At 34.3% G+C, this 54,421-nt stretch overlaps 1 protein-coding gene, 1 long non-coding RNA gene and 1 other non-coding gene across 3 annotated transcripts; all 3 read right to left on the reverse strand.

Moving 5' to 3' along the window:
* Positions 1 to 17,839: 17,839 nt before the first annotated feature.
* LOC145007783 (small nucleolar RNA R71) lies at positions 17,840 to 17,946 on the reverse strand. Its single transcript, XR_013663149.1, has one exon. It is a non-coding gene; the product is annotated as a small nucleolar RNA R71 (small nucleolar RNA).
* A 10,980-nt stretch (positions 17,947 to 28,926) lies between these two features.
* Positions 28,927 to 35,502, reverse strand: LOC145004260 (histone-lysine N-methyltransferase ATX3-like). The gene is made up of 23 exons (XM_078963150.1): positions 34,185 to 35,502; positions 33,825 to 33,880; positions 33,557 to 33,731; positions 33,333 to 33,458; positions 33,195 to 33,263; positions 33,022 to 33,090; positions 32,873 to 32,952; positions 32,708 to 32,788; positions 32,477 to 32,612; positions 32,290 to 32,377; positions 31,888 to 32,112; positions 31,667 to 31,812; positions 31,474 to 31,578; positions 31,337 to 31,401; positions 31,012 to 31,261; positions 30,854 to 30,940; positions 30,719 to 30,775; positions 30,538 to 30,627; positions 30,362 to 30,448; positions 30,188 to 30,262; positions 29,977 to 30,077; positions 29,845 to 29,900; positions 28,927 to 29,354 (listed from the first exon to the last, which is right to left on the reverse strand). The coding sequence occupies exons 1-23, from the start codon at positions 34,890 to 34,892 to the stop codon at positions 29,287 to 29,289; spliced, it is 3,000 nt and encodes a 999-aa protein (XP_078819276.1). The 5' UTR covers positions 34,893 to 35,502; the 3' UTR covers positions 28,927 to 29,286.
* Positions 35,503 to 47,949: 12,447 nt separating this feature from the next.
* On the reverse strand, positions 47,950 to 48,935 carry LOC145006326 (uncharacterized). Its single transcript, XR_013662863.1, has 3 exons — positions 48,609 to 48,935; positions 48,355 to 48,421; positions 47,950 to 48,166 (listed from the first exon to the last, which is right to left on the reverse strand). It is a non-coding gene; the product is annotated as an uncharacterized LOC145006326 (long non-coding RNA).
* Between the last annotated feature and the right edge of the window lie 5,486 nt (positions 48,936 to 54,421).

The following is a 54,421-nucleotide window of genomic DNA, read 5'->3' on the forward strand; positions in this document are numbered from 1 at the left end:
ATCCGATATTTTCTGAAAATAGTATGGTAAAAAAATGTGTGGATCCGTAAGTATGCTTGTTTGTTTTCTATAGATGTAAGCGTACGAGTTGTAAAATTCGGCATAAATGTATTAGTTGAAAACCCTAGGAAAACCCGATGTTTTCCTATCACAAACTAAGTAAAGCAAAGTGATAGGAAAACGTCGGGTTTTCAACTAATACATTTACGAATTTCATGCCGAATTTTACAACTCGTACGCTTACATCTATAGAAAACAAACAAGCATACTTACGGATCCACACATTTTTTTACCATACTATTTTCAGAAAATATCGGATTTTCTGGTGGTTTTTGAAACGATACAAACATTTGATTTCAAACATTACTTATGAACTCACCAACATTTCATATGTTGACGTTTTTCAAAATACTTGTATTCTCAGGTAACAGATAAGTCGAAGGGATAAGTGTACTCAGTGACGTTTTGCTGCTTGTTAAATTAGTACCGAACAATCTACTTTTTGGGCATGTAATGTTAGGGAACAATGTACTAAATGTAAACGCTACCAGTTGTATTATTCCAATGCTTGGTGATGTATGATGTTATGTTTCATGTATATTCATTCTGATGGTATTCAATTGAGTCACAACAGCCCCCGGACGTTTCCGCCGTCTGGTTCAGGGGTGTGACAGTCACTTCATGCGTCATCCGAAGTGTCAAAACTCTCGGCGTACGCGGGGCGTACTCGCTTACGCGGCGCGTAAGTCGGATCGGATTTGTGACTCGTCTTCGGATAATGCTTCCGAATTTTGATTTAAAAATAAATACAAATTAATTAATAAACTTCGGAAATTCGTATCTTCTTCATACGAACTCCATTTTCGACGTTCTTTATATCCACGCGAAGGTGAGACTACGCTCTACAACTTTCGTTTAGACTTCGTCGGCTAATTTTGACTTTATTTTTATTATTTATTTTTTAATAGGCCGGGACAGAAAATTTCGTTATAAATTCATAACTTCTTCGTTTGACGTCCGTTCTCGCCTAACTTTTTATCGCTTTGATACTAACAACGATATCTTCGATTCTCGTTTAGATCACTAAGGCTAAATATCGCTCTAACGTAAATTTCACTTTTTACGTCATTCAACGTTGTCGGTTCTGTCGCGAAACTTCGACAAGTCATAACTTCCTCGTTATAACTCGGATTTCGGCATTCTTTATATCTTCGTAAACCTTGTTTCAACTACTACAACGTTATCTAAAGATATCAAGTTTATTTTACACTTAAATTTTGACGCTTATTTTTATTCTTAATTAATCAAACCACATAATTAAGCAATTAAGCACAAAACACATAATACTCAAATAATACACTTCTATTATTTCAAAACGGGTTACAAAGTTTAACCTAGACTATCACATTGCTAAAAATGGCAAGCCTGGAAACACAGGCGTTACAACATACCATGCATAACATACGAGTCATACATATCAAACATGTAATAGGAGGTGCTATGTGCCAACCATAGTCTTGCCATTATTACATGAGCCGTATCATGGTCTTTTATTGCTAAGTCGGGCACCAAAACTGTGGGTCTTACAGACAAGTGCCAGGAGCCACCACTTGGTCTCCCATGAAAGCATCACAAAGACAACTAGCATATAATCTATAACTAGCGGGATGGCAATCCGTTTTTTATGTTGTGGGCTTGGGAGCAAGTCAATCATGAGTTGTGAGCTAGGAGGGAGCAATCTAGTCTCATGTTGTGGGCTTAGGGGTAATTCAGTCTTATGTTGTAGGCCTAGGGGTAATTCAGTCTTATGTTGTGGGCCTAGTGTTCATGCAGTATATATGTATTGTTGTGTGGGGTATTTTAGGGAACTCATTAAGCTTTGGCTTACAGTTGTTGGTTTCATGATTTCAAGTACATTAGATGAGCGGGACAAGGCGAATGCATGATTGTATACAATACATCCTCATGCTGGTTTATGTTTTGAGAGATTTTTTATACTCTTACTTTATGGATTTGTTTTGAAAACAATGGTTTACTTTCTCATGGTTTGTGGAAATAGTTTACAAATACAAAAATATATATATATATTATCATGATTTTTGGGATGTTACACATCATGTCCATAAGATCTAATGGAATCGCTCGACAATAGGATTATAATATAAGAAATCACACCACTCCTCATCTAATGATCTATTATTTGGATCCATAATTAAGGATTTAATCTCATATACAAGTTTCCACAGTTGTTGTTTACGTTCTCACTAATTAGGTATTAAATTCCCCAATTACATCCCTAGAGATGGAATCAACCATTCCATTGGTGTTTGTTTATGATTTTTTTGTGATTACTTACAAACAACTAGGATAAAAATATTCACAAGGCTAATAATCAATGATGAAATTTGAATTCTCTTCCATAGCCAGGTTTATGGATTCAAACAAGTTCATCAAATAAGTGGATATTAGAGTTTAGATTAATAAACTAATGCTTAGATTGAGTTAGGAATTCGATTTTAACGACTAATTTTATACAAATTAATTTCGGATTGGGATAGAGCACCAAACCCTGACGAAGAAGTTTTATACCTTTAGATGTTATAGTGATGAAAACCGTGTTTGGTTAATTTTTATAACCAAAACATAAAACGTGGAAGCATAACTATAGATCTTTAATCTCGAATCTATCAAAAGAAAACTTTAAACGTGAAAGAATGATTACATACCTGATTTCATTATGATATTCGGATTTGAAGAACTAGGGTTTGGTTTTCCAGTTGATCTCAAGAACCCTCTCTAAATCCCACAGCAAACCCTAAAACAATTTCTTGTATGTATTTTCGTATATCATAAATCTGCTTCTCATCACGTATTTATATAGATGGAGATATAACCGAATGTGAGAGATATTAGGGATTCAGGAGATCTTGAGTCAAACCGGGAACTCAACCCACAAGATAAACATGGTAAGTGTATATCTTTATTTATTAATAAAATCGGTCCATCAACAATTTTATATAATTTCCATAATAATATAAAATTAATGATAACATTATTTATATACATTTATTAGTGGTCCCAAAATATCCAACAATCTCCCACTGGACCACGAATGCATAAATGTATATATAACTGTATAAGCGCTTTAATGAATGTTATCATAGTATTGGTACCCTTAACCAATCTCGTCCACTAATCATACATGTATAGGATCAAAGCGGTCTTCGTTACAATTTACGTAACTAAATCTATCAATGGTCACATATACATATATAACTAACGACATGGATAAACACATGTTTGATATTAAATATGTGACAATTTTTAGGTTACATGTCATTAACAAGTCAATCCAAAGAGGGGCTTATTAATTGACATGATATATTGTTAATTCTTATTATCAAGATTTTATAGTTAATGTGTTTATTAATGCGGGTATTAGTCGACCCAAAGGTAGACTAATATTTGGTCGAATAAACGGTTGAATAAACACATATGTGGTGATAAATATGTGATGATTCTTTGGTTTCATGTGATTAATAAGTCAATCCAAAGAGGGGCTTGTTAATTTACATGATTTATTATCAATGTTTATCTCTAAAATAAGGATGTCTCTTGCAAGTTAGTATTACTGTCCAAAGACTTGATATTAATGTTGTGTTGATACCTTGTAAAGATGTCATAAATTGAAATTATTGATTACGGTTTATGGATTAATGAGCATAAAAGTAGATTTGCCTATATTCTCAAAACAAAATTTTGAATTATGGTATTATACCTGTTAACATTAATCACATTTATGATTGTTACTCAATGAGATTAAATCTAAGGAATGCAATGAGGACATTATGTTAGTTCTCAATTGCATGGATATTGACCATTCATTTTGGATAGAGCAACATTCTTTGAGGATGTTGAGTTTGGGGGAGAAACAAGGTTAAAACATTAGCCTTAAGGATGAATCAATCTTGAATCCTATTAATGCTTTCGGTAGTATGCATATTATGAATCAGTGATCAACAATGTTATTCAATCTCCTATTCGTAATATACAAACTCAACAACCTCAACTTTGGATATCCTATACGTGGTACCACATTTTTCATCAATTATCTCTTTTGGTTTTGAGGTAAATACAATAGATGATTTTGTGTATCACAAATTAAGTGGGAGTAAATTTATCTTTCTGGTCTTAGGCAGATATCTACGCAACTTAAGTTTGGATCACAAAAAAGCAACCAAATGGATTTTGATATATCTATATATAACAAAAGGCCATGTGCTCAACTATAGGAAATTCAGATGTTTTGGAGATCATTTTTATTAAGACTATGATTTATTAGATGCCAAAATGGTTACTGATCCATATCATGATACTTTTACATTTTAGCATGATGAGCAATTTCATGGAATAGACTTAGGTAGCTTCTTCCATAATGGCAGCATAATTTGTAGCATGGAATATGGTTGCGGAAATTTATCATGAGGCTACACATTATTGGTATTGAAAGACCACTAAAGTTGTGATAATAAGTCAGCCATGTTATATTCCAATAACAGAAGTTCTATTAAGTCAAAGCATATTGACATCAAGTTTTCTTCTATTAATACAATAGTGCAAAATGGAAATATATATAGCACATATGAACAAACTCCATAAAAGCGGATCTGCTCATAAAGGGATTACCTCCCTAGGTCTTTCATGAGCATACTACACACATTGGTGTGATATTTGGTTTTAGTGGGAGTTTTATGGTGCTTTATGTTTTGTTTAACAACAGTTATGTTTTTCTGTACAGAATTAAGAATTCAGTTAACTCCATTATTAGTTGCACTTATTTGAAGTTTGATCTCACTTCAATCTAAAGAGGAACTCGTTGGAAATCTATTAAGATTTTAAAACCACACATCATGTTTAATCTATGTCGTTAGTTATATATGTATATGTGACCATTGATAGATTTAGTTACGTAAATTGTAACGAAGACCGCTTTGATCCTATACATGTATGATTAGTGGACGGGATTGGTTAAGGGTACCAATCCTATACATGAGAATATAGGCAAATCTACTTTTATGCTCATTAATCCATAAACCGTAATCAATAATTTCAATTTATGACATCTTTACAAGGTATCAACACAACATTAATATCAAGTCTTTGGACAGTAATACTAACGTGCAAGAGACATCCTTATTTTAGAGATAAACATTGATAATAAATCATGTAAATTAACAAGCCCCTCTTTGGATTGACTTATTAATCACATGAAACCAAAAAATCATCACATATTTATCACCACATATGTGTTTATTCAACCGTTTATTCGACCAAATATTAGTCTACCTTTGGGTCGACTAATACCCACATTAATAAACACATTAACTATAAAATCTTGATAATAAGAATTGACAATATATCATGTCAATTAATAAGCCCCTCTTTGGATTGACTTGTTAATGACATGTAACCTAAAAATTGTCACATATTTAATATCAAACATGTGTTTATCCGACCAAATATTAACCTACCTTTGGGTCGATTAATATCCGCATTAATAAACACAAACCATAAGATTTAAGTTCTCTGTAATTAATTTTCACAAAAGAGACCACTTTGGTGATATATTGTGTAAATTAATTTACTTTGAAAATAAATAAACATGTCATAATTGTAGTTTATTGACAATTAACCTGAAATATATTGAATGTGTTTACCTTTAGGTCGAACACAGTTCAGATAAACAATATCATAAAATCTTTAATGTAATTACAACCAAATTGATTAAAATAATAGAGATTATTTTGGTAAAATTATCATGATTGTTAATATATTAGGTAGCCCAAAACCAAAGCATATAATGCATAAAGATAATTCTACTCCAAAAATACTTTACTATAATAAAGTCTAAAAGCTTAATTTGTAACCATAATTACGCTATTAATGAAACGGCAAAGCAATAACATATTGCTTGAAACATGGAGCAGAAACGTTAGCATTACTTAATCACGTACAAAATCTCAAAAGCATTGTAAAATGCACAAACTTATAAGAAAATTAATCTAATCCAGAATATGAAGCATGTGTGATACTAAAACACCCATTATGTTATTTGATTAGTTTTCTAGAACCCAAAATTTGATATAATCTCTTGTTTTAAATTGAAGTCATATGTGATATAACATATTCACGTGAGTGGTTGTATGAGTTGTGTCATCTTTCACCCAAATTATACATAACACATGTAAAACTTAAACTTATAATAATGCAATACAATAATAATACATGCATATCCATAGGTCCCCAAAATAAAATAGCCTGGTCGAAAAGCACAAGCACAAATACATGTACCAAAATTTCAAAATCAAAGCACATACATTCTTTATCAAATTGGATCGAACAAATAAAATGTAAATAACCAATATGGTAAATTTATAGTATGATTTGTGAATCAAATCCTAGAATTAGTTAACATAAGCAGGTAAATATATTTTAAATATAAATGTAATTTAAACATATATTTAACCAAAGTTGCCATAGTCTAAAGAAAAGACATAATTTCATGAAACCATTAAAATAAAACTTCCATTAAACTCTTTCTCCAAATCCGAATTAATTAGAATGGATCTTAGAGATATAAAATAAAAGTTGTACCGTTTTATGAGTTTAAACCAAATCAAAAGCTAATGAACATTCGGTCATTAAATTAAAGCACAATGAAATTATGAAAGTCCCAATTTACAATGTTATGCAAACATATATTTTGATTAAATCACATATTGCAATCGTCGGGTTAAAGAAGAAAACGCCGGCAAGATCACGATGATTAAACTAGCATATATCATACATGTATATTTTAGTTTGAAGATTAAAAGAACTAAAACCAATCCAAGTTTCTCATAATAGATTCGAATCAGGCTCTGATACCAATTGTTTGGTTAATTTTTATAACCAAAACATAAAACGTGGAAGCATAACTATAGATCTTTAATCTCGAATCTATCAAAAGAAAACTTTAAACATGAAAGAATGATTACATACCTGATTTCATTATGATATTCGGATTTGAAGAACTAGGGTTTGATTTTCCAGTTGATCTCAAGAACCCTCTCTAAATCCCACAGCAAACCCTAAAACAATTTCTTGTATGTATTTTCGTATATCGTAAATCTGCTTCTCATCACGTATTTATATAGATGGAGATATAACCGAATGTGAGAGATATTAGGGATTCAGGAGATCTTGAGTCAAACCGGGAACTCAATCCACAAGATAAACATGGTAAGTGTATATCTTTATTTATTAATAAAATCGGTCCATCAACAATTTTATATAATTTCCATAATAATATAAAATTAATGATAACATTATTTATATACATTTATTAGTGGTCCCAAAATATCCAACAAACCTTACTTCGATTCCTCCAAAAAAAAGCTTTGATTCCACTTCAATCTCCCAAACTCTTAAGATATATCGCCATTTTTCTCTCTTTCCTCTCTTCTCTGGATCGATCTAAGCAATGAGGGAGAGTAAGAGGCTAGTCATTCTAATTACAAAACGGTTAATCAATCAGTTAAAAAGACTAATAACTAATTTATGGCTTAACCTCTACGTTGTTTCCGTTTATCATGCATGCACATATATATGGAAAATTTAGCAATGGACCATTGACTGCATTGTGATTTGTGCTTGATATGAAAACGGATGAAACCTTAAACTTAACGGTTATAATTTTTAATCAAATAGTAGCTAAATTTGAAGTGTGAGCAGATAAATTAGTTAAGGTGTTTTGATGGAACGGATATTATGACAAACAGATAGTCCATAAACCCAAACTCATTCTTTAGGGCTGTGAATCCAATATCTTTTCATGCATATTTACTTTGTTTTTTAATACAAATAGTCATGTAAAATCAACAATGCGACAAGTTGTAGCTAAGTATCCAAGTCTTTCTAAAAGTGCAACTGTAAATAAAAGAAATATTTTAAAATTCTTTTAATCGTGAAGAAAGACAAGCGACTGAGCGTTTTGCAGCTAAGGTTAACACAGGACCACTTGGCGTCGGGGAATGGGATCCACCGCCGATTTGGGAAACTCATCTATCACAAACCATTAGCCATCGGATCTTCACAGCCCTAAAATTACCAACGATTCTTCAAATAAAACAAAAGGATATGTAATAGCAAAAAAGAAAAGTTTGATGTTATGATTAGAAAAACTTTTTTTTCCTTATTATGGGTAAAAAAAGGTAAGAGTACTATTGTTTAATCCAATATCTCAATCTTAAAATATAATGTTCTATATGTTTGAATTTTATTTCATTTTGTAATGCCATTTTTTGCTCATACATGTAAAGTTTAGTTTTAATTTGTAAATTTCGTATTATGTTCTTTTGATAAATATTAAAAAAACCATAACGTCTTATAGATCAACTATCGAAAAGGCCACTATATTGATTGTATGCCTATAAGAACCTCGATTTTCTAAAAACGTATGATTGTATATTAAAGGTTTTTTTATTAAGATGTTCATAAAATATATGTAACGATAAAAGCTTTAAAAAACTACTTAAATTAGTTTTTGGATTAATATTTTTTTGTTTAAAATAGAGGTGTTATGCTCATACTCTTGAAAATGTTTTTATTTACTTATTTATTTATTTTATTTTTATTTTATTATTATTTTAATTTCAGATCAAACATCTTAGATCTATTGATGTTCATGTGTGTTACTGGTAATTACATAAATGATTTACCCAAATCTATAAACTGTGTGTTCATGGTATTTACAAAAACGAGTTTGTGGGGTCTAGAAAGTAAACACAATGAAGATCTGATCTAAGGTGAACATCCAAAAAAAAAAAATCATTACTTTTCTGCAGGTTTTAGTCTTTATTAGATTTGAGGTGAATACGATGAAGATCTGGGATCCAGAAACAAGTATTTGGTTTGTGTTTCTGATTTTTGTTCTTGAGTTCTCAAGCTTCAAAAAACGATTTATGATATGCGTTTCGAAACATTCTTGATTTCTAGAGATGTCATCGGAAATTTAATGTTGGCTTAAGAAGATTATTGGAGTCGTCTGAGGTGCAACTCAAACCCAAAGACCGGTTTGACCTACAATAGTTTGTGGCTTGAAAGAAATTCTTGGATCAACATGAGGAAGTTCTGACCAAAGGGCTTGTAGCCCAGCGGTATCCGGTGTTGCCCTCCCTACTTGAGGTTGAGGGTTCAAGTCCCGTCGTGGACATAGATGGATTTAAGGTGTAGTTTAGGAGTAGGTTAGATTTTCTGTTTCAAAAAAAACATGAGGAAGTTCTGAAAAACCATGTATGGTTGTTTTTAAAAAGAGGCTCCAAAATATTAAAATTAATATGTTGAGGTGAAAATCTTTAAAACGAAATCTATTTCCATCTTAGAAATAAAAAAAAATATATTCTAAGACATTGACAAGCAAAAAAAACTGTGTAAAAGATGGATTTGGATGTTCAAAGTAGAGGTGTACAAGGTGAAGTGGTTTTTTTGAAAACCACACCAATTTTTAAGAACCAGTATGGTTAAAACCGAACCGTCGTTTTAGAATAAGTTTTTCTTAATAACATAAATAATTTACTATTTTTTAACTGAATCAAACTGGTTTTTAACCTGAGAAACCGATTTTATAATGCAATTTCATTTCTCCCACCAAAAAAAACGAATTGATTATAACCGACATCGGTTCAGAAAAAGTTAATTCTTAGAAAAACCTAACCGGTTTAAAACCGATAGACGTGCAACTCTAGTTGGAAGTAATGCCTAGGAGATATTGATCGTCAGTACGGATAATTCAATTTTATAGTTGTTTTACTTGGTCTACCTACATGAGATGATACAACATAAAATCAACTCATTTTTCATAAAAGGATTATAACCGTCACATAGAGTCATCACTCATTACCTATTTCTCCATTCAAAATTATCCCACACTTTTAACTTTCAGGTATCTGAGTGGGCCTCATAAAATTATTATTTTTTTGTTATTTGCAGACACTTTCTAGTTTCTTTGGTTGGCAAAGATAAAACATGCAACAAATATAATTGGGTATATTAAAATGCACTTTATATATTTTTAATGGATCATGAATGGGAGAAGTCAACTAATAAATATAACATGGAGTGGGGCGGTATCCTATTATAGTTCCTGATGCAGTTTTAATGAATTAAAATTCATCAACGCATTTCGTCTAATTACAAGCTTGGACGCGTCAACCGTCATGGCAATTGCATTGTTAGTGTGTCCACTAAGAGACAATGCTTTTTCGCGTTTCTTTTTTACATAGCCAAAATTTTACGCGTCAACCCAAATTTTTCACATTTAATACATTAAAACCATTGATGTATTTTAATTTTCACAAAACAAAACAAATATACACCAAGTATCAAGTACAAAATACGTCCAAGATCCCAAATGGGTATTACAAAGTATTATACAAAACGAATGATAGCTCCCATTAAACCGACCCTTATTTCTCCATGGCATTCTTTCCTTTACTTGGATGATTGCTTTCTGCTTTTCATATATACAATCATAACATAAGCATAAGCTTAACTATAACAATAATATGCCACAAAATAATTTGAACCAAACTCAATAACATATAATATTAACAAACAAAAAATCACTGCAAACTCAAAATACCACGATATAACGGTTCTTATTTAAGAACCAACTGTAACATTCCGATAATGAGGTATTTTCAATTTTAATCCTAGGGTTATTGACATAAAAACCTCTAATTTTACACAATATGTTTGGTTTTGTCCCATGTCCATTTTTGGTGGATTAATACCCTAACAAACCAGAAAATTGGTTCACTTTTACTCTTTAACTAGTTTTTACCTCTTACAGTCGGTTACATTCCCCACCCACCGTTTCATCCGAAGGGATAGTGGTGAAGGCAGAAAGGGTGTTGAAGATGGTGTTGGAGATGATGACCATCAGAGACCGTGAAGGCAGGCAACTAGGGCTACACAAGAAAATAAAGTTGTAATTTGTGGGTGACTGTAATGGTGAAGTCGTAGAGGGTATTGAAGACGCCGTCGGAGATGGGAGGGGATGTTGTCGGAGCCAAGCCCGAAGGTGGTGGTGGTGATGACACCGTCATCAACCACCAAGTTTTTGTTAAGAAGGTGACCAAGTGAGGAGGAGACCGACTACCTGGTCTTAACATGATAAAAAGCCCTAAGTGGCAAAATTTACCTAAATGTTAGGCATTAATGAACATAAATTTGGACTTAAGACAAAACCAACTATTTTTTGTAAAATTAAGGGCTTGTACAGCAATAACCCTTAATCCTAAGTACGAAGAATTATTGTATTTTGGCCTTTGTGCATGAGAAAGCTTGAAAAATGGCCCATAGTGATATTTTTGTAATTTTGGGGCGAGCTCACGTATGCAGGGCGTATGCGTCTGATCCACAAACCCTAATTTTTAGGGTTTGGACCCTATTTACCTTCTTTCATCGCTTCCAAATTGCCTTCGTCCCCAAACAAACCCTAATCCACTTTTGAGCACTCTTGAGCTTTGTGTGTATGTTCTGGTTACCTTGAAGGAGAGAGGAAGAAGAGAAGATCATCTTGAAGGAGTAGAACTCTTTGGATCCAAAATCATCACCGTTTGTCATCACTTAGAGGTAAAACTCTTTGAAATTGATGAAACAATGCATATATCTAAGTTAGCCATGAATTTTGTGTCCTTTTGGTCCCATTGGTTAGATATTTTAAGTATGAGCTACTCCAATCCATTTAAGTTGTCCTTTCAGATATCTTGAGGTGTTTAGAAGTATAAAAATATGGTCTTGATCATTTCTTCCCTTCCATGCATGTGCTACAAGGTCTTAATGGGTTAATAAATTAAGGTTTTAGTGTTAAGAACTTATTGGCCATACAACACCATAAATTTGGAAACGTATGGTCAAAGACGACTTTTGGGGCTTGATCTGACTTTAGACGTATGGACTTGATGTTTTAAGCTCTTAATAAGAAAAGGAGCTGACTAAGTGCGTATGTTGGGCGTCCTAAGCGATACGTTGTGCGTATGCGGTCAAACCCCCGACTTTTGGGTCAAACGGAGTATGCCCTGCATACAGATGAGTACGCCCAACATACTCAGGTGGGTTGACTCAGCTGGTTTGTTGACTTTGACCTTTGACCAAGTAGACCTAAGGGTATTTTAGGTAACTTGAGTGGTATTTGAGATTGGTCATTATTTGTTGTTTAGGTGATCAATTGAGTTTGATGGGTTTTGAGCATAACAAACAACCTCTATGTGTGCATGTAACCCTAAATTATAAGATCTATGTTTTCACTATTGGACATGCAAGTATTGAACAAAAAAACCCTAGGATACATCAATGACTTTCGAAATTAACAAAACTAGGGTTAGAATACATACCTTGATTGTTATGATTTAATAACAATAAAATCCTTGAAGATCTTGGACTTGAGAGCAAGTGTTACAAGTGTAACACCTCTAATGGCTCATAAACACACCAAGTAATAATTAATTCTTTTAATCCCAAAATTAATTCCAAATTAATTTCTGATTAAATATTAATTAAATAATATGATTTCTAATTAATATATTACATTAATAAATCATTTATATTAATTTATCATTCCAAATAATAAATTCTTTCTCTTTCTCAATAGGTCATCCTGTCTAGTTGCCAGTATGAAGGCAACCCAAAAGAACTGTGCTACTATCAATTCAAGTACATATCAATTATAGTTATGGGATTAGACACCTAATCCAACATATTTTTCATTCAGGTTTGTGTTCTGTCATATACATTTTCAGACTGAAAGGTGAGTTTTTCTTACTGTACTCGTAGGTCGAAGGCACCAATGTCGTCCCACTAGATTATTTATCCCGGTTATAGGATAGTGTTATGCTAGCATGTAGTCGAGTAGTAGATCTACACGGTTATCTATATTTGTTGGTTCTGTATTTATGTGTGTTTGTTATATATGTTGACATATTATGGTTGGGTTGAGGTGGGCCAAAACCCTATAATACCTTCTAGAATTCGTCCCCCACCTAGGCAGGTTATAGAATTGCTCAATGTGCAAGGCACACTTAATACCAAAGGAAACCCTAGAATACATTTCCAATTAATATATTTTTCTCATAATATATGAAAAAATTATTTATTTTGATTTCTAATTAATTTATTAACCATATAATAAATTAATAAATTAGTCTCTCTCTCTCTATCTCTCTCTCTCTCTCTCTCTCTCTAAAGGTCATCCTATTCAATTGTTAGGTTTGAGGGAAACCCAAGAGGATTGTGATACCATCAATTCATGTTTATACCAATTATAGTTAATGATTTAGACACCTAATCCAATAGTCTTCTACCCTAATAAGTCTGTAGCTATAATTGCCAGTATAACTACCAAATTGATCAACAAATTGTAGCTACCAAAAGTTATTGTTGAACTCTGATCCAGTCAATTACGTGTCCTAAGATAACTGATCAAATATTTCTTCGTTGTTTCCTGATTTATGATGACTAAATTCAGACTGTAATTAAATACATCAATTTAGTATGGGCTAGGCCAAGCACTTCAGATGTCAACATCAAATCATTAAGGGGCCCAAAGATATCGCCCATTAGGGTAAAAGGAACGAATAAACTTTGACTTATATGTTTGTACTATTTACTCATCAAATCATGCACAACAATACATTTTATAACATCAAGTTACTGATGCATTTAGATATTATCAATGCACAACTGACTTGTAAACAACAACTCATATATATATATATATATATATATATATATATATATATATATATATATATATATATATAGGTTTCAAGTATATAAGATATTATCATCTTAGAATTACTTGTGATAAAATTCATTAAGTAATTCTTTGAGTGTGGGTTTATCCAATACTTAAAATCCCCATTACTAAGTACTCATGAACATTGCAGCAAAATTATTGTTATGTCTAATCTCCATAGACAATCTACCATTCAATTCATGACAGTCTTAATTCGTTATTTACTTACAAAAGCACGAGCGACTGTGGAATTTTGAATAATCAAACTATTCATGAAGTAAAGCATGCAAAGTTAAACACAACAATAACCTAATTAACTATGGTCTCAAAACTATTGAATATAAATAAAACTCTTATGATTTAATCACCATATTAATTAAGACTTTATTCATTATTAAGACTTTATTCATTGCATAATGTTTCGAGTAATCAACTAACCACTTGAATTAAACATCAGTCATGGCATGTTATAAACATGCATGTTATGTCTCTCTATGGTCCTTCATTTGTGAGCATATTGACTGGATACTATTCCAATGATGATCATTTCAAATTCTAAATTCTTATCACTACTAAAAGTGCTAGAATTCCAACCTTACATGCATTGTGCTTTTGTGATGTCGAGACTTCAAAGTCACAGAAACTTTTCCAATGATTTTACATTTTAGGAGTGTACCTTGAATTTGAGATTTCATTACCATGGAATTGTTTTTAGTAGCAAAGTTCTATATGACCATGAATTGTAATCAAGAATCATCTCAATCCAGAATCATGTCAATATGGTCCTTCCAAACAATACAATACTTCCAATCGTCCACAATCAATCAATCTTTTGGTATATGTAACATTCGGACTCCCAGGTATCTTATTTTAATTATTTATTTTGATTTTTGTGGAGGGACTCGGCGAGTTGACGCTCAGACTTGCCGAGTAGGATAGCGAATTTTTAATTAAATTAATGATTAGACTCAACGAGTCGATGCGTGGACTCGGCGAGTTCGTGCTGTAAAGTGAAACCCTAAATCCCAGGGCCCGAGACCTATTTAAAGGCCCTTATGGCCTTCATTAGTGGCCACTACTCCCCTGTGAAAACACTAGAGAGCAAAGAGAGCTTAGAGAGAAATTTGGAGGCTAATTCTTCATCCTTTGGTGTGATCTTGCAAGAAGGAGTGGGAAAATCCAAGCTAGACCGCTTGTGGAGCTTAGATCTATGTTGTTCAAACTAAGATTCACGTTTTGAGGTACAAGTTCCTTACCATTTCATGTATTTGATAGATTCCTTGAATCTATGGTTTCCTTTTCACCATTTTGAGTTAGATCTTGAAGCATATGATGTCCCAATGGGTGTAGATGATAGATTTGGACCTTAAGAAGTCCAAAAGGTCCCAAACTTCTAGCTTTATGTTGTTTCATGTGAGTCTTGAGAGTAGATCCCCATTTTAAAGGTTATTTCTCCATTTTTGGTCTTATATGTGTTGCATGAACGTAAAGTTTGAACATTTACGTGACTTTTGAGTGCTAGAAGGTTAGATCTTCTAGTTGGAGAAGCAGATTTGACCTCAGAAGTTCGTTTGAGTGTTATCATGGGAGGAACTCGCTGAGTCCATAAGGGGACTCGACAGGTCGAGTCGGGTTGCCCTGCAATTCGCGGCCTGTGATAACCCATTAAGTGAAGGGTTGACTCAGCGAGTCGAGTAAGGATTAGGATGAAGAAGACATGCTTGGACTCACCGAGTCACACGAGTGCACTCGATGATATTGCCATATTTATATATATTTTTAGGCAATATTTAAGTACATTTTTATATATATTTTGGTCATTTGCATAAAATAATGGTACTTATAAGGGTAAATTATATTTTGCAGCCAAAAAGAAGACATTTTGAAGAAAATGGACTAAAAGTGATAAAGAATAGAACTTTGGAGGTTGAAGGCTTGAAAGACAAGAAAAACACTCAAAAAAGGTGTACTCACGAGGTGAACAGGTGATGGTTCACGCCGTGAGTAGAAAGAGTTAGAAGATAAGAAACTGGGTGAAGAAATCCTTGCCGATTACGATTACTTCGATTTCACGACGTGAGTTTTGAATTCTCACAATGTGAACGGTAAATTTGAAGAGTATATAAATATTTTTATCCATTACGATTGGGAGACTTTCAGGTTGAAGGAAGAGGTTCCAGGAGGCGATTTACAACATAAGAAATGTCTTGGAAAAGGGTTTTCAACACCAAAAGAGTAAAAGTTCATAATTTGTTTACTTGTTTAATACTTATGAACATGTTTTCTTATTTAAATTATGTTTATGTGTTAGTTCCTACTATGAGCAGCTGAATCTAGCTACTTTTATCTAGCTAGATGAAGCTTCTAACTTATGAATAGCATAATTTTATATGGATTTATTTAGTTGGTGAATTTCTTGTGTTTGATTTATTGTTAGCTAGCATGCTCATGTTATTGCTTTAAGTTGCCTTAATTCATGTTATGTGTAGCATAGTGACCATTAACTGCATGAACTTGATAACTTAGTAATTTAGTGAACATTGAATTGCTAGAGCTAGGATCAACCAAAATCTTAGTTAGTAATTGAAGTAATTAACTTTGTTGTGCTAGAGAACATAGATGATGACCATAATTGTGTTCGCATGATAAATCTTACATAGCATATTCATAAACATAATTGGTTCTGTGTTTAACTGTGTGTGACCATACATAGTTATACATGAATTAATTAACTATTGGTAAATTTAGACCTAAATTACTAATATAATAACATCCAACTTAATAATCCATAATTATTAGCTAGCCATAAGGACGAAGTGGATTCAAACTAGATAAGAGTGTTTTTAATTATTGATTGAATTTGAGTTAAGTTAGTCTAATCTTGCAGAATCAGATAAAAACCCCTATCTAGCTGGTTAATAATTAGATTAATTTAGTAGTAAATAGAATAAATAAACACCATTCCCTGTGATCGACACCCGAATTACCTAAGCTATATTGTAATCCAACTAGGTACACTGCCTACAAGTGCATAGTTAGTCTAAGTTTGTTAGGTTATAAATATTAAAATTATTGGGTACTTCCGTGCACATCAAGTTTTTGGTGCCGTTGTCGGGGAACGGCTTTGTTAAGTATTAGTTTGTTTGCCTTAAATTAATCGATCCTTTTTGTTGTGTAAAACCTGCAAGATGTTACTTTTCTGTTTTATTTTTTTATTCTCTGCATTACAGGATTCTTGACGTGAACCTTTTAGATTCACAACATGAATTCTGAAGTCCTTAGTTTTGCTTATTTCAGTTCGTTTTTCTTAGTTCAGTTTTACGTTTTATTTTTTTGTTTTTACAGGAGTTCATGACCAGAGGCTGTAACACCCCTTTGGTGATACCACTTGAAGAGCGTGAAAGAAGATCAAACACCAAAGAAGACACCTTTACAAGAATTTAAATCAGTGTTCTCAAAGAAATCAGGGAAGAAAACGGGGAATCAAGTTCATCTTTAAGGAACAAGAGCCAACTTGAACACTTGGATCAAATACCCGTCCAAACCGAATCCAAATACGATACCGAGCCTGAATTTGAAGAACATACAAGTGAACCCGAGAACGAGCCAATGAACGAGATGGAAAATATTAAAGAAATGTCCATGGGAACCTACAAAAAGAGAATTCGAGATGATGTTGTTCCAGGCTTAGTACAACCTGCAATCCCTGCCACTGCCACATTCAAGCAGAAGGGACATATCCTTTCCGCACTAAAGGATATCCCATTCTATGGAAACGGTCATGAGGATGCGTTCAAGCACTTAGATGAAGTGAACAACATTGTTGATTACTTCAATGTCCCAAATGTTAACAGAGACACTGTCTTGCTAAGGATGTTTCCCGTTACCTTTAAAGGAGTTGCAAAGGATTGGTTAAAAGCACTCCCACCCGGTACAATAACTGCTCGGGCTCAAATGCGTGAGCAGTTTCTAGACCAATTCTGTCCACCATCCAAGATTGCTAAAATCAAAAAGGCAATAGTCAATTTTGAGCAAAACCCGGGGGAGTCACTTTACGAAGCTTGGGAACGTTACAAAGGGTTGTTAAGGAATTATCCTCAGCTTGACCTTAACAGTCAACAAGAGGTGTCCATATTCTATGACGGGGTCAATGTGATGACAAGACAACTCTTTGATTCTCAAGGACCACTTACAAAGAAAAATTCGGGTGAAGTCAAGGAATTAGTTGAAGAATTCGCGAAACACTCTCGTGAATATCATAGTCCAAGGAAAGAAGGCATTAAAGGAGTTGGGGTGCACAAACTGAAGAGATGGTTGCAGTGATGGTGATGCTTAACACTATGGAGAGGAGATTGACACAAATGGACCAATCAATTCATGTAATTAGAGTTGGTTGCGAGAGATGTAGTGGCCCACATTTGACAAAAGATTGCAACTTGGATGAATAAGGAAACAAGAAACCTCAAGTTTGCTATTCGAGTGGGGACAAGTATGATGAAGACTGTAGGAAACCAAAGAAAGAGTGGCTGCCCTATGATGAATACAAGAAGCAAAAGGAAGAAAAATATAGACAAACTGGCAGAGGCTTCTACCAAAAAGAACAACCACCAACTGAGAAGAAATCAGAATTAGAGATCATGTTAATGAAATTTATTGAAGCTTCAGAAAAAAGACATGATGCTACTGACGCTGCAATGGAAGAACAAAGAATAATAATGAAGAATCATCAATCAATGATGATAGATCAGCAGGCATTAATGAAAAATCAGCAAGCCTCCATCAATAACCTTGAAGTACAACTTGGTCAACTTACCACTTTGGTTAATGAAAATATGTTCCCGAAAAATCCTGAAAAGAAGACACAAGCTCATGTAATGGTCATAGATACTAAAGAAGAGGCAATCTCTGAGTTCCTAGAAGCATTAGAAGAAGAGCCAAGGCAGCCCGAACTAGAGCCGTAGAAATTAAAGATCGACAGTCAAAATTATGCTACTTTACATAATTCACGTCGTGAACCGACTCTGTTCATGTCGTGGGACCAATCTGAATTGAATAATTTAGAAAATGTTCTGGTATATCGTCCGCCTCTACCGTTTCCTTCCTGAGCTAATCTTATTCTACAGGAAAGAGAGCATTTGGAGTTTATTAAGCACGTGAGGGGTATTCCAATTAATACTCCTTTTGTCGAGACATTATCCAAAAATCCCGAATATGAAATTTTTTTAAAAGACTTGTTAGACACTCGTCAGCAACTAAAAAAGAACTCTAAGGTGATTCTAAGTGAACAAAGCTCAAAATTTGTATTGGGAGAGATACCTAAGAAGTTGGGAGATCCTGGACAACTCACTCTTCCATGTGAGTTTGGGAATAACATGAAGGTTTATGCTTTAGCCAATTCTGGGGCTAGAATAAATTCGATGCCTTACTCGTTCTATGAAAAATTAAATATTCAGAAGTTGAAGGCTACAAACATGACTATTCACATGGCGAACCGTTCAGTGACACAGCCCTGGGGCATTGTGGAGGATATTCTAGTAAAAATTGGGAAATTTGTTTTTCCAATAGACTTTATGGTTTTGGACATGAAAGAGGATACCGATATACCAATTATTCTTGGTCGCCCGTTACTTAACACTGTTGGATCCCTTGTTGATATACATGAGTCTAATCTCACCTTAAGAGTTGGTAATGAAAAGGAAATTTTTGGGATAGAAAATGGCTTTCAAGGGAATCATGCTCAAGAAGAGGTTTTCAACATTGATGAAGAGAATGAACTTGAAGAATTAGAGAAGCTCATGGAAGAAGAAATCGAAACAATTCAACAAGTTAAAAGAACAAAACCAAGAGCATATGTTCCAATTTTAGTTGAAGTCATTGCCTACACGAATCCAACTTCTTGGGTGAGCAAGGATGACGATGAGATGGTGAGTGATGAAGAGGAGGTTACTTCAAAAGTAACAAATCCAGTAGTGAAAGAAGAGAAGGATGCTATGTAGTGTAAGGTAGACACTAAGGGGACCAAACGCAAGCTTGATGGAGACGAGGTAAAGGCTAAAAAGGAAAATTCGAAAAAGGCGTACAAAAGATGAGTTCAAGCTTACAAAAGGCGTTTCAAGGAACAAAAGATCCTAGTGGTGGACTCTTCAGATGATTCAACGTAGGAGGCACGGAGTCCAGCTCAAGACTCCTCAAAAAGAAGTGCTTCTCAGGAGGCAACCCGAGTTTGGTTTGCATTTTCTTTCTTTTTCTTTTTAGGTTGTAGCGTGTTTTAGTTCTTAGGAAATCGATCATGTCATCCGAATTATTATCTGCCTAGGGAGTCATTAAAGTAAAGTGTTAACACTTATTACATATCTTATGAAAATTAAAATTGGAGAAATTAATGAATTTCATGATTAGACAGAATTCACGTCTTGAATCATTTCGGATTCACGACGTGAATTTAGATAAAATACGGGGAGGGTTGTTTTATTTGATAACTATATTTTTGAAAGCATGCCCCAATTTCATTAATTACCCACTATATTCTTTAGCCCACTTCCTATTTAATTGGCCCAATTTTTTAGTCCATACAAAACTCACGACGTGAACCATTCTGGATTCACGACGTGAGTTGGGAATTATTCGGGACCACAGATTAAAAGATAAGGCATCAGTTTGACCAAACCACTCTCCCAACCTCACGAAGTGAAGGTCGTTTTCTGGTCCCCCACCCGATTTTGATATAACTTTACTTAACTTACTCATTTTACTTACGTAATCTTCATCACAAAGGTAATTGTCTCTTATTTCTTTTGGTTAATTGTCACTAAATTGTTGATTTAGGGGCTAGGGTTTTTCATATGTGTAAATGTCAAATTTTGGCCCAAATTGTGTTATTAATCCATCATATGTTACTTGCTTGTGCTTAAAAATGGTTTATGCGTAAACCCTAACAAAAAAAAAAATAGTCCCAGCCTGCGATTTTTTAGACCATTCGTTGTTGTGTATCGTGAACTCATGACGTGAGTTTCATGTGACTCACAACGTGAGTCCTGTGCAACAACAAAACTTTTCTGTGGCTATGTAAATTATTGGATATTTGGTTTTGTGTTTGTTTCTTGTTTGTTTTTGCAGATATAGGTTCTAGAAGGGATGCACCTCTTGGAGTTGCGAGTTTACACCCGTTTTACAATTTTCCCACAACAATGCCCCGCGACATCTTAACCCGATGGAACAACAAATTAGGGTGGCTCTACAACCGAGAGATTGAAGTTGCTCCAACAATTAATTGGATGCGGTTGAGGGAAGTCGGGCTCGTGGACAAGCTATCCTCGTTTTTGACAAAAATGTTTATTGGAAATGGGTATTCATTCACTTGTTCTGGATGGCGCAACCTGTTTCGGATCCAAGAGCGCGTGTATAAGGAATTTTGTGTTGAGTTTTTCTCAACAGTGACATTCCAGGAGACTGTCAAAGACCCGCATTGGCCAAAAGCTTTGGTATTCCGATTAGGGGGTGAGTATCAGGAGTGCAAACTTGTTGAATTCGCTTGGAGGGTTGGAATATTTGATCGACAAGAGGTAATGACTCCCGAATTTGGTATGTTCTTGAGCGAGGCATCTATAGGGTAGACGGAGGGTGTCACTGGATAAGCTTTCTGGCATGGTACTGCATCCAGGATTTTTAATTCCGGAGTGTCTCCCGAAAGTAGTATTCGGTCCCCTATCCACCGTTTAATCCACCGTTTCATCACATTCTCCATCAATCATAGGAGACATGGAGATAATTTAACCAAGAAAAATATATTCTTCATATGGTGTATCTTGCAGTCAGGACTGTGTTGCAACATTCCTTATTTTTTGGCACGTTTTCTGGGTGGGCCAGCAGCTAATTCTCGCCCGGGGAGCCCTATTTGTGGAGGGCAATTTATTATGCGTTTGGCCCACTCATATCATTTACTTGTCCCTGATATTACTCGTTCTATGACTTATGTAGATGAGCATGATTTTGGCATGGGGTATTTGGAGACTTTTAGGCTGAAGGAAGAGGTTCCATGAGGTGATTTACAGCATAAGAAAGGTCCTGGAAAAGGGTTTTCAACACCAAAAGAGTAAAAGTTCATAATTTGTTTACTTGTTTAATACTTATGAACATGTTTTCTTATTTAAATTGTGTTTATGTGTTAGTTGCTACTATGAGCAGTTGAATCTAGCTACTCTTATCTAGCTAGATGAAGCTTCTAACTTATGAATAGCATAATTTTATATGGATTTATTTAGTTGGTGAATTGCTTGTGTTTGATTTATTGTTACCTAGCATGCTCATGTTATTGCTTTAAGTTGCCTTAATTCATGTTATGTGTAGCATAGTGACCATTAACTGCATGAACTTGATAACCTAGTAATTTACTGAACATTGAATTGCTAGAGCTAGGATCAACCAAAATCTTAGTTAGTAATCGAAGTAATTAACTTTGTTGTGCTAGAGAACATAGATGATGACCATAATTGTGTTCGCATGATAAATCTTACATAGCATATTCATAAACATAATTGGTTTTGTGTTTAATTATGTGTGACCATACATAGTTATACATGGATTAATTAACTATTGGTAAATTCAGACCTAAATAACTAATATATTAACAACCAACTTAATAATCCATATTTATTAGCTAGCCATAAGGACAAAGTGGATTCGAACTAGATAAGAGTGTTTTTAATTATTGATTGAATTTGAGTTAAGTTAGCCTGATCTTGCAAAATCAGATAAAAAAAACCCCTATTTAGCTGGTTAATAATTAGATTAATTTAGTAATAAATAGATTAATTAATAACACCGTTCCCTGTGATCGACACCCGACTTACCTAAGCTATACTGTAATCTGACTAGGTACATTGCCTACAAGTGCATAGTTAATCTAAGTTTGTTAGGTTATAAATATTAAAATTAGTGGGTACTTCCGTGCACATTACTCGACGAGTCTGGTCAAAGTTTAATCATTGACTTTTGTTGACTTTTAGGGTTTGGTCAACAATTGGACTTGTGGACCATCTGAAGGGTAAAATGGTCTTTTAGCCTTCTTAGAGGACATCAAAGAGGCTAGTCTAGCCTGGAGAGCCGTTATTGATTTAAGATAATTGTTTATGTGTTTATGCAGAGGCTAGATCAGTGTATACGTCAATTTGGAACTCAAAATCGCGAAGTCCCAAGGAGAAAACTAAAACAAATTGGAATCAACTCCATACCATATATCAAGCGTTACAACCGAAATGCTCCAAAACACAAAATAAATACCCAAAATATTCAAATTACATTATCCAACTTCAATTGGGTCCAAACCTCAATTCCGCAAGGATCTGAATCCTACTAATACACAATCCCTGATCACTATCCCCAACATGGGAATAATTCGAAACAAGGCGTTACAGATGTCTTATTCAATAAAGACATCAATGTTAAGCCTTTGCATGGCTAGAAAAGTACCAATGCAACAAACTTAAACTTCCCAACACATTCTAAGCTACTTTGCTCATGCATGAGCCAAAGGAATTGATCAAGCAATCATTTTTATGATTCTACAAGTCCTATAATGCATGAAAGGATAGTTATAAGCCCATGGAGTGCTCCAAACTCATAAAGGTATAATCTTGGTGACAAAAGTTTATAAAACTTCAACCATATAGATCTAATGGAAAACTTATCCAGGTGTAACGCCCACGTTTCCAGGCTAGGCATTATTGTTGATGTAATAGTCTATGTTAACCTTTGTAACCCATTTTGAAATAATAATAATGTATTATTTTAGTATTATGTGTTTTATGCTTAATTGCTTAATTATGTGGCTTAAATTAATTAAGAATAAAAATAAGCGTAAAAATGAAATGTTAGATAATCCCGATATCGATACATGAAGACGTAGTGGTCACGACGAGGTTTCTGAAAATATAAAGAATGTTGAAATCCGAGTTATAACGAAGAAGTTATGACCTGTCAAAGTTTCGCGACAGAACGGGTACGACACAACGCGGCGTAAATAGCGAATTTACGATAGACGGATATTTAGCCTTAGTGATCTAAACGAAAGTCGTAGAATACGTTAAACCATGAGTGTGCATAAAAAGAACGCCCAAATCTGACTTCGTATGACGAAGTTATGATTTTTCGAAGTTTTGGCTTAGCAGTAGACAGCCCGAAGTTCGAATATGAGATCGAGCGATATTTCGCCAAAATTTTCTAAATGAGAATTGAAGGTCTCATCAATAGTAGTGCAACGACAAAAAGACAGACGAAAACGGACGTCAGACGAAGGAGTTATGATTTTCTAACGAAGTTTTCCTGTTCCAGCCTACTAAAAATAATATAATAAAAATAAAGTCAAAATTAGCCGAAGGAGTCTAAACGAAAGTTGTAGATCTTGTTTTTACCTATGCGTGGAAAAAAATGTCGAAAACGGAGCTCGTATACGAAAGTTATGAATTTCTGAAGTTCGGGGAGCGAACCCCAACACAGTATCAGAGTTCACGACGTGAAAACAGTGTTCACGACATGAACTCAGTACTGACGCCTTCTGGAGCCTTCCAGAGCAAGTGGACTGATGACGAATGCAATGACAACTGCCTGACTGAACATACGACGTGAATTTTGAGATTTCACGATGTGAATTCAGTATTTCATCCCTATAAATAGAAATCGAAGGGCAGCCGATTTTGGTTCCTATTCCCTTCACTCTCTCACTCTGTAAACCCTCTCTGGTCATCTTGAAGTACCCCCGAAGCCCCGGTATAATCCCGAGACCCGAATCAAGTCCCAAAGTCCGAAGATCCCGAGAAGAAAAGAGTTTCAGAGCCGAAGTTCTGCCTACGAGAAGCCCGGTGTGTGAAGATCTTTCAGATCTACCGAAGAAAACTACTTCTGCAAACCGTAGTGTTGTCTGATCATCTTCTAATCAAGTGAGTGTGTGGTTACTTCTTCTAACACATAAATATGAAGTATTTGCTTTGAAATACGTGTTATGTGTATATATATTGTTGTTATTTGAAGTGAGTGTATATTTCTTTTCTTCTAACACACTGATACAAAGTATTCTATATAAAATACGTGTTATGTGTTTATACATTATTTGTTTATATGAAATAAGTGTTGAATAAATGTTTTATACAAATTTTAAACTGTATATTTATTTTATCTACAAAAGTGTTAGGTAAAACATGGGTAGATAGTTGATGTGTGTTAAAATGAATAGAGGCCTCGATGTTATAGTTTTTTATTCAGTCATCTAGCGGAGTTTAGATGACGACCACGAACTTTTCTAGACAGTCCCGTGGAACGCTAGTAGGCTCGCCACCTGTAGGTGTTAATGAACTTGGGTGTTCATTCGATGTACTCCATCCCCCTCATGGTTGCCTTATTTGACATATATTGCTGGGAAACCCCCGAATGCATGTGTTGTTGCCCCAATGAAATATTCTTAAACTAGGTCCCTTAAGTTAGATGTTTTACGGACGTAAAGTGAGGATAACGGGAATGGGTAATTGGGTTTTTGTTGGTTTATGGAATTAAAAATAATTATTTATTGTGGGTTGAAGACCCTATATGCTCACCTGGCTCCCAAGCTTGACCCACTCAATATTCTTTGTATTACAGGTAGTGGCGCCAGAGCATAAGTTGGATGACTTGTCAAGTTATTTTTGGATTATGGACATGTTGTTTTATATAACTATTGTAAGGTCTGTAATGTAATGTTTATGCTTTTGGTCTGTTTATCGGAACATGACATCCCGAGTTTTGTTATATAATGAAAATACATTTCCTTAAGAAATGTTTTGGTAAATCTTATTTTATCATATTTCGTTTAAGGAACAAATTCCGCAAGTCTTTTAACAAAATGATTACTTTGAAATTATTTTAAAATCATAAATTAAACCGGTCTTTTCTGGCCGTGATTTTGGGGATGTTACACAAGGTATAAACTTTATACCTAAAAATGATACACAAAGATGAAAGGTTTCTGGATCTACAAGCTTGATAGCACCCACTCCTTTTCTAGTCTCCGTCTTCAACTAAATGCATTGAAAACACTCAATAAGCTTGAAAAACTCACACAAGCAACTCAAACTCGGAATTAGGGTTTAGAGAGGGTATGGTGGCTGATACGGGTGATCAAATTAGGACATAATATTGTTAAATAGGGAGTAACCCTTAATATTAGGGTTTTGAGTCTAGGCGAGTACGCGCGACGTACCACACGTACGCCCATCATACTAGTTGATCATCCGTGATTCCATGCCGCATGAGTACACTGCGCGTACTCTTAAGTACGCCCAGTGTACGACCACAATCACAAGCCATTTTACTCAAGGGACCAATTATGCAACTTTTGATGAAGATATAAGAAATAATAAAAAAAATTACATGATATTGGGATGTTACGGAATGAGAGAAAATAACAAGGTGAGTATAAAATTGATCTTTGATAATGAAAAATTACACACATCTTCAATATATACTTCAGGAAGAAAGATAGGTCAATTCTGGGTAACATCCACTTATATAACATATATAACAGGATGGGTAGGCTCCGCGTGTTTATCAACCACACCAACTTTGAGATTAGAAGTTGCAATCCAAATATTAATCTACCTTGACACTTCCAATCCTTCCTGTAAATTCTAACAAACAGGTTTCCAATTATATATACAATATACCTTAACTTAAATTATAAATATTAACAAAGGATATAAAAAAGGATATACAATTCAATGACAAGTTTGTGAAGGTTTGTAATTCTCAACACGTTCATTCTATTGAATACAAGTTTGTGAAGGTTTGTAATTCTCAACACGTTCATTCTATTGAATATTGCCCGCCTATAACTCACTAGGAGGCTCTTGATTTAATTAAGGATATCACAATACTTATATATGACCCTAATCATCTCATATCCTAAACTCCTTATATACTCTTAGTATAATGAACTTATACTCTTTTTAAGTTATACCAAGACATATTTCATTAAAGTACTCTTAAATTTTATCAAGACATATCTCATTAAAGTACTCTTAATGGCAATTCATAATATAGATACTATTAAAAAAATCTAGTTTGTATTCCACAATATATCACAAAAGTTAGAGTTAAATTACTCACCTTGAATTGTTTGAGAATAACTTGTTCTAACTTCTTAAGATCATGTCGTGATCCTAGTCCTTGCTTCAGCGAAACCTACGTAATAAGGGAAATCTACAAAAAAATCCAAAAATTTTGGGAAAATTTTCAATAAAGTCCTAAAATTTTTCTTTTTTACCAGAAAAGTCATATTATTTTGAGAAAATCATATAATATGTCATTTGCTAGTCAAATATAAAAATTGACTTTTTCGTTAATTTGGTCAAAATGTTAAATAATTAAAACTTTTCTGTTCAAAAAAATTTTTTAGGATTTTATTGAAACTTTTCCCAAAAGTATGGGACTTTTCTGTAGATTTCTCAAGTAATAACACACCTCTTAAGTGTCCTAACTTATTATGTAATTTCTCTTATATGTTCTATAACATCACTAACATTAAAATCATAACACTCAATTATATAATAACTTCATATTTGAACTCAATTTATCAAAACCCTAAATTTTAATTTCTAGGGTTCATAACAATTTCATCTCTGAATCAAGCAATTAGATTCAATTTACAACTCAATGGGTTTAAAATCATGTTATTATAGCCTTTATTTATTATTATACATCAAAATTTCAGCATAGGAATCGTTTACTATGATTAGGGTTATCACAACCCAAGCTCATATCAACCCTAAATCATGAGATTGTTTTTTTTTTAAATGGCAGGGTTAGTATATGCTTGGGATAGAACTCAATACCTCCTTGTTAGACACATCATTAACCAAGTGGTCTAGCCCCAACTTCAACAAGATTAACTAGTATATAGACTCTTGATTCTAGAAGTGATTAACACATTTTGGAAGCTTGCTCTTGATCTTCCCTTGTTTCTCCCTTGAAAATCCGATCAAACCCTCTTTTCTTTGTGTTTCTCTGCTGTGGAACGAGGAAGGTAAAATAATGGGATTGAAAACGACTCCTTTCTGTTTTATCTGATTTTTACCCCTTTAGCGACTTTACTTCGCGGCATATGTTTGTTTGCGTCGTGTCCTCTTTGTCACGTCACTACTTTTTCACTGTATACAACACTTTTGTTGTCTGTCATTCAAAACTTATCCTTAAAAATTATGGCATCCTGCTTCCATTGGGTCGTGTCTTACCTTGATTTTATGAAGGTACATTGCTGCCACTGTTCATTTTACATCAACCACTTTCTCGCTTTGAAATCGTGTCATGACACTCACTCGTCGCATCACTAAGGTGTTGTTTGATTTTCTGAAGCAAAAATTCATGAAGTCTGCGGACCACCTCTGCAACCCTCTGCAGTAGAAGAGGTGGACCAAACGGCTGCAGACTATAATAAAAAGCGTATTTGTTTTTTTAACATCTGCATACTGCTGCAGATATTAAAAAATTAAAATAAACTAATTTTATAAACCGAAAATAACTTTTTAATACGTAAAATTTAATAATGTATAACATTTCGGTAAAAATTAATGATATTTCAGTAAAAAAGAATGATATTTCAACAAAAAATAAAGATATTTTAGTAAAAAAAATAATGATATTTCATCAAGAAATTATCATTATTGAATATAAAAAAATGAAAAATAAATTCAATAAGAATAAACGAAAAAAAAAAAACGAAATAAAAAATATGAAATAAAATTTTAATAACATATAATCAAAATTTCAGCAATAAAAAAACAAGAAGAAAATGTTGGAAGAGGTTAGAAGATGCAGTACAAGTGCTGCGCTAAACAGAGCTTGCGCAGAGGTTTTTGACTTAGAAGACTTCTAAAAAACAAACAACTGCGATATGAAAAGTGCTACGCGTGTGCTGCGCCGCGCAGCAGTAAGAAGTTTGAAGAGGTTTTTTTTCAAAAAACAAACAGCACCTAATAATGATACCTAATAATGATGCATGATATAATTTTCCCAAATTTCCTACTTTACCCCAGCTTATAATTTCTACTTGTCAACACATTAAGCTCTTTACTCTGGAAAATGTTTCTTTAGCAATATATGTCGGAATCACACACTTCCAAAACATCATTTTAGTTTAAGCACACATTTTTACATTCCAAGTTTATGTTACACTATAACTTATATTTTATCCAAAAACGAGTGTCACATATACGTGGGTTTGAATTTGTCTTGGACATCTTCCTTCGATCCAAGGTGATCAAAAACGTTTTGTTGATTCCCATGCTTCCTTCGGTTCACTTGAGTCCACCCTTGACTTCATTCATCCATTGCAATTGACGCGCATGCAACCCTAACTATGTGTTTGAACTACATGCAATTGAACCCATGAAGCCCTAGTTGCACCCTCCTTCATCTCAGCTTGTCCATCATACCAAACCCTCCTCCATACTCCGGTGATGGAAGTCGGACCTAGTAACAATCATCCTCTTGCACCCTACTTGTAGTAAATGTCAAAGTTTATCACCAAGAGAGGCTCAACTCTTAAGCTAGAAATTTCACGAACAGTTAAACAGAACAGGGTAAATCCAACTTGAAAACAATATGTAAAAAAATCATCCTGGTAGTAAAACGTGAGTTAAAATTACATCATAGATCAATATAATAATAATACCCGTTGATAACAAACGCATTACTAAAATTCCTTTTTTCATACCAACAAGATTAATGGACTCACACCTAGACAAGTATACGTTGAAAATTCATCTGTGTTCATTTGCCTAGCAAACTAAAACAAGAAAGAGGGTTGTTAGATTTACACGGTTGTAGTAAATTCATCTCCGAGGGGATAATCAGGAAAAGTGTAAGGTGGTCTTGTAATAATATGCATATGCATGCCTGCCTCTCTCTTGTGTAGTTGTGTATAAAAAATGGTTAACAGTGTAAAAGAAACTAATTCATGAAATTTCTACAATTGGCAGCCCTACATAAACAAGGGACTTTAAGTTCATCCTGCTCATCTTGATCAAATTTGTAGTCATACCTGAAGCATTCAGAATTAAATATTTAAACTAATGAAGTAATGAAGCCTCCTTAAAAGCAAGATATGCAATACATACGTTAACTCATCGCCAGCAGATACATTGGTTTTGGCTATAAGAACTATTCGGCTCTCATCAGCACCCATACTCAATATCCTAGCATAGCAATTTGGCATGCACTGCAAGAAAAACAAATGTTATTGCTATTATTATTTATTTATTTATAATTACCACGGAACAAAAAGAAAAGAAAAGAAAAGAAAAGGGTGATGGTTTGGTTTTCAATTACCGAATGATTGATTAATCGTGCTATATTCCCTTTATTTGTGGCATCAATTACAATGTCATCACTGACCTTGAAGAGCTACAATGCAAAAACAACAAGAAATAGAATAGTTTATAGTTGTTTTACTGTATACTAATTATTAAACAAATAAACAACAAGATTGCAGAATCGACTCACATAGCAATCCTTGGCTTGAGAACGATACTGCACCTCCCTCAAATCTGCAACACTGCGCCTCACCTGCTCACCACGATATTCAAGCACCTGCATTCCCACAAACAAAAAAAATAAATAAATAAATAAATCAAACTTACCATTATTATTATTTAAAAAAAAAAAAAAAATACTGCTACCATTTCTCCTTCTTGAATCTTGCGCCTTGCAAAGAGGCCCCATCCATGTATGCCGGATTTACCAAAACAGACACGCTGGTTTTCTGTGCTCTGGATTAATAATTAAAAATAAGAAGAAAAGACATCACATGGATTGCAAGGGAAGGGTAGACGAAAGACAAGTAATATCGACTATACCTACCTGCAAACAGTCAAGTCTTTCCTTGAATGTAGAGAAGTTATTCAAATCTTCCGCTTCCTGCCAAGATAACAACAAAGCAAGCTTTGCTTAATCATTCCCTGTCCCACCCAATGCAGATAGAAATTAATTAATTACTGTGTGTGAGGTTAAGCCGTCTATTTCATCCACTGAATGCTGGATCGGCCTCATTAACCGATGGAATATTGCCTCCTTTACACCATTCTGAAACCAGACAGAGAATAATAAACAAGTGAATATAATAAGTCTTAATTAGTGGTGATTGGGGGGCCTACCTTGACCTTGGTGCTTGATCTTTTGTAAATGCGACACCTGGCAGCAGAGAGTGGTTCTGGTTCTGGTTCTGGTTCTGGTTCAGGTTCGTCATTATCATGCTGTGGTTGTGGGGTTGATGAATGGGAGACAGAAAGATCCCTCAACAGAAGCCTTGAACCCCTAAAACTCTCCTTCTCTTTCTGATGCAACCTCTTTGCACGAAAAACCTCAGAAGACGTCCTGATTACAATGCCAGTATCTGCTGGGGTTCTGCATAAACAACATCTCACTAAAATGCCAAAACGACAATAATAAAGGAAAGGAAACAAATAAACAGCATCTTACCTGTGGACAGCACAGTATGGAGTCCATCTGGTGTTATATATGCCGCCCTTCTCTGATGAGTGCAGCTGAACACAAACAAACAAAAAGATAAATGAGATACGTATTTTATACAAAAAGTAAGCAAGCAAATTTATTACCTCCACACAGTAGCCAGCCCTTGAAGCACACATTGCATGAAAATAAGTAGCACACTTGCAACATTGTATACAAGAACCATGAACCTGTTTGCAAACAACACATGCCTGCATAAATTTATTTCATTTTCAGCAAGACAAGAAAATGTCAGAATTAGATGATGATGATGATGAGTAACATTATTCCTAATCCTACCTTGACAAAAGATTCAGGTGGAATCCGGAGCAGACCAGTTGCAGGCTCCATTTTCTCATCACTTGCAAAAGCAACCTCCGGCCGGAACCATGCACAGATCACATGAACCCATAAACTCTCTATGTCAGTTGGCTTCAAAGCACCACCTGCATAACATAACATATATTTTATTATCATATGACATTTACAAACAACTCAGCTCAACAATTGTATGAGTGGACCTTTAATAGGGCAGAGACAACAGTCTCTTTCAACTTGAGGCGTTTCACATGCTCTACAAACCCAAGATGTGAAATCATGGATGTCTCTCACCCCATAGCATTCTTGATGCACAGCTATTTCACACCTGTTGCATATAATAATTTTGTTCACCTCATAGTCCTCATCCCATCTACAGATAGCACAGCGTTCACTCGTCCACTTTGCATTCACAGCCTCATACTTGTCTGTAATTTCATTTTTCCATATTATACTATCTATCTATCTATCTATATATATATATATATATATATATATATATATATAAAACATAACACAAACGCAAACAAGACAACCAAAAACATATATATATATATATATATATATATATATATATATATATATATATATGTACTGTACGCTACCTTGAAGAAATGAAAACAATTGTTTTTCATCTAAAGCTACTACTACAGCTGAAGCAGCCTTGACACTATTAACATTACACCCTGAAAGCTGCAATATTTAAAGTTACTAGTTTAGTAGTGTGAGTGATATAAATGACAACATTTGCTAATTAACACAATGCTTTCTTGAAGTTGAAGTTGTACAAACCATCTTCTCCAGTGGTAACATTGAACCCTTCACTTTAATGCTGACCTTCCACTTCTTTGCTCTAGAACCAGTATGGCGTTCCCATTCACCAAGGCTTTGCTTTCTTGTTCCACATGAACCACACTTACACTCAACTCTAAAACAAAATCAAATAAACATATATCTTACATTAGGTACCATACACCATCATTCAACTAAACTGACAAGTTGCTAAATTCACCACTCACTTACAGATGAAGTTTTGGATAGTAAATCCCTTCCATGCCACTACAGATGACACTTATTTTCTCAGCCAACACACTCTCTGAACATCTGTTCAATGACATCATCAGATAATATATATATATATATATATAAACCCAAAAAGAAAGAAAGAATAAAGAAACTGATACCTACCTGAGTTGTACTTCAGATTTATCTACAACAGTGGATTCCCCTTTGCATTCTGGACAGTAATAGTCAATCTCCTCCAGATCCTTCAGGTGATATAATCATGTAAGATGAAGATACCAAATAATAACATCATTAAGAAATCAGATAAACACCTTAAGGATTTTGCTGGAAACTTTGGCACATTCTGCATGGACCCAGACATTGCAACCATCGCAGCATATCTAGACAAAACAAGATATAATAAAGAAAAAGTTAGATGCTACTCGTTATTTGTAGACAAAAGCTGGCAATGGTTTTTTAATAATGCAATGAAAAATAATCTCACCCAATCTCCACCATCAGAATGATGCCAGATCTTCTTGCAAATGCCACAGTATTGTCTTGATTTCCGTAACTGCAGCAAGTTTGCAATTAGGTACAACAAGTAACAAAATAATGAGGTGAGGCATGTAAGTGTAGAAACCTTTGAACAGTGTTCGCACAAACCCAGCTGTTGAGAGGTTATTCCCTTAGCTTTCTTCATTGTTTTACAAGGAAAAAACAAACCACAGCTGCCACAAGCTTGTGTATCCTTCTTATTATAGGCATTCTACAAAAGGGTATATACCATATACCAATCAATTCATGCTACCTTTCAAAGACTCATATGAATGTCTAAAAGAATTACTGATGAAAGCAATAACTTGCCTGCTTATGACGCCAAGACTCTTGATTCGTTGCCATTGGGATCTTAATGCTACAACATTCCTCCTTGTCTGTATAGCCTGAATCCAAGTAGCCGTTTTCTGCTAAGAACGCTTCTTCTATTGCCATACGAAAATCACCTGGCTTGCAGCCATATAATTGAGTCTGTCCCCGATACCTGAACAAAAAATTTAACTTGATTAAAAGATCTTTATAACACACACCTAACAAACTAAGATATGGCTCATAGCCTCAATTGTATAACACACACCTTTCCATATAGTCTAAAAAGGGATAGATCATCCCATCCTTCACCCATGCATAATCCTAAACATCAAAACAACATAAGCTAGACCATAAATTGCAATACCAAAGTATACCATCTTTACATGAGTGTTTCCCGTGTACAAGAAAAGAAAAACCAATCTTTTATAAGCATCTTCACAGATATTTCAGTAAATAAGGCATCCCGAGTTAAAAAAAATAATAATAATAATAATAAAAAAAAAAAAAACAAACAAAAAAAACAAAATAGAGGGAAAGAGACTAGATTGCAAGTTTATTAAGTAAACTAACGAGAGAATTTAAGGAAAAAAAAACATGCAGGATGCAGCTAGCAAAGAAAGCTTACTCTTTGACCTCTCTTTGAATAACCATAAAACATGACGCAAAGAGTGCCGGGAACACAAGCCCTTAGTACAGATTTAGGAGCTTCATGTAGTGGGTCAATTACAATCGCCGGCCAAGCTGGGAACCGATTTGAGCATTTTGCCCAAACAATATCACCGGTAACAAAATCTTCAACTCCATAAAAACCCTTCTTTTTTTCATTCTTCAACGTCTCTATGGCTCTTTCGTGGCTTTTATCAACTGTATTACCAAATAAAGTTGCAGAGCCAGGTGAACTGGTATAAATTCGACTTGCAGCATTGTTAAAACCCCCCTGATACCCTGTTTCGAGACACTGTCTTTTAGATATTAATTCCCTGTCAGAAAACGGATTCCCACGCTTTTTCAAACTCTTGTTATCAGTAAACCTTAAAGGGCGAACAGCAACACGGCCTAGCGAAGATTTCAGTAACGAAACTGAACCCAAATTCGATTTCAATTCACCAGGGATATACGGAACTCCATCGCACCACGAATTAACAGCATTATCGTAGCCTAAAAAACCATCCTCGTTATAAGAACTTGCAGCAAACTCAATTTCTCCTCTCTGTTTCTTCGTAAAACTCTTAGCAAGATGATCATATTCATCTTCCGTTTCTTCGCTATCCATTTCCTCCAATTCGCAGCGTTTGACGTTAGGCATTTTGGATCTCACCGTCTGCTTTACCATTGTCGCACTTAGAAACAACTCATATTCATCGAAAACCGCTTTTTCATACCAAAAGAAAACCCTAACTTCGCACCAACCTCGAGACCAACGAATCAAAAACGTCTGGACTTAACAGATTCAAAAAACGAGTCGATAATTTTTCCGACCACCGGAAGATCAAAGGAACGAAAGAGTACTCCGACCAATCCGATGTACCCAGTCCATACAAATTCTATAATTTCCGAATCAACCGGTTGGAATTCGAGATTACTCAATTTAGCAACTCGGTTCACCAGAAGTTGCTATCCAAGAACAAGAGAAACCCTAATTAACTGTATCGGACACTGAAAACAACGAAAAGACAAGATTGTGAATCAACCGAATTCAATTTCTATTCTACAACAGACACTCGGAAAGAAACCTCCGACTATTTCCTGGAAAACATCAGCATTCCACTGAAAAAATTGTAAGATCAATAAATTGAAGCTGAAACAAACGAGAACAGAGATTCGTGTGTGATTTGCCAATGTATTCGTCTGCCTCTCGCGGGAGAGAGAGAGAGAGAGAGAGAGAGAGAATTGGAAGCAGCAGTTGGAGGAAAAATCAAACGATCTGCTTTTGTCAGCCGTGAATATGAAGACTAACATAATCTTTCTTCTTTTATATTTTTCTTCTTGTATATTTGAAACTTGACAAAACTTCAAAAATATGCATGTGGTTTTTAAAAATATCATGTTTAATCCTTAAGTTCAAAAAACCTTACAGATGGTCCCTGTGGTTTCAAAACTTTTAACAAATGGTCCTTCTGCCTAACTCCGTTAGCTTTCTACCGTTAAGTGAGGGTATTTTCGTCATTTCAATACACAGGGACCATTTATGAGGTTTTCTCTATTTAAAAAAAATAAAAGAAATATAATTATTTAATTAAAGGGCCCCACCTCTCTCTCTCTCTCTCTCTCTATCTATCTATCTCTCTCTCACCTCAAAAAACATTGAAACTCCACCTACAAATACATTTTCTCTACTTATTCTTAGAAAATTGAACTTTATGGTTTGTGAAATCGATGAAGAAATAAAAACTTCAAGAAATATCAATCAGAACTGTAAGAAATCGACAAATGTGGATGTCTTTCCCTCTTCCGATCTCGATCTTGATTTTTCACTTTATCTTTCCAATTACCAATCACCACCCACCTTCTTGTTGTCTTTACCGGTGAAACAAATCGACGAAGAGGTTGGGTCTTAGGGATGGTCTGGATCTACCTTCATAAACTCGGATTTTGAGTCTATTTCTACCTCTTGTTGTCCTTACGGTTTTTATTTCAGGTTCTGATTTATGGTTTCGAGTTCACGTGGAGGATGACAACGATGATTTAGCTTGGGTTTAGTTTTCCTAGGTTTTTCATTTCAAGTTACGTTGATGTTTCGTTTATGGCTTATAAAGGAAGAATACACATGCGAAGAGAAAGAGAAATCAGAGAAAAGAAAAGGAAGAAATAGAAAATGAAAGAAAGGAGAAAGAAGAAAAGGATCAATTCAATGTTTTGTTTATGGGTTACAGGGGAAAACATAGGTGAAGGGAAAGAGAAATCAAAGAAAGGAGATATTGGCGATCCGAATGTAGATGGAGCAAGTGATAACGGGCATGAGGTAAACGACGATAGTGATGATGAGGTTAAAGAACTAGTGGCGATGGAAAGCTCGCAATTGTTGATCCTTTTTCTTGGTAAAAGAAATTTTAATTTTGACAAGAGAAATCTAAGAAAAGCAAAATAAGAAACAGAAATGAAAGAAAGAAGAAAGAAAAAATGGATCAATTTCAATGGCAAGTACAAGCTTCAATTTCAGCTTGACTTGATATATATATATATATATATATATATATATATATATATATATATATATATATATAGAGAGAGAGAGAGAGAGGCCCTTTAATTAAATAATTATATTTTTTCTCTTTTTTAAAATAGAGAAAACCTCATAAATGGTCCCTGTGTATTGAAATGACGAAAATGCCCCTCACTTAACGGTAGAAAGCTGACGGAGTTAGGCAGAATGACCATTTGTTAAAAGTTTTGAAACCACGGGGACCATCTGTTAGGTTTTTTGAACTTAGGGACTAAACTTGATATTTTCGAAAACCACAAGGACCATTTTTGAAGTTTTGTCTTGAAACTTTTATAAACTATTAATTTTTAGAGTAAATTAAACAGACGACCTTGTGATATTGTGTTACTCTCACGTTTAGTCACTAAGCTGAATTTTTCATCTATAGAGTCCTTAAATGATAAATTTGTTACACGCTACCAGTTTTCTTTATTTATTTTTTAAGGGAAAGTATCAGAAAAGTCTTAATATTTTCGGAAAAGTTTCATTATACCCATTTTTAACAGAAAAATCCTAATTATTTGATTTTACACGATAATATGTCATTTCTTACTATTTTTTTTTTTATTTGTTAATTTGAGTCAAAATGAAATAATCGGAAGTTTTATGTTCAAATTTTTTTTGGGGCTAAAGTTAAACTTTTCTAGGACTTTTCTGATAGTTTCCTATTTTTTAATTGTTTATTATTTACAGTTTATTTTTAAAATTTGTATGTTAAATGAAATAACACCTACCCTTCCCCTTTTTACTAACCATTCCTTTTTAATCGGTTTTCTATATGATTTTTATGTATTTGTAGAATTTCACATAACAATAATGGGCACATGCAACCTATAAATTTATAGTTTTTTCATAATAGCAACATACTTTGAAAACCTAAATATATTGATGTAAAATTGAAAAACACAAAGTTTAGGCAACATACATTTCGCTATAATCAAATATAGCAACCAACTTTGAATATCCATTTTATGGAATGCAAACTCCAATAATGTGGAAGCCTTTAATGTGTCACACCAAACTCATAGGAAACCTTATGGTCGAAAATTATAAAGATAGGGGATAAGAGATTTTTTAAAATTCCTTATGAATTATGTAGGGTTTTCAAGCCTTCTAAAGCTCCATATTTATAGATTTAATAAACATTGGTTTTAATTTACAATATTTACCTATCAGCAAAAAAAAAAAAAAAAAAGGCTTCCAGAAACCCTAGAAATGACTCCCTAAAACTGTCCCCTATAGGGGGTTTCTAGAAAGTCTCTCTTGTTTAATTATTGAACAATTGCATTCTAACCCTAGTACCTTTAATTAATTCTAATTAATCTATAACCATTAACTTAGGTATTTATAATTAATTCTTAATTATTTATTTATTATTTCTAATGAATGTATTAATCATATAATATATTAGTAAGTCATTTATCTCTCTCTCTCTCTCTCTCTCTCTCTCTCTCTCTTAATATCAATCAAAATTATTTCCTAGTTAAGAGTGCAACCCAAGAAGGACTTTACTATTATTCACTCAGCTATACCAATTTAGTTAATACCTTAGACACCTTAATTCAATAGTTTCCCACTTGGATAAGTCGATAACTATAACTGCAAGTATAAATCTTGAAATAACTAGTAAAGAATGTTTTCCAAAGACACTGTCAAAATCTGATTAAATCAAACGTCGACCCTAAGATAAGTGATCAACTATCATTTCGTTCTTCATGATATCTTATGGACACGAGAGATGGATAAGAATCAATCTCATGATCCAAGATTATGTTTCTTGATTTCCCGATTTGTGATGACATCATCAGAGTGCTTTTGAGTAATGGATTTGAAGTTTAGGCTTAAAGACTTAATCCATTAAGCACATATGAGGATTTTAAGCTCTGTGAGGGTATGCCCCGCGTAAGGCGACGTACACCCCGCGTACTGAGTCAACCACCCCATAGGTGGTCAATGTGAGGCAAGGTACGCCCAGTGTACCGAAGGAGTACGCCCTGCATACGCCTTCTGTTTGGGTTTCGGACTTTAAGCTTCGAGTATTGGGCCACCTTTCAGGCTTGGATGATTGGACCCTCTTTGGACGTATGGATATGAGTGTTTTGGTCTGATTGGAGAGTTGGACATTAGGATAAGGCCCAATAAGGAGTTGGGCCCAATTTGGAAAATTAGGCCAATTATGGACCTTAAAGTAATTTGGACCTTTTGGATCAAAGATTTGGACTTGGGCATTGGCCCAACTAGGGGAAGGGTAAATGGACATTTACCATAAGTATGGATCCTTAGTCAAGTATGGTTTTCCAATTGTTAATTTGATGTTGTTTACTGTGATAGTTCGAGATTTTTCGTGGGTCAGCAGTCGGAGGTTTCAGTGTAGTTTGACATTACGAGGTGAGTTTTCCTCACTATACTTAGGGGTCAACAGCACCAAGTCCAACCCATTGGATTAATATCCTATTGTGCATGTTATGTTATTGTGATCTATTAGGTCAATATCCTGATAGATAGGATGATGTTATGATTAGTGATCAGTAAGATATGTTTATTTGTTGCTAGTTGGTTGCTTGTATGTTTATCTATATTATGTGCACATGTTTGGTTGGTGGCTGTGGCTTCACTTCTTTGTAGGTAAGCCAACATGTCGGGGCATTCCAACCCAATTGTTGAGGACCCAGAGTATTCCATCCCGAGGATAATTAGACTCATAGTATGTTGGTATTCCAACCCGATGGTTGAGGGGTGTGGGGTATTGCAACCCGTTGGTTGATTGGACCTATAGTATGTTGGCATTCCAACCCGACATTTGAGGGACGTGGGGTATACCAACCCGATGGTTGATTGGACCCATAGTATGTTGTTATTATGTTTGTGCTAGTAGTATTGTATCGGTAATTTGGGGGAACCCACTAAGCTTTGGGCTTATAGTTTTGGGTTATGTTTTAGGTACCTCAGAGGATCGCGGGAAGGCGAATGCATCATCGTGCACCTCCTTATGTTTTTGTTTTACGATTTTGGTATTTCTTTGATGTGAAACTTATTTTGAAAACAATTTGTAAACAATTATTGTTTTGGGTTTGTTTTAAAAAGTTTAAAATTTTCAATAATTTTATGAATGTTACAAATTTAGTCTCGGTTGGGCCCAACACTATACTGTCAACATCAAATCACCAAAGGGCCCAATGTAATGTCCCAAAACCTAAAACACAAAATTTTTTGTTTTTATATTAAATAAAAGATCAACCAAACATGTTTATCAAAACCATAAGAAAATAAAAGTATGTCAATATCCATTCAAAAGTATAACAGGGTCGATAAATTGGAAATCATGGTGTGTGCAATGTGATCATCCCGAGATCTTCCCCTTCGAACCACAAGTACCTAAAAGATAAACTTAAAACCATAAGAACAAAGCCTAGTGAGTTCCCTAAAATACCCCATACCATACATACAATGGGCCTTGCCCAACAACCATCGGGTCTCACCCGACATCAAGGCCCACCCGGAACAGATCTGTCAGTAGCATGTGATGGGCCCCGCCTAACACATTCATTATGACCCGCCCTGGTATCGGTACCTGCCCAACATGCATACAAACACATATAAAACATGAAAGAGTCACAAAGACAACTAGCATTCTATAACATAATCCAATGGGTCGGTATTGATGCCTTCGACCCGTAAGTATTGTGAGAAGACTCACCTCAATCTGTTGAAAAATCAGATAAATGCTCGGATTGCTGATCCAAAAATATCTACACTAAATATAATCAAATAATACTCTAATTAAAATTCAGTCATAAACCATAAGCGAGATCCCAAGTCCATAAACCCAACTCTTAGGGTAAATATCATTTTATCACTTAAAGCTAAACCCATTCAATCAAAGCCCAAATCCTTAAAATGGCCTAAAAAGAATCCTAGGCCCACAACAGGTAGTATGCCTTGCATACCTGACCTGTAGGCCCCGCGTACTCAAGTGACCTTCATCGGGCCTCATATCTAGTACGTGCAGTGCACTAAGAAGTACACCCGTGTACTGGCCAGGGTCTTATTCCTTAACCAAAAGTCTTAATCAATTAAGACCTTAACGTTTAAACCTCATATTTATGTCTAATTAAGGTCTTAATCAATAAAGTTGGCAACTTTACTCCTTTGCATGCTTTAATGGGACCCTGTAACATCCCAAAAATACAAACCAAAAATTTCATTTTTGATATAGCAATTCATAAAACAATTTATAAAAAACATCATCAAGTTAATTAATTTAATCATAATCCATAGACCATAAGTCTAAAAAATATGCCATAACATAGTATCAATGTGAGAGTACAATCCCAAGAATATCATATGCGGAAATCGTGTGTGTGATGCGTTGCTACCGTGTCGGCTTCTTTCCCTTTGCGGAAGAAGTAGCTAAAATCAAAACTGAAAACCGTAAGCACAAAGCTTAGTGAGTTCCCTCATCATACCACATACCATACAATAAACATACGGCCAGGAATATATGGGTGCCCAGCCTACCCTGCTGAGCATATCTGGGTGCTCAACCTACCCTTGTCAGGCATACCGAGGTGCCCGACCTACCCCCTGTCAAGCATATATGGGTGCTCGACCTACCTGTTAGGCATATCTAGGTGCCCAACCTACCCTCCGGTTTATTTCAATCGGTTACAGGGACTAGTTCACCCATACCACTACCACATAATAACATAGCATAATATATTGTCAGACATATATGGGTACCCGAACTACCCTGTCGGTCCTTACAACCGATATTGGAGTCTATCTTACCCTCCTACCACTATCACATAAAACATAGTATACTAGCACATAACACATAACAAATAATGCTATACCAAATAATTATCACAAATACAATCATCTCTGCTATAATCAACTACTAGTGGGTCAGCATTGGTGCCTTCGACTCACCTCTCCTAGAAGATAACTCACATCGACGTCGTGAGGTAGCTGAACTGTCCTCGGTGCTGGGATCAACTCCTCTCAAACTCCTACACATAACAATCTCCTTTAATTATCCTTTCATACTCATAACCCCTTTAGGGTCAATTATAGTCAAAGTCTAAGTCAAGGTCAACACCTTGGTCAAAGTCAACCTTTAGTCAAAGTCAACATCTGGTTGAATCAACTCGCTGAATTGGTCAACAACTCGTTGAGTTCCATAAATTAGAGAATCTCGAACTCGCGATCCAACTCGTCGAGTTATCCTCTAACTTGCCGAGTTCTCCCTTGTGACAGAATTGATACTTTTCGATTGAACTCGTCGAGTCCTTATTTGGACTCGTCGAGTTCTCCTTCATACAGAGTTGGGACATTTGGCCCCTAACTCGTCGAGTTCCTCCTTGAACTCTTCGATTTCTCCTTCAATCTTCAAGCCCAAGCATGTCCAACTCGCCGAGTCATCTCCCAGACTCAACGAGTTTACTCAGTAACAAAAAAGGTTAGGGACCACGACCCAAGTCACCGAGTCGTATGAACAACTCGTCGAGTCCCCCATAGTCTAATTCCATACAGTCAATTTTAGTAAGGCTTAATGCATCCAAAACACAGATCTAGTTCCCTAGGGTTGATATATCACATAAAGTTTCTAACTTTACGTGCATGCGTGGGTTATTTAGCTCAAAAAACCGTAAAAAGTGGGTTATATGATGCATGGGATTCCTATGGCCACAAAGTTGGCACCTTTATGCCATGGAGTCCCTAAAAGACTCTGGATCTGAAGTTATTATCCCGAAACATTCTTGCATCCATGAATGGTTCCATAATATGCTCCAAACAGCCCTAAATTACCCCATGAAGAGATCTAGTAAACAAATAAACAAGGTACAAAATTTATACCTCAAATGAGCTGGAAATGAAGCACAAACTCTGGATCTACTTGCTTCTTCTAGAAACCCCAAACTTCCTCTTCCTCCTCAAGCTTCAAAATCACCAAAAACACATAACAGTAGCTCAAGAACACTAAAAACAAGTTAGGGTTTCGTGACTACGGTTTGGAGGTGATGGATGCTTTAGTTGAGGCAAGATAAAGTGTTTAAATAGGGTGCAAACCCTGAAAATTAGGGTTTCACTATGGCAGCCCTACTCGACGAGTTGAGAGTTGAGGCTCTCAACTCGTCGAGTAGACTTCAAGTCCCGCGTCCAATAATTACATTCCTACTCGACGAGTTTGGGGCCTCCAACTCATTGAGTCCCTTCAAAAATGAGTAATTCATAATTAAAAATATATAAAAAGGGAATTTAATGTCAGACAAATCATATATCGAGAAACAAATTGTTGGACAATAAGTATGACTATGTTCCATGTATTTGTCCACAAGATATATTGAGAACGGATGACTATATGATTCCTTATCTAAAGGACGTGTCATTGACTAGGTCAGAGTTCGACAACAACTTTTGAGAGTTACAATTGCTAATTGGACCTTGAAGTTACATTGGCAGTTATAGTTATTAGACTTATCCAAGTGGGAGATTGTTTGATTAGGTGTCGTAGCCCATAACTATAAATGGTATGTACTTGACCCGATAGTAGCATGGTCCTTTTGTAATCATTTGATAGTTGAGGCTTTGGGCCATTGGATCACACTTATTAGGTCTAGGCCGAAAATCCTAGAAGGATCTAGGAGTTTTCGTCCAAGGCCTAAGGCAAGAGGTCCATGGACTTGCTTAGGCCCTAAGCTAAGGGATTAGGGTTTCCACCCTGAAACCCTAGCTGGCCTAAAGTATAAATAGGACCCCTAAACTTAATATTTCATCCCACCCCTTGAGAAACCCTAGAAGAGACGATTTCTAGAGCAAGTTACATTCTCTTTCCTCTCTCTCTCTCTCTCTCATATTCATCCTCTCACTCTTGTGTGTTTGTGAGCCATTAGAGGTACTACAATTTTGGTACTTGTTCTCAAGAGCAAAGGAACTTCAAGATTTAGTTGTTGTTACTACATAGCAACAAAAGTATGTATTCTAATCTCTTTTGTTTGTGAATTTCGAAATATTAGATGCATGTTAGGGTTTCCTTGTGTGTTAATTTGTTGTATGTTTAATAGTGAAAACATATATCCAAATTAGGGTTGAATGCACACATAGGATTGTTTGTATAAACCCCAACAGTAACCTCTTAGGTCTTAAAATCATTATAAGTGCTTAATGGATTAAGTACCTAAGCTCAAAATTCAAATCTAAGACTCAAAAGCACTCTAGGACCATAAAGTCTCAAACTTTAAGACTTTGGTCGTCCAAAAAGGGCTTAATACATGGTCTTAATCCATTAAGACCACCTACAAAGAACAAGGGACCAAACCAGCTCAAGGGACCTCATTTTTATTCCTTAGGACCCATCCTAGGGTCTGAAAGGGCAGCCCATCATGTATAAAACAAAGCATGCACAATATTGGGACTCTTGGGACAATAAGAATACCAAAAAGCAACCAAAACAAGATCTAAACAATCCAAGCATAAAGGTAGAAACTTTATTCCTTCTAGAGCTCCCTTAGAATATGATAATCTCATATTTGTAACACCGTAAAAATTTAAACAATTTTTCACTTTTGGAACCCATAAAATATCAATTGAAATCACAAATAAAAACATTGTATCAGTACAAAACCCAAGATCAAAATATATATAAACTCCGGTGTGCGTGTGTACGAATCATGTCGGTGCCTTCCCACAATCATCACTGGTACCTGAAACACATAACACTGTAAGCATAAATGCTTAGTGAGTTCCCCAAAATACCACTCTAACACATAATAGCCACTCGAGGTTGTAACTTTGTTGACCCTCAGGTCTAGGTGTCTCAGTGGGGCCCTCCAGCCCCAACTCTCTATGGGCCTTCTGGCCCTAACTCTGTGGACCCTAAAGTCCTAACTATGTGGACCCGAAGGTCCTAACCCTGTAACTATGAATCATGCATAACACATATCACAATAAATCATAACACATAAATAACATGCAATTACACTGGCATATAACTCTAAAATACTCTATCACATAACTCTGTTACCACACTAGGTAAAGTATAGTGAGAAGACTCACCTCGGGTATCTCGGTAATCTCTGACTCGGTTACGCTGGTCTAACCTCCGCCTAATCAAAATAAATACCCTAATTATTATAACTCTCAAAAGCTAGACTATGACCTCTTATGACACTCTCAGAAGGGTAAAACCATTTTACCCCTCCCACAACTCAAAATCCCCACGATAGACCATACCCAAAAAGTCAACTTTTCGGGTTACGCTGCGCGTACCAGATGTGTACGCTGGGCGTACCCAGCTGCCTCTCAGGATCGGGGAACACCACCCAGTACGCGGCGCGTACTGGGATTACGCCCGGCGTACTCCCAACTTCAGCACCGTAACTCTTTTTGGTCTTAAACGGTTAAGACCCACGTCCAAAATTTAGATCTGACCACATCTAAGCCTCTTAATCCATAGAGTTGATGACTTTATGCCTTTGCATGGCTAGATAAGTCACCAACTTTCACAATGTTCTATCCTTTAACTCTAGAAGGCTTATACTCAAGCATGACCTCAACTAATCACTAAAGATGGAAGCTTTATGGCTCTAAATCACTAATAGCACTGAATGGGGATAGATCTCGGACCATGGAGCACTTTACACTCATAAAGTCTCCACCTTTGGGGTTTTTATCCATAGCAAAAGCACATGCAACAACAATCAAAGTAAGAGGAAAGTTTTGAACTTTATACCTCTAAGAGTAGTCCCTTGCTCTGTAGATCTCAGATCCAAAATGGCACCTCAAGCTTTAGCTTCCAAGAACTCCTTTCCTTCTTCTTCACTAAGTCACCAAGGCACAAAAAGCTCAAATCAACACTCTCACACACTAAGGACGATGGGGGCTCTCTTTTAGGGTTTCACTCACTGATTTGGAGGTTGAGAAATGAGCCTTAGCACCCTTTAAATAGTGCATAACACATAATTAGGGTTTTGCACCTGGGCCGAGTACGCCCGGCGTAACTCTTGGTATGCCCAGCGTACCTTGGCAATAACACGTTCTTTTTAAGCGCTTGAGTACGCGCAACGTACCCCTATGGTACGCCCAACGTACTCACTTGCTAAACAAAAGTTCGCTCAAGGGCTAAACATGGCCAAACACAAAGAACAAGGATGAAAGAAGTACCTGAATCTCGTGGTGTTACAATATCTACAAGCTTGCTTCCTTCCTTGACTCCTTTGATGCACTGTCTTCACCTTCTGGCACATAAAGATCACAATATAAGCTTAAAATGCTCACTTATGGGGTTAGGGTTCTCTCAAAATGGCTAAAGGACTTGGAGGCTGAAAGAGTAAGTCAAAATGACACATAATGGTGCTTAAATACTCCACAAACCCTACAAATTAGGGTTTCACCCTGGCATGCGTACGCCTTGCGTACATATTTTTACACCCAACGTACTTAGGCCTGCCCTAATACACTTAGCGTATCCACATGTACGCCCAACGTACATCTCAAGCTCCCAAGAATTACCAGTTTGCCACTAGAGCTTCTTAGGGCCAATTCTAACAAACATCAAGGACCAAAAATGACATTTTAAAATACCAAGGGAAATATTTGAAAATATCTGAAAACGAGGGATGTTACAACTTTCGTTTAGATCTCGTCGGCTAATTTTGACTTTATTTTTAAAGTTATATTTTAATAGGCTTAGACAGTTAAAGTCCGTTAAAAATCCATAACTTTGTCATCCAACCCCCGTTTTCGATTGTCTTTATATCATTGAGCTCCTATCAACGAGATCTTCAATTCTCGTTTAGGTTGTGTCGACTGAAAATTGATCGATCTAAAATTTGATTTACGGGTTGTATACTGTTATGCTAAATCTTAGAAACATTATAACTTCGTCAAACGAAGTCGAATTTGAACGTTCTCTATATGCACGCTCTCGGTTTAACATATACTATGACTTTCATTTAGATCTTTAAGGCTAAAATGTAGTTTATCAAAAATTCACTTTTTACGATATGTGGTGTCTTGTCGGTTTAGTCGCAAAACTTCGACGGGTTATAACTTTTTTGTTATAAGTCGATTTTCAGCATTATTTATATCTCTAGAATCCTTGTCACGACTACTTTAACTTTCTATAAAGATATTGGGTCTAATTTTCTTTCCATTTTGATGCATGTTTTAGTTATTGTTTTATTATATCGTTATAAACACGTATATTGCACATAAATCACATAATATTCAAATAATTCTTCTTCATTACTTCAAAATAGGTTACAGTTATTGACCATAACTATTCAATCATTATAATAATGCTTAGCCATAAATGTGGACGTTACAGGTAAAATGTACTTACTTTAAAGAGCTTTTAGAGTACATAGGGATGAAGAAGATAGGCAGTACAAGAGAAAGGTATAAGGAGGCTAATCATGAGGTGAAAAAAGTTATGGTTATAGTTAAGGACATGACATACAAGGAGATGCATATAAGATTAGACACAAAATATAGAAGGAACATGAACTTTACAAGCTAGATAATGTCAGAGAAAGAAAAAAATGTGGACTTGAGGAACATTATGTATATTAAGGATGACAAAGATAATATATTAAGACAAAGACAATATATTAAGAGAAAGTAGGACAACTATTTTCGGTCTTTATATGATAATAGTCCTTTGATATGATTGTAAGACTTTTTATGGGGACTCTAAATCGATGAAAAGGGTTCTTGCTTTCTTGAAGATTACATCATGTGTCTTGTAGATAAAATGTTAAGTGGCTGACAACTTGTATTGTACTTTATATTAAAAACATAATTAACTTTGTTTAAAATAAATTATTTGTTTTATACTTTTCCTAATAATTTTAAATATATAATATTTAATAAATCAATTATTTAGAAATATGAAAAATATTTCAAATTAAACCAACTTATTGGCCCACACGAATAGGAATGGCAACGGGGCGGGTTCGGGGTGGGTCAGCATATCCCATCCCCGAACCCGATAGATAAATTTGGCCTCGACCCCGACCCGATACCTGACAAGTTTCTTATCGGGGCGACCCGCCAGGGCATAAAATTTCCTATTCCCGAACCTGAAACCCGATATAGACCCGAAAACCCGAACCTGAAACCCGAAAATGGAAAAAACTACAATATAACAATAAGAAATTAAAAGCTTACAAAGGCTTAAAATACCAAATAAGTTCTTAACATAATTGAACCAAATATGGAAAACTAAATTAATAGCAATAGTACATTACATTTAAACATTAAAACAAACTCCAAATCAAGCAACCTCTTCTACATCCCACCTTGTTGATCCACATAATCAATATTTACTTTATTATAACATGAACTTCCCACCTCTTGACTACTTTCAGTTGGAGCATGAATTTGACTGTTTAAATTCATATCCCCTGAAAAATAACAACCAATGTAATATAAAAAATCAGATACAACAGTTTGTTAAGTTCAAATTCGAAATCAAATTCTTCACAAAATCAGAACTCAGACTCATCAGAAAACAGAACTCGATTAAGCATAAAAAAAATTCAAATACAACAGTTTGAAAGGTGTGAATCAAATACAACCATATCTTTAATACCGTTAACAACTTCACAGGCGTGTCATCTGATGCCCAAAATTGGGACAACATCGAAGCTATGTTATGCCTATCACAAGAAAGAAAATAAACAAGTTGAATCAAATTCATTAAAAATGGGGCAAACATCGACTAGAGCAAAACTCAAATGAATCAGAAATCATAACTCAAATCAACTGAAATTTGATTAGATATGATCATGCGAACAAATTCAGAACAGTTGTGCTACATCGAATAAGCAAAAAAAAAAAACTTACCTGGATGCCTGTCGACTATATTAGAAATAGAATCAGCAGGTCTTTGTCGCTGGTGGTGAGCAAATGAAAACGAACGAGCTAGATGGCTAGCATGGATCATAACTTGATTTAGATTGCAGGTCGTTGGCTCATTGCTTGCTATTTCTGGTTCCTACGGTCCTGCCTGCCACAAATGAAAACGAACGAGGCAGATGAGACTTCCAAGGGGTCGAAAACTCCACTTATTTTCCGATCGAGAGAAGAAAATACAAATGAAAATTTAATTATGTCAATTTTTGTTGTCGGCTGGAAATTGGAATGGAAGAGAAAAGGATACATGATTTTAGGTTAGAGGTTTGAAGGTTGATATATATATATATATATATATATATATATATATATATATATATATATATATATATATATATATATATTAGATGTGTGCCCACACAAAATGACAGTGATAAATAGTTTTCTTTGGCGAATATTTTCTTACGCGGAAATAATTATTACATTTTTGTATTAGTTATTATGTAATAAAAAATTACCACTTTTAATTAATATATTTATGTTTATATTGTCTATTTATGTTATTAGTGTAAATTAGTTCATATCGGAGTTTACTTTAAGAAATGTAAATTAATTTATATACATGACTTTAACAAGTTAGAATCTTCATCTTGCTCTAAATTGAATTTGTTAATTACTTTTTCAATTTAAATATTCAAACTTTTGGCAAGTATTAATGAATTATTTATGAATAATTGATTTGTACAAAAAACTTTGTAAGTTATATCTATTAAAATTCAAGATATGACTAATATGCTTTAATAAAGCATATATATATATATATATATATATATATATATATATATATATATATATATATATATATATATATATATATATATGGGAAAAGAGAATATACATTACAACCCCACCTAAGCTTAGGTACTAAACCTCTTGAAAATACATTGTTTTACTATATAAAGATTACGGTTAATGGATTCACGATTAATACTTCAAAATGTATATTCAAGATCGACACGATAGGGTTTAGGGTTTAGGGTTTAGATTTAGGGTTTAGGTTTAGGTTTAGGTTTAGGGTTTAGGGTTTTGGGTTTAGATTTAGCGTTTAGTGTTTAGGTTTAGGGTTTAGGGTTTAGGGTTTAGATTTAGGGTTTAGGGTTTAGGGTTTAAATTTAGGGTTTAGGGTTTAGTAATGTTCAATTGGGTGAAGTAATAAACGATAATTGAGGAAAGAAAACAGGGATGGTAAAACGATAATGAAAGAAAGAAATGTTGTGGAGGATGATATATTTACCAATTGAAACCAAACCGGGTATATCTAGCATGTTAAAACGATATATTTTAGAAGTTTAGTACCTAAGCTTAGGTGGGGCTGTAATGTATATTCCCTATCCCCTATATATATATATATATATATATATATATATATATATATATATATATATATATATATATATATATATATATATATATATATATATATATATGGAAAAAGTGAATATACTCTCAAGGGTGTATAACATTACATACCCACTTATTAAAACTATGTAGTTTTGATTAGAGGTAATTTTCTGAAAAATAAAAAAACAAATTTCTTAACAAAGATATCTACGTTTCCTTATTCCCCATAAAATAGAAATCGATTCTCCTTGTTTTTCGAATGATTACATAATAATCGCTATGAAAACAATCAACAATAACAAAAACCGATTTCATATAATCGCAATTTCGACTAAATCAAACCACGACTTCACAGAAATCGCAATTCGCATAAAAAACAGTTGCAATTCAATTAACCGGTTTCGTTCAAACATTGTTGTACTAGCTCATCCTGTTCCATGATCAATTTCTTTCAATGATAGCCTGGTTGTGAAACAAAAATGTTTTGTCATACAATCACAAAAAGAATTCAAATAAATTGGAATTCAAAGTAATCAAAGTTTACAGAAAAAAACAAAGTAGGTAAATTCACATATCAATTTAGATTTTGAGTTCCAGTCAATAAAGTTTTAAGGTTTATGCATAGTCCATCAAAGAATCTCAGTTAGGTTATAAGTTATGATCACCAATGCATAACTGAGTAGTTATATGTGAGAAATACATCATGTTTTGAGTTAGAATACACTAGATTCCTTAGGTGCAAATCATATAAATAATCAATTAAATGCCCATCTCCATTATGACAAAAGAAATAAAAAAAATGGTTTTATACCTAAAACTGAAGACTCGTAGGCTTGACTATTATGGTATTATGGAAAAATTCATGGTAGTTGCCACCATTTTATTTTTGTCTTCATAGTCTATGCATTCCACAAGTTTTGTTTGTCTGTAACTTTCTCTTGTTACGTTGTGCTTTTGTTAGTGCTAGCTGCTTGCTTTTAGCATTTTTTTCATTTTTTATTTGACCATTTAAATGTATCTATACTATTCCTATTCCTACTAATGAATTAAATCAATGGAAAAAAAAACAAGGAGAAGTTGATGGAATATTACATTTGATGACAACTTTATTATTATTTTTTAAACAATTAGAAGGTCATATAAATTAAACATACAAACATTTTTTTAACTTATCATTGATACATTATATGCACGTGTATCGACAAATTAGTTGGATCCATATATTAACTTAAAAGAAACATAAAATTGGTTATGTGTGATGAATAACACATTGTTTTATTTATATGCTTTGTAGCAAGAAAGAATGGAGAAAGTCATGATGTTTGAAACTGAAGCAACTGATCTAGCTATAGAACCGTATATAAATAAAAATGTCGATACAAATGATTTCGTGGAAGAAACATATGAATCTGAAGAACGTAACGATTTCGATGTGAACATTGAATTTGACGAAATTGATATTTATGTGAACAAAACTTCACTCAGTCATTTAAACAAACACTTTGTGTACATTATCAACAAATTTATATTTGAAAATAATAAAAGACAGAAATTACCAAAGAATAACCTGGTATCGTTCACAAATTTCAGTGTACTGAGATTACGATAAATCTAGTTTAATTTTACCTAAGGCACATTCATAACAAAAGGCACACTAAGAACAAAAGATGAAATAAAGAAGTCTCATCCTGTGACCTGATTATCCAGAAAAAAAAAATCAAAGAAGATATAAGAACATACCTCGATTCTAAATAAGATTCGAAAATTTGTGCATAAACGAAATCAACGAAAATCGAATACAATCACGAAATCAAGGAAAATCGAAAATCAGTGCATACGACTTACGAGAACTGAAGCAAAAATCACGAAGCCAAAATCACGCAATCTCTGGTGTAAATCGATAGTGAATCAGAAAAAATGAAACGATGGAACCTTCAATGGTGAATCAACAAAAATCAAACGCTTGAACCTCAGTGTTATCAACAAGGATTCGACACTTCTCATGTTTTAAGGAATCAAATTGGAACAAAAGCCAGACACGCAAATAACCAAAGGACTACGCAAATTAGCGATCCGACGTCGTTTTAAGCATCGGGTATGTATGCTATAGTATATTCACTTATATATATATATATATATATATATATATATATATATATATATATATATATATATATATACACACACACACTAGCCGTTACCCGCGCACAGCGGCGGGGACAAATAGCTTCTTTCAACGATATTTTTTTAAAGAAAAATGTTATGTTCCAAAAGAAAGTTCATGTCGTGGGTGAGAGGAAGGGCGGTAGTCGTGATAGTGGTTGATTGAAGGCGAAAGGAGGCAGAGCGGCTGTGGTGGTGGTGGTTATACTGTCTTGGTTACTGGTTAGGGTTCTTCGAGAGTGTGTGCGTATATTTCTTACTTTGAAGGGATTACGAAGATAGATATTATGAGATTGTTTGTTACCAATGTGAGAGAAGAGATCCTCTATAAATTGTTGACATTGACCGCTTCAAATGGTTGAAGTGTTGAGATTGACGGGTTCAATTTGCAAATGAATTCTTCTATTAATTTGATATGAGATTTTTAAGGGATAAAGGATATGGTTAAAGTTTTAATATTATTATATTATAAATGGGTTGTACTTCAAGCTTAATAGTTTGGACGTCTTAAAAAAATAATATTATTATATTCAATCTATTTATAGAAATAGTTAGATTTCTTTTATAAGTAGTAAAGATATATATATATATATATATATATATATATATAGGGAATGGTTCAAATAAGAACCAAAAAATATTAAGAACCTAAGAACCAATTAATTTTAACCTATAATTAACAACCATAAGAACCTTTTATCTATAAGGCAATATTAGGCTTTTTATTATATTAACTAAATATGTTATTTTTGTCAATTTTAAAATTTTCATTATCTTGTCTATAAGGGTATTTACGTAATTAACAAAATCAAGCAAAAAGCAAATCTTTTCCACAATACGTCAAGATTATTTCGTTCAGATTCCTCAAACATTATTGGTTATTCATATTTCGTGACCTTCGATATAGAATCGATTGATTCTGTTCGATTTTCAAATATATAACGAGTTTGTATGGAATCATTACCTGAAGAACCATCATCTTCTAAGTTGGATATGATGTCTGTTCAAAGCGTATCAGGAACAGATGAATTGAATGTTCAATCTTTAGCTCAATCGATGACGATATTGCAACAGAAGGTGAATCAGAAGCAGGTATCTCGTTTCATTCTGCCTGTTACTAATTTAATCCGTTTTTAATTCTTATACATTAAAAAATTATTTACGTAGTTGAATATGATGTTCTATCCGTTATTAAGATGTGAATTGGTTTCCTTCTGTGAAATTCAGTTGTTTTTTATTTATAATATTTGTATTTTTACATATAATGTGAAATAAAGTTTAGTTATGTACTTGTTTTCACATGTAAATATCTGAAATAGAGTTTTTATTTGTTAATTTTATTTATTATTTCCAATTAAACTGTGAATTTTCCTTTTTTTATAATATTTGTATTTTTTGTTGATAAATGTTTTTTTAAGTATAATTACAATCTTCTAACTGTTATTAACCTGTGAATGTATTTGATTATGTATAATATAAATGTAATTATACTGTTAATTTTCAATTGTTTTTGTTCATATATTACAATATGTGTCTTCTAATATGATAAATAGTTTTTTAACTGTAAATATGGTGTTGTAACTATTATTATAATTGATTTTGTTTATTTATATATTTGTTTTCACATGTAAATGTTTGAAATAGAGTTTTTATTTGTTAATTTTATTTATTATTTCCAATTAAACTGTGAATTCTTTTTTTTTTTTCTATTTTTTATTTATAATATTTGTATTTTTTGTTGATAAATGTCTTTTTAAGTATAATTACAATCTTCTAACTGTTATTAACCTGTGAATGTATTTGATTATGTATAATATAAATGTAATTATACTGAGAATTTTCAATTGATTTTGTTCATATATTATAATATGTGTCTTGATAAATAGTTTTTTAACTGTAAATATGGTATTGTAACTGTTATTATAATATGATTTTGTTTTCACGTGTAAATGTTTGAAATATAGTTTTTATTTGTTAATTTTATTTATTAATTTCCAATTAAACTCTGAATTCTCTCTCTCTCTCTCTCTCTCTCTCTCTCTCTCTCTCTCTCTCTCTCTCTCTCTCTCTCTCTCTCTTTTAATATTTGTATTTTTTTGTTGACAAATGTTTTTTTAAGTATAATTACAATCTTCTAATTGTTATTAACCTGTGAATGTATTTGGTTATGTATAATATAAATGTAACTATACTGTGAATCTTCAATTGTTTTTATTCATATATTACAATATGTGTCTTAT

Source organism: Lactuca saligna, chromosome 7, assembly GCF_052625555.1.
Source record: "Lactuca saligna cultivar CGN05327 chromosome 7, ASM5262555v1, whole genome shotgun sequence".
Taxonomy (NCBI): Eukaryota; Viridiplantae; Streptophyta; class Magnoliopsida; order Asterales; family Asteraceae; genus Lactuca; species Lactuca saligna.

Bases quoted from the DNA above. Each gene is read 5' to 3' on its own strand.
- LOC145004260 (XM_078963150.1), bottom strand. From the start codon at position 34,892: ATGGTAAAGCAGACGGTGAGATCCAAAATGCCTAACGTCAAACGCTGC. The intron at 33,459-33,556 runs GCAAGTTATTGC...ACCCTTTTGTAG, and splicing joins AGTCTTGGCGTCATAAGCAG to AATGCCTATAATAAGAAGGA. The intron at 30,263-30,361 runs GTGAGTCGATTC...TTTGCATTGTAG, and splicing joins CTCAAGCCAAGGATTGCTAT to CTCTTCAAGGTCAGTGATGA.